Raw genomic sequence first — 72,089 nt, forward strand, 5'->3', positions numbered from 1 at the left:
TTTTTTTTTTTCGTCTTGCGTTGTTGATCTCCGCATGGACGTATGCCAACTCCAACTGTCGTTGAGCGACTGCCGTCTGCAGCTGGGCGAAAGCTATCCAAAACTCGCAGTCGTCTTCGTCGCGCAAGGCAGGTTTTCTTGGTCGGCTCAGAGCCATACCGTCCTATTTATCCCCTCCGCAGTGTAAATATAACGTAAATGTAAACTAATATTTAAATACAAAACAAGAAACAGCGGAAACGAGGGAAAAAGTCGAGCATCAAGCCAGGAAACACGAATAGACACAAGTTGTCCCCTTCTTAGTTTCAAAGAGGCTGTGTATAGCGCCATCTATACTATTGGGCTCAGACTAAACACAATGTTTTGGGGAGAGTTTCAGATTTCACTGTCTGCGTTGGTCTAAACCAACGTTACTAAAACACTCAGTTCGAAAACTCGCCTTCGAAACCTGGGCCGCTGGCGTCCACCGAGACCGAGCTAAATGTGACAACAGCGCCACTCTTTTTCGTTTGTCTGTACTATGGTCACCTCGAGCTTTTTGAAAGCCTGTTTTTGCTTAAAAACAAACAGAAAAGACTCTTTTTGTATGAAATTTGTTGGAGTGTCGTACCAAATGATGGGCGCGTGATGTTTTTATCATCTTTAGATCGCAAGGTTTGGCGGAACAATTAATATTGTTTTCATACAACCATGCCTCAGCGGGCCTTTCAGGTAGCACGTCCTGACCTAGGTGCATTTTAAAGTCAGCAGTTGAACGCGGCGCGTCCGCCGGGGAGACGGGGTGGCACCTCTGCAACCTCTACCGCTGTATCTGTTCTTAAACCGAAAGTAGATGTGACGTGCAGTTCTTCGAGAGGCCGCTGCGGGAGAAATGGTGGCGTCGTGTTCGTCATTAGCTCGGTGCTCGGAGACAGATTAGGGACACTTTTTCAAAGCTGTCTCTATGGGAGTTTCCCAACTGAGTGTTTTAGTAACGTTGGTCTAGACCAACGTTACTAAAACACTCAGTTGAGAAACTCTCCGTCGAAACCTGGGCCGCTGGCGTCCACCGAGACCGAGCTAAATGCGACAACAGCGCCACTCTTTATTGTTTGTCTGTACTGCGGTCACCTTGAGCTTTTTGAAAGCCTTTTTTTTGCGTAAAAACAAACGGAAAAAAACTTTTTTTGTATGAAATTTATTGGAGTTTAGTACAAAAAGAGGGGCGCGTTATGTTTTTAAAATTTTAGTTTGCAGGGTTTCGCGGCACATTTAATATTGTTTTTATAAAACCATGCATCAGCGGTCCTTTCAGGTAGCGCGTCCCGACCTAGGTGCATTTTAACTTCAGTAGTTTGACGCGGCGCGTCCGCCGGGGTGATGGGGTTGGCACACCTGTAGCCTCTTCCGTTGTTTCTGTTATCAGAGCCAAAATAGAAGTCACGTGCAGTTCCTCGAGTGGCCGGTGCGGGAGAAATGGTGGCGTTGTGTTCGCCATTAGCTCGGTGCTCAGAGACAGATTGGGGTCACTTTTTCAAAGGTGGCTCTATGGGAGTTTCCCAACTGAGTGTTTTAGTAACGTTGGTCTAGACCTCGTTCGTTACCGGTTCCACTTTGTAACAGTTTATTTCTTTTATTATTCTTTACTATTACTAAGAAGTGTCATAATGCCAAAAATGGGGCTACTACATTGTGACGGTTATCTAGATGTACGGAAACATTATGGTAGGGTATTCAGCTGATTACTGTGTACTCTATTGTGGTGAACTTTTGTTGTGATAAAAACGATTAGAAAACATTTGCGGTGATATGCGAGACCGTTAGAAGTAAAATGAGTAAATTAGTTTTGATTTGGACTCAACCCAAAGGTACGATTATAATTAGCAAAAATAAAACATGCAAATTTGTTTTAATATAATAAAAATAAGTTAGCAATGTAGGCGGTACCGAGATCAAACATGAAGGGTGCACACTAACACTTTGAGAGCAAAAGTTAGAAGTAAAATGAGTAAATTAGTTTTGATTTGGACTCAACCCAAAGGTACGATTATAATTAGCAAAAATAAAACATGCAAATTTGTTTTAATATAATAAAAATAAGTTAGCAATGTAGGCGGTACCGAGATCAAACATGAAGGGTGCACACTAACACTTTGAGAGCAAAAGTTATTCCAAATAGTTGGAAGAAAAAAATAGAAGAAAGATACCTGGAAGTACTTTGACGTTTATAAAATGATTGAATACTTAAATATCGACAGAATATTAAAATTCTAAAGCTTTATTTTATGTTACAAAATTATATGTTTTTAATCAACATATGTTACTATCTAACATCACATCAGTCAATATTGTAAAACAATAGCAGTATCGATGCATGACATGTTATTATATGTATTCATTTTTTCATTAGAGATCAGTGATGAGAATAAGCTCCCCGTAACAGCTGTTCCCTGTCATTTGTTGTTGTTTTATAATTCTGTGCATGTATCGCTTGATACAATGACAGTTCAATGCACTATCATTATTAAGTCATGCCTCATCGGTTGCGTATGTTGCCTTATTGGCACTATTGTTGACGAACTCGCATCCTGTAACGTTTGATGCAACGTGAACTTTTACTAGGGTTGATCTTTTGTCTATTGCTGTATTTTGTATTTCGAATAACCAATACCTATTATAGTTATGAAGGACTCATAGTATCTTAAAAAAAAAAAAGAATAAATTCGCACTTTTTTTTTGCTCCAAAATTATATCGGTTACACTCAGTAAGATTTGTGTTAGGTGTAGAATTATGCGTTAGGTATAAATTTGACTTCATTTTCAACACCTGCACCACCATATAGCTTGTGAGGATGATAATGAACGGATGTTTTATTATCTGCTATTTTTCGTTATTTAGGGTTGGTACTTTGGAACTGCCTTTAGTCGCAATATAACACGATAGGTATCGACTTAATCGACAATTCTTTCTTTCTACTTTTTTGTGAGCAATTGCGTGATTTACGTACCAGTTGGTGCTTTAATAGTTCACCATGTGTCAATTTATAAACGTATTTTATCTTGTAAAATGAAAGTTGTTAATCATGAAAATATATTTAAGGCCTTCTAGGATACGAATTAGTTCATGATTCTTCAATAACAACAATCCAGGAAAGGCAGTACAGAAGGCAAACACTTTCACTGTAAATTGTGTCCTACAATCGATTGCAGTGCAACCTTTCTTGATGTAAGCATATAAAAATGGAGTTCATAATGCGTGTTTTTAAAAGGGACAGATGAATAACATACTGGTTTTGTTTCATCTAAAATTTATAAAATGGCAGGGGGTAAAATTCAAACCGAGAATATCTCCGTTTAAATAGAACGTCCCATCCATGCGCGCAAACATAATGTTTTATCTCACCAATTATTTTATATGTATAGAAAGAATATTTACTGAAAATAGAGCAACCTTGTTAAAGCAAATTAACCGATGTGTAAATATATTCATCTACATTCAATATTCATTTGTGTGAAAGCATTTGGATTCTGTAAGTTACTGTGCTTCCCAACATAGCATGATTTTCTCGTTTCCAAAACAATAGCAAATTCTTAAAGAAGTCGTTCAGAAAAAAAAATCACACGAAGGGTGAACAGTTTGCAGTTCTCGTATTTTATTAGAGCGCTAAGTAAAATTATCTCCTGCTCTTTATCGTGGTACCTTTCAATAGTATCACTCCTCTCATGTCACATTGTTGTTTCTCGCAACCGAAGCCTGTTTTTGCCTGCAATATAGATTTGTCGCACAATCCAGGCAAGGTGACTAAGCCAAAAGCGAAGCTAACTTTGAGCGAAGAGAGACTGTATGAATATTACCTGCCCGTACTTGTACACGCGTCCGTGTTCGCGCACTTGTCGGCCGCCTTCTAATAGACAGGCGAGGCTAAGGTTCAAAAGGAGACGGACGCAGACTTCCATTTTCTGACGGGTGTACACGCGATCCACGTTTAGGATTTATATTTAAAGCTGGCCGAGGAAAGGTTAGAACGGAGGCGCGATGCGTCTGCGTTGGCGTGTGAAATGGTCGTTCAAAAAAGTTAGACTCCGGCGGGACACGCGGTCTTCTTACATCCGTTTACCCGACCGTCGGCCCGTCGTTGGTGTGGTCGGGGACGCGAGCGGTTGCGTGACTCTCTGAACACCACTGGTTCAGGGCGGAACGAAAGAATGAGCGAAGATAACCTGGAGAGGCGTGTTGATTTAATGTTCCTTTGAGGGTTTCTACGCAGGAAAAAGCAAGAAATACAACAGAGACATCGTCGGTGTCTCAGTCGTGTTTTCTCGCATGTCCCCTTATGTGGACTTGCCTAGCCCTCCTAGATGACAGTTTATAAAGCTACAAGTTCTTATTTTCTTTATATCTATGGTTCCGTGTTTTGGGTACACTAATAACTGTCGAAAATAGGTTACGAGCCGGCTTTTTACAATAGAAGGAAATCGAAAGTAAAAACCCGGAATCAAGCTGTCCTGAAAAAAAAAAAGACAAAAAACATTAGGTTTTCTGCAATAAATCCTTACCTACATCTTTATTTTATTTTAAAAAAAGAATACTATCTCCACGAATTATAATGAGACAGCTTCTTTTGAAAAATATAAATTTAACTTGTGTAATTTTTGGGATCGGTAAATTGTCTTAGTGTTCTGTCTACTTTGCTTCTACATAAACCCAGATAAGCACAGAATAATTGTCCCACAGAAATGTTTGACACCGAAAAATACCAAATTTGTGTGAAAATATGAACCATGTGAAACAATTCCAAACGTTAAAAAAAGAACGACTGGAAACACGGAAGACTAGTTATATCCGGCGGCTGGGACAAAATTCTCACACAGATTTGTGCCCGGAGTGCTGTCTGGCACCCTCTAAAAATAATTTATTACACATAACAGGATGATTGTGTACATATGTTTTAAAACAGTCGCACACTCAGCAGCCTAATGTTACCATCCGTCAATGCACATATCACGGTGCAATTTTCAGCTGCGCAATGCGTATGTAATAGTGATCGAAGTGGCTGTGAATCAAATCTGATTTTTAAAACACTACCGAAAAGGTCGAAGGTTTGGGGCATTGACTTATATCGGCAATAATTGCGGCCTCATTACGTCACAGCCTTTGAGAATTACGCAAAGGTTGTTGGGTCAACCTGCCCACCTCAGCGAGTTTGGTTGTTTGCGTCTGTAGCCCTCTAAACAGAAATGTGTCTCATTTAGTGCGGTGGTTCGATAACCGTTCTTAATGTGATTGACCCTTGTCCCATAGCACGCATCAAGTCAATCATTAGGATGCTTGGAGTTGGAAAGATCAGTTACCAGGGGAAAATCCGATTTGCACTGCGACTCTGAAGACGACGTTCACATTTCCAAAACCCAATAAAAATCGCATTTCAGGGCAAACGAATTCTGCAGACACTTAAGACACTTAAGTCTGCTTACCTGTAGGAACGCGAAGTCATTCCCACAAGGAGCGCGCCAGATCTTCATTTTTCACACGGAGCGCCGGCGGTGACATCACGCAGGCGAGGCGCCCCTCCGGCTCCACGACTTACGTGACGGTGCATCAGCGTTGCTGTGCTTTTCTTTGCGTTTTATTTCTGAGGCGCTCCTGGCTTGACCTGCAGCACCCGGCCGGCTTCTGTGACGAACGTCTGATACGACGCGTTGCAGCCAACGGGAATTCCGCTTCTGGGTGCCGTTTTTCTGCTGCAGACGGTTACATATTATTCGGGCTTCGCTCCATGGGACATTTAATGATTTCGCATTAAAAGAAAGCAGTCTAAACCTTATCAGTAGCCGCAGTTACTAACTAGGGGAGAACGACCAGGAAGAGCTTCAGTTGTCCTGCCTCCAGCGCGATCTTCGAACATTCGACAGCGCTTTGGCGTCACGTGCACATTGGGCACGCGTATGCAGAAAAGCGTGACGCAAGGCACGAAGTACGTATCGGTGGCCGTACGCTCGACAAACACGTTATGCCCCTAACACTCTACGAAGAACTATAGAATCATTGAGGTGCGTTTGAGGCTGAAAGGAAGATTTAAAGGTGACAGGAAAAAAGAAATTTTTCATGCAGGTGTATTGCACTGTTTCCTTCCAGAGTACAGCCACTGACATATTTCAAACGACATGGATGCCCTTGAGTTCACGATAGCCGGCTGGAGTTTGCAACCTCACAGAACGCTTCGGTATCCCTTGTGCCTTAAACACTGCAGGCGCAGCCACAGCGCTGCGGAAGGTAACAAGCGCGCGCTAAAGGTCGAGTGTTCGAGAGAGACACCCCTTGTTTCTAATCCTGTGAATTCCTAAATGTACAGCTGATTTGGTCTTGGCCTGTCTGTCTGAAAGCAGGGGCGCGAGGCGACGCTTGTTCCTGCACACTCCACATAACTTGAGAGCCTCGAAAATATTAAATATTGCTATTTATACGACACTTTAGAAAGTCAAGACCTCGAACCTTACCGAGATCACTTGGAAAGTCACTCATAAGAATCTATGGCCGAAGTCTGATTTCGGCTGAAAGTTAATTTTGAAACGAAACAGGGTGATGTTGCTTATAACCGAAGAATTTAAGATATGTTCTGTGTCACGTAATATGCATAAGTGAAAACATTTAACTGGTTTTATAATTATCTGTTTATCGGAGTGAATGACCTCCGAATGCTCTTGCAAAACTTTACAATTTACGATAATACACGGAACCCCGTGTAGCCTTTTTGTTTTCCTGTCCTCTTTCGTTATCGCAATTTCGACACCAACACGCAAAACCATCTGCAAAAACATGCCAGCACGCTGTTTTTCTTTTAGAACGCAGATGCGCTCGTTCCCGTGTTTTTCGTTGTTGGCGTTGCCGTCAGCGAAACCAAAGCAGGTAAAAAAGGAGGACTGTCCTCCGTTCTCTCCCCTCCTTCTCCGTATATAAATATTATCATAATAAATAATTAATTTATATATAGGTATATGTATCATTTACAAATATTGTGTATGGAGAAGTACAAGGTCTATATATGTGAATATATATTCTTTTTCCCTAAAATTCTTTAGCACGGTACTTCGCACAATCAAAATACATCAAGAGCCGCGCTTTAATATCGCATTGCAGAGGTTTGTAAACATCCCATGTTTTTATTTTGTTGTGTTTTCTGCTGGTGTTGACGGATAAAAAGCAGATGACACGTCATCTAAAATGGCGGCCATGTACTTGAAATTCAAGCTTAGATGACCACTTGGGCAGAAATGGGTTGAGTGTTTTGAAATTTGCTGATCCTTTTTCGTAAACCACAGTTATTGTCTAAGAGAGGCGCGTTGCGCGAGAAATTAGTACCGTGAAGGGATTGTTTCAGTAATAAAACAAATTATAGTTTTTTTTTAATTCCATGTTTGCACCTAAAGGAATAATCTGGCAAAAAACTATCTACAGTATAATTGTTACCTTTATGTAGTCGTTCTAAGATGCCTTTGTTTACACTATGTACTTGTTGACGGCTTGACTCATCGTTCCCTATAACAAAAGAAACGCGATCGCATTGCTATTCTTACACTCCTTGTTCACGTTAGCTGCAAAAGACAGAAACTTGGGAAACCAAAACCAATGTTGCCAACTTGGAAATGCATCTGACACCAGTGACGGTGAATTAGAAGCCGAGATTTGGAAGGTTATGAAAATATTAATACTGCACAGGGCCGACAAATGGCAATCGCCTCCATTAGGGAAGCGATGTGCCTACGGGTTGCCATTAAGGGGCGTCGAGCAAGCGGAGTACTTAGCGCGACGGGGCGGTGTTAAAAGCAGGGCTTTTTATTGGATGGGCGGACATTCCGCATAACTGCATTCCCTTAATGGAGCTGATGATCCCTGCTGATGAATGCGTGCCTCACGGAAGCTACAGGCTCGCATTCTTCATCTTACCTGCTGTTTCTTTTTTTTTTTTTTTTTTTTTTTACGCAATGCTTGTTTATGTTGCAGCCACAACAAGCTATCTGAATTCTTATAACTTACTTAAACATTAAGTTTCTAGAATATTGCTTGTGAAACGTGTTTATATTTTGTCACTGTATTTTAAACTGTGTTTGAAAACAGGATTTGTTTGTATATTAAAGTTTACGTTTTGTTCGGTGGTTACAGGCGTTCACTTCTTTCAGCTCACTGTATCGTTTTTTTTTTTTCTGAATTAAAGCGCTTACCAATGGTACTAACTGCTGGAGGTATCAAGTTTCGTCCAATACCGGGCACAGAATATCTCCTTTTGGCCGAAAAACGAAAATGGGAAAAGAAAAACCTTATGCTAGATTTGTAACGTAAAATTAAAAGGAACGCCCCTTGAACATTGCAAATTTGCGAATACGTTTAGCTTTGCACACTCCAATTTATCTGCAACGAAAGCTAACTGAGCAGGAGGTGCGCTGTAATAATCCCAAGCAGCCGTTATATTCAGATTGTAAATTATGTGCAGATGCCTTTAAAACAAGATGTTTACTAGCGATTCCTTACTAGTTTCACAATGCGGTTTGGAGCAGTGTAATTGTTTTTCAAAGCGATTTAAAGGTGAAGCTAATGCTGAAAAAACAATTAGGGAACGGTGGATTGATACTATAGGCCATCAGCATAATAGCTATCACAGGCAAATAATTATTCAACGAGCTTTCATTCCAATGTTTAATTTCTAGATATACAAATCAGTATGTAATTTAAATCTTGGTCCTTATTAAGTTACCTCGGTTGGAGTAGAAAGAAAATACTGTTTAATATATCCAGGACTGCATAACTTAGTTTCTCCTAAACTGAATACAATTCCTCCGGGATATAGGCGGGCATAAGTTTCCAAGGTTTGCCTGAGGTCAGTTCGCAATGCATGCACCTATGGGCGAGAATATTATACAATCAAGATATCTCGCTATATTTTAAGGTTTCAGCTATGGTCGATATTTTGTTTTACTTAAATGACAAGGAAGTAGGCGGTTAATCCTCCGAAAAACAAGAAATATTTTCAAGTGCAGCGGAGTTGCCGATGTTCATATTGACTTTAAGCCTTAATGCCAGGAAAAAATACGCAGTAGGAAACAACAAAGGCGTATGAAGCCACGAAGTTTTATATTGTTCTATTCCTATATAAGTTCTATGTCTCCAATATTGTTCTGTTTTCCACGTCCTATCAATGTTTACCGTAATACTAAACGCCGTGATTTAAGTATTAAGCTTGTTTATGACAGCGTATTTAGAACCTTTCGCTTATCTTATCCACCCCTTTGGTGTTACTATGCTTATTTTGACATTAAACGCTCGAATCACAAATTTTATATATTGATATAATCGCGTGGTTGTACTTGAAAATATATAAATTTTCACATCCCTGGGACACCCATAGCTTTTATACATTGATTCTCTAAAAACATATTCAACAAAATCAAGAAAAAATATAAGCTGAAAATAAGGCTGAAATATCAGCTCCCCTTGCCCTAAGGAATTAATATGTTGCCCCTGCCACCCCGTGGACAATGTTGTAGCGCATCCATGGCTGCGAGTGGATCATCAACTCCGATTAGGATTTAATAATTTATTCAGGCCCAGATACGTATGTCCCCTTTTTAGTTTCCAATGAAACAGACGCACGCACAGACGCACACAAGCATGCAGACGTCATTAGCACGCGCTAACTAATCCGCTTAGATCCGAGACACAATGGATTGCCGAAACAGCGCATTGCCTTAGACCTCGGTGCTGTGAGCTGCGCCCGGAGCGTTTTCTATAGCTTTAAGTACGCATATATACTGCATGCGATAAAGGAAGCATCTAAAAAAAAAATCGGAGAACGAATAACTACAGCGTACACCAAAACTGCCGAGTTGTGCTGGAAATTATCAACATTGCGAAGGGTTTTCTTCCTACGAGTCAGCCGAGGGCAAAGGGGCTTTGATTTATGTGTTGTTTTCGCTGCCTCCTGAATAAATGCTACACATCGCTCAGCCGCAAAAGTGCCTGGAAATGGACGGCCCTTCCCGTCCTACTTACGCGATGCCAGTTGGTTTCCCGATAAATGAAGAGGAGCGCGGCATCCTACCTGAAGTATTTTCCGGCTCTAATTGAAGATAAAAGGCCGGCGGAGGCAGAGCAGCCGGTAAAGTAGACGTTGCCAAAGTTCACCTCTTCTTTCTTTTCTGTAAAGTCTACGGATCGCGTTCTCACCCGGGTGAGTACAAGCGCGTGCACACATTAAAGCAGAGTACGTGCGCAGCGTTTTTGCGACGGTTCCGACCCAACCTTAATATGCATATGCACCAAAGTGCTTGATAACCATAATTCCATTTTCTTTATGGGTATATTTCACGTCGCTGGCGGGACTGTACAAGTTATATAATTTATTCTTGCCAGGACTTTTTGAGTGCATAATTTATCTCGATTTGCTTAATTAGTGAATACGTTAAATTAAATATCGATTTTTTTTTTATTTTGCTAAAGTTCGCCAAGTCGTTCTATTGCACGGAATGCGCGACTTGCGCACTGGACTTGTCAAAATTAAACCATGATATTCGAACAGAACAGTAGGTCCTAAAGATTAAACGCCGCTTATAGATGCGAATTTACGGAGATCAAAAGAATTTAACTTGGGTGTGATTTTAATTTTGTTTTTAACATGGACTCAAAACTGGTGCACGTTTTGTCAACTCGTAATCATGGGATAATGTAAAATTCTCACGTCATTTTTTTTTTCACAATATTTATAATATTGAACAAACATATGTGCATTCAGTTCCGGGAAAGAAATCTCAGAGTTCATTTCTTCGAGCTATGTATGACGAGGCTAAACTGACCAAATAATCAAAATGCAGCTCCCAACGTGATACCGAGCATCGCATTTGAGATGCTTTATGTCTTGGTCAGTCTCACGTCATATGATTTTTGTTCAAAGCATATTGGCTTAGTGAATCGTGGTCTACATAAAAAAATGTATTGGTCCCCGGAAGCTTTGAGGGAAGTAGGCGCGGTGTGGTGTCTTCCCATGCGCTAGTTGCGAGCACCGCAATCAGAATACGTGCCTTGCCGTAATTGAAATTTTATGACGATGCTTAAAGAATGGGGAAGGGGGGGGGGGAGCTCGGTTAACATTTAACGACGCAAAAACAGCAGATCTTGAATTCTGCGAATGAAGTCCGGCGTATGAGACATTTTTTCATCTATCATCCTGCTTGTACATTTCGTGTCCCAGCAGCCTGCTTCTAGAGAAAGAAATATAAATACTCCGGGCAACCATTTAACGAAATATATATATATATATATATTATATATATATATTATATATATATATATATTTATATATATAAAACAAAAGGTTTGTAGACGTGAAAGGGCGCGTGTACGGTCACACCGTAGATGAAGTCTGAGATTCAGTGGTGGGAGCTAGCGTTGTTGTGTAGTAATTATTATTTTCGCTAAAGCGAAACAAATCCTGATGTTTATTGAGAGAACAAAAAAAAAGTACATAAAATTTGTTTTAACTTTTGGAGTTCCTTGGCAGCGTTTTAAAGACATATTCAGTGTTCCGTAATATGCTGAAGAAAGCCGCAGAATTGCAATATTTATCCAAAATTTATCCATATTTTTTTAAAAAATTTAAAAAATGGATTTTTATAGATTAATTTGTATATCATGTTACCTGAGCGCCTGGTATTTGTACTGCGCGATTATTTGCAGACCGGATTTTGTCTGAGAAACTTCTAGCTCCGTTAAGCAATATCGAGACAGAAGCTAGGAAAGATGCAGTTGCCGCTTCGAAAAGAGTTGTTTTATTTGTCAAAGAATATCAGGGCTGCTTCGTCATGTCCGTGTTTTCTGTTACTCAATACTTAAAGATGCAGTAAAATAGCAGCAGTCCAGTATAATAAAAAAGCTCATGAAACAATTAAACATTTCGCCCTTTTTCATTCTTTTTTAGACTCTCCGCAGTATGGTCTTAGTTTGCAGTTGCTGTGGTGTCATTAAACGTGTTTTTTTTATAAGGCGACAGTTGTTGGTTGAGTCTTGACACTGCTTAATTAAGTCTGCGCAGTCCCGCCAAGAAAAGAAAAAAAAAACAGCGCTTTACTTTTTCACTAAGGGGGTCTTGTCATGATCTCCATTAATCTTTTCCCGCTGACATCAACCGTCGCATAAAAACGCGTGTACATTGCTGAGTAATGTATTGCAAATATAACAAAAGAAGTGGAAAAAGACTGAATCATGGTCACGTTTTTTTTTTTTGTTTAATGAAGTGCATAATATTTAGTATCAGGCTGACATTTCCTTTCTTAAGTATCTGCCAACCAGATGTAAAAAAAGCGACAGGATGTCGTAAGGAAAGCAACTAGTAAAGAGGGCTCTCTTAGATTACACGCTAGCGGTCACTCTGTCGGAAAGAATGCCTAGGGAAAACATTGAGCTGTGCATTCTGGTTAGACAAGGATGTGAGATAGTTTGTCTGGTTTCAGTTGAAATACTCAAACACGTCACTGTGTTAGAAATAAAACGTCATAAAAGCGCCTGGTTGCATCCACCACATTGAATTGAGAAACAAGTAAAGTACCTAATTAATTAATATCCCATTGCAGCGTTCCGAACGTTTTGCTTGATCAAGTCATTGCGCCCTTCACCACTCATAAATATATATATATATATATTTATTGCAGGACTGACTATACACAAAGTGGTGAATTTTATATGTAACACGTTTTTTTTCTTCTAAAGGCGGGTCACTCTTTTACGTGTATTCTATTGAGTGTGTATTTAAAGATATCGCCGAAGTTAGACATTACAATATTCATGACGATCCATTCGCTAATTAACTAAGACATGCCTAATTTACTATTTAACTATTGGTTTTATGAGTTGCGTTAAAATTGCAGTTTTAAAGACAATCACTACTAATGACTATACCAATTTATAAAATTTCCAAAATGGCAGTTTTCTTTTAAATAATTATGGATAAAACTCCGCATGTTGGTCGCTAAATAATGAAGTGTGCGCATGGAAGCGACTCTGGATATTTACGATGTAAATATTTCGAAGACTTGTTGCCCCTTTTTCGACATCCCAGCAGGCGCCTGGTCGGTTCTTGCACCAACCACGTTCTGTCAAAATAAAAAAAAACAAAAAAAACAACATGTGGCCATTACGAGTACGTGAGTCTCGTTCCTTGGTAATGAGGCGCTTTTCCTGCGGGATATGTTTGAATTGTCGAAAAACACTCCAAGAATGATCGCAAAATATATAAAAGATGGTTAAATAAATTAAATAATTTATTTAACCATTACTGATGATTGATTTTAATAATAATAATAATAAATAATAAATATTTATTTTCAAGTGCCCAAAAACAACCAACAGGTCTTTTCTTTGGTACACATAATTTATGTGTGAATATTAAATGAATATTGAAGAAGACTCATAAAATCAATATTTAAAATAATCATAATGCGATTTTAATTCTTTATCGGACGGATCATGATGAATATTGCCCGTCTAATGTCCGCCGAGCCCGTTATATACATAGTGATGAGAGCACCCGTGCATGAATCACTCAACTTTTTTTTTTCTTCAAAAATGTGTTACATGCAAAAAATAAACACCCTTCATATATAGATACACCACAATAGTTTAGAAGAAACGATTTTGAAGCCTTAGAACGGTACCGGACGTTTCACTAAGAAAACAGTTCGAGAGTTTGTTATCAAAAAGTAGGCTGGTAAATGAAAATTTTCAAAGGTTATATTTAAATATAATAAGTGCTCTCAATTAAGACGAGAAATTATGCATTAACACTGTTTTTCTTGTTTTAATAAAGGTATAGTTACAGGAACGCATATCTGTGTCAACGCACTATGCGAGTATTCAGCACGGGTGTCTGATTACAATATAACGATAACAAAGTTGAAATGTGCAATTTAGATTCGAATTAAAATATTCTTTGCAGGTTGTGAGTGCTGTTCAGGGTAAGGTCAAATAAAAGGCATTTCTCATAGTATTTAGTGTAGAGTAATTTTATTTATCTTCAAACCCATATTGATTTTTTTCATTGAAATATGAAGCGAACAACTCAGCCCAGCAAAATGAGCGCACTTTTTTCTGCAATAATGGATATCAGTGCATAATTATAAATATTGTTAAAGGATAACAACGTGTTTTACATTTACTTAGCTAAAAAGAGACGGTTTATATTTTTTAGTATTGAAATTGGCTTTGTACGTGCGGAGATAACGGTCGCAGCAAGCTTCCTATTGAATTTTGTTTTGTCCAGTGTTCTCGGCACAACTGTGTTAAAAAAAAGCTTTAGGTACCTCTCCCTATTAGTACGGAACATCGCAAAGAAGTTGACACGATGTTAAATTGTGAAAGAGGGATACCACATTATATACAAAGATATCTAAAAAGTAAAATTGCTGGGTACAAATTCAGGTACACAACAATCTGTGTACTTAATACCCGATATACTAAACAAACATCCAAACATCGAAGAAATGAATCAAAACTCTGTGTCTATCCATCGTATAAAAATGTAATCAAAAAGTAACTTCTAATATGTGAAACGAAATAAATATGTAAAAAATAAGTAATAAATTAAACCACTTCTACACTTCATAAGTGCCTTCTCTGTGCCATATATTCAACTACGCAGAATTACTGTATAAAAAGGTATTATTTTTTTCTTTGTATCCACTGTTTATTGCTAGTGATCACCCTTACAACAATGATCAATGAGTTTGAATTGACTTTCTACTGTGTTCCTATAGAGTCAATTGAAACTCAGTATAAACTCAACGTCTAATGAGTTTGATCATTAGAAACTCAATATCGATTCTATTGATATTACTCATTAGGAATGCAATTAGTTTGATCATTAGAAAATCAATATCGATTCTATTGATTTTACTTATTAGGAATGCAATTGAGTTTGATCATTAGAAAACCAATATCGATTCTATTGATTTCACGCATTAGGAATGCAATTGAGTTTGATCATTAGAAAATCAATATCGATTCTATTGATTTCACTCATTAGGAATGGAATTGAGTTTGATCATTAGAAAATCAATACCGATTCTATTGATATTACTCATTAAGAATCAAATTGAGTTTGATCATTAAAAAATCAATATCGATTCTATTGATTTTACTCATTAGGAATGCAATTGAGTTTGTTCATTAGAAACTGAATATCGATTCTACTGTTTATACTCTTTAAGAATGCAAGTGAGACTGATCATAAGAAACTCAATATCGATTCTACTGATTTCACTCATTAGGAATGCAATGGAGTTTGAATATTAGAAACTCAGTATCGATTCTAATGAATTTACTCATTAGGAATGCAATTTTGTTCGCTCTATTGTGAACCCGATATACATATATTCCTTTGAATTTAATCATTAAGGATGCAATTGAGTTTGCTCATCATGATGAATGCAATATTCATGATGCAAACGAGTTTTATCGTCAAGAACTCAATATTATTTTGAATTTACTTATTTGCAAAAACCTTTTATAATTCAGAGGTCAATATTTTTTTAGAGTTTACTCATTAGATATATAAATGAGTTTCATCATTCATTATTTTGAGCTTAGTCACTGGACATGAACTTGAGTTTAATCACTTGCAACAGACATTTCTTTGTCTCCTCAATAGGGATTCAAAAGAGTTTTTATCAATGAGTAGTTGACATCAGCTGGTTTGTGCTTTCTGCTCTAGAGGACCCCAGCAAGGGTACCCTGCAAAAGACCAATGCACTTATGTCTCTCAGAATAAACATTTTTGCTCAGACTCATATGTGCAAACATTGGAATCCAAAACTTAACACCACTGAGAGCCTATAGCTTGCATTATAAAAGCTCTAAGGTCACTGACAAGGTGAGAACAGGGAGGAGCTTCAGTTGTCTCCCCTCAAGCTTGAGTCTCCCCCTCGAAAATGCTTCAACATCTCGTGCACATCCAGCACACGCATACTGCCAAAGCATGGCGGAAGGCATAGAGCGCGCGCTGAAGGCCGGGTGTTTGAAAGACACGCCATGCCGTTCCCGCTCAGTCTGTGAAAATAGTAACATTATTGAGTTTATATACTAGTCACTTCCTAAAAGAAGGAAACAATAGAAATATTTGAAAGCGAACAACTCTCATGCCTCATATATGCAGAAAAGCGATAACACACCGGCCAGCTTTATCAAAAGCAGCAAACACATCGGCTGATTTCCATTCTTGGGAGTGGGAACCCACCAAAAACAATGGTGAAAAAAAAAACATGAATTTACACTGTGCATTAGGCAGGACAAACAAATTTGTTCAGATGCATCGAAAACATTTATTCACAACTTTACGAAATTGATTGTCAGCCAGAATACAGCTAATGGACTTTATTGGGGGCTGCAAAGTCGCACACCGATGAAGCAATGAACCTGGCTTACAATATTTTAGATACGAAGTACGCACATTCTTTATCACAGCAATGGTACAGCAGCTATCAACCTCGGCGCAAAAAGTCAAGCCAGCTCCGGTCCAACCTTCATTGCTTAGGGATGTACATAAATCTTAAGTTTTGCATATACGACTAGATGTATGACACTCAGTGAATTTATGAGTATAATCTGTGAACTTCCATTTTTTCATACAAATTAACCCCTTCCAAGCAGCCATATTTTATGCTGTCCATGAAGGAGTAAGCCGCTACCTTAAAATAAGCCAAGAATTGATTTGGTGTTTGAAGTTCACTAACTTCTTATCAGTTAATGGAGAAAACAAATTTATAGCACAGGAGCTAAGAAAATTGCACTGTGAAATTAAAAAAAAAACAAAAAAAACACCGCTATTTTATTTCTTTTATTCCTTAAAAAGGCTTTCTGACCGTTATACAAATAGAGAATGCGAGCCTTAATTTAGCTTAGAAATTGGATATGAGATTTTAAACAAAATAAAGAGGATTGAAAACAATTAAACCAACCCTAGAACAACTTTTGTTGCTTCAGGATATAAACCTTGAGTTTTCATAGCATGAAATATAGTACAACAACAGAAGTTAAAAAAGAGACAGAAGACCAGAGACACTGCACTGACTCCCAGCTGTCATATTAAATAGAAATATATATTAAAATAAAGACAGAAGAAAAAAAACTATGCCACAGAAAAACACAAAAATAAAAATGCTCCATTAAGCAGTAGTGCAGAGACAAGATGTGACACACGTGCCAGAGATATTCCAAGTCAGATTGTGCCTTGGGATAAGGTAACTTGTTCAAAATACAAATGTGCAATGGTCGTTTATGGTTGTGGTCAATCCTACCAAAACGTCCGTAGCAAGTGGCCACTTAAAATTTGGAGATAATTCCAAAAAACTGGAAGATGGGTGCTTCTTTGGTCATCAATATGCAGATGAATGCCATGCGTATTTCCCAACTATTACGAAATTGAGGGGTGGTACTTATGGTGGCATGGTTTTTATCATGGTTTATCATGGCATGGATTTCAGTATTTTACGGTACTTGACTATTGGTGATCAAAATATGTTCAGTCGGAACTAGAAGAAACACGAATAGCGGGGGCATGGGTTTTGATCTATGCTGCATCACTTAAAGGCATGACGACGAAATTTGATATGCACTGAGCGAGAACTTAAGACATCAAAGGTTGAGCTGCACATTCCCAGCCGCAACCTACCATAGAATCCCGAGAGATAGCCCACCTAACACCAACCGCAAATTGGCTGAAAATTTGGAGTGGGCTAACTTTCATTGTACATTCAAAAAAAGTTTGAAAAAATTGCTATTGTTAGGTGGTGTCCATTCCAAGCTTGTAATGGTGGTGAGGGGCAATGAAGCAAAGATGACTGTACTTCCCAGTCAGCTGCGTTCGCTTATATCCCGCCACAGTGAACGAGCCGCATGTATGACGAGGCCCTCATTGATTCTAGCACTACTATTACTAGGAGTGGGCTGTGTTTCGGTGTTTAAAAAAATATAACAAATCAAGCCAAAAATAGGATGCGCTATCTTTCAGGGTTGGGGCATCTCCCGGGATTTTACTAGTGCAGGGGTGCAACATCTTCTGAAAACCAAGCACGGTCTGTTCGCATTTCGTGTTGTGTCAACTGTGCATTTAAATTTTCACTTCATTACCCATTTATGGTTTCCTTTTGTCATTTTCTTCTGGCTAAAACAAGGAATCTGGTAAACACCCAGAACTGCACGTTAGTTTATGCAGACTCTAGCACAAACGTTTCCCTTACAGTGGCTAAGTAAATGTGAGGAGGACAGCAGAGACACACACACTTTTGTACAGACCTAGCATTAACCTTCAAAAATTGATTAGTGTCATTAACTTCAACAAACTGAAAAACATTTCCCTCACTGAACCTACTCAGTACGTTGTTTTGAACATGTTGTGCTCTTACATACAAATCAACTTCCTTTAAGCAATCACATTCTGTGTGGTCTTTCGAGCAGTAGGCGACTATCTTAGTAATGCGGCCAAAGACACCATCTGCCACAACGTAAGAATTTTTCCTCCAAGATTTGTCCAGTTCAGCAGTGCAGAGCTTAAAAAACCCGATTTCAATATTTTTGTACTGTCTCGCAACATCCCTAACTAATCCCTTCCCATAAAAATGAATGAGGCCATTGCGCGTGTACTGGACTTTCAAGTTATATCCCTTCAGCAGGGCCTTAAATAAGTGGCCTATTCCCCCCCCCCCTCTCCCATTTGATGAGATGCAGATCTCCAAAGTCTTGGTAAGGCCTGGAGCAAAGAAAACTTGTCCACAATTTGCAAATGTGGATAACGAGTTCCCTTCACAAGCCGCCCCAGTTTTCCATTAATGGACTCGAAGGGGTTTAACGAGTAGCCCCAAGGTGGGCCCCACTCCATTGCACTATCGACAAGATGTATGAGCAGGTGCGTGTTGTACGTAACATGCTCTTTGCGTACAACTCCTGATACTTCTGAACAAAACCAAACATGGTGACCCTAAGGTCTCGGAGCTTTTGAATACAAAGTGATGGACCTAACAGGTAATGCATGATCTCAACAAACTGCCTCTAATGGTTGAAATATTTCGAAGGAAGGATTCGTTTCAAAACTACAGGGGAGTGGTACAGCAGCCAGTTTCTCCATTCCGACTATTTCCACTCTTTCATAACATTCAGGGATCTGGGCAGTCTAGACATTTCTCAGATGGGCCGCAAGCCCATCAGCTTAGCATCCATATCCCTCATAATGGGACGCAGGTTAAACGCGTCACGTCGCTTTGCCTTGAACCAGAGAAATGTGGTGGATCTCACGAAGCCTGAACATACGGCATGCATGTAATCTACCACAAAGCCTGTACCAAAGCTAAAACAAGAAAGTAGTAAAAGGACGCTTGACCCTTTTACACCACAGCTTGGTTCGCCTTTACGCGCTTTGCGGGCATGCTGCGAAAAAGACTAGTGCGTCCTCCTTTTAGGAGGAGCAGCACCGGCTGGGTACACACGAGAATGCCCCTTCTCCTTTTCCACCGCCTGGCCGGGCTCCTACACCATGCACATTCATATGCACCGTTAAACTGCGTCATCTGCCTGAGTTCACACCTTGCAACGGTGTCCACCGTGCAAGGCCCTGGGAATACCTTGGACACGCTGGTATTCCCTCCCTTGTCGGTCCATGAGATGCCACACGACGACAGCTCATTGAATGCTTTCCCAAAGGGCACAAGGAATGTATTCATAGATGGTTTCCCTGAACCAAACCAAAGTCCAAACAACTGGAGCTTCTGCATTCGCTCCCTAAATGGAAGGTCATTAACTTGGGCAAGCAAGGGCCAAATTCCAAAGTTGCTGCTTGAAAAAAGCGGTACGCCATCAGTGTAAAAGGTTACGGTTAGGTCATCTGCACCCAGTGGGAGCCTACTGCAACCAAGACTTTCAGTCATGGCTTTGACATCGTACGACAAGCGGTGTTTGCCTATGATGCTGCCATCGCTCGTCTCAAGCATCTCACTGATTTGGCTAGCAATATCTAAGGTAAAAAAGTAGGACAACAACTTCACAAGGTCGTTTTCAGAATGCTTCGTACCACACTGGTTACAACAGGCCTCACCGTCGCTAGGACCTAATTCTCCAGTGTAACCCATGCAGCTGCTACAGTAGAAATGCCTAGTCTTCCTACCCACACTTCCAGCAAAATGCTTGAAATAGCAGTATTTTGTTGTAGGATATTTTGTATCCTTCGGTAAATGAGAGTCAATCAGCTTGAGTACGCTCTCCGTGGCTTTCTTGGATGAAAAGTGTCGAAGGCTGTGGCCCAATACCATCAGGAGGCTTTCTACCATTGACAGCTTGGCTGCTGGGTATAGCAGCTCATCCTGAACAGAATTTCAGTCACGCGTTTGAATATTTCACTACATAAAAATAGCGAGGAAATAAACGGGCTATGGGAATGCATGATCATATCCAGAAAGCAACCCAACAAAAAGAACAAAAAGAACAGAAGACCGCACAACACCCCCTTCTTTTTTTTAACATGACCAAACCAATGAAAAGATGAATAACATAAATAGAAAGAACAGAAAAAACACAGGCTACCTGCTGAACTTTCAAAAACCTTGAAAACCCTCACTGACGCTGTGGTGGCTGCTCTCTGTAGGTGTTACTAGTGCCACTAAACAAGCTACGCTTCAGAGTAAAGGCACTCGCCAATATTTGGCTGAAGCTTTATCTGAAATCAGAGGAATCCATTTTCTGTCATCGAAAATGTTTACACAGTTCGAGACAAAGCAAACACTGAATCTAATGCTGAGGAAGTTGCACTTTTGAATTATGACGATCGGCAGTTCCGTCTGCTCTGCACGAGCACCAAAATGGCGGCACCCAATACAATGTCGGGAAGCGAAGGGCCGATACTCTGCGCAGCTCATTTAGTGGCTCTAGGTGTTACAGCTGTTGAAAATAGAGTCTGGGAGCAATAATTGAAACAATAGTTGTGTGTTATTGACCTTTTAATTGTGTTTCAAAAGCAGTCGAGGTCCAATTTGCCAACCTGTGCATCTAAAAAATTGTGCGGAACATGATATGAAAATAATTTGGCAGAAACACGAAGCAAATGAAAAAGACAGGCCTTGTAAGCGCTATAATTTGTTGGCCTAGTTGGTTGAACATCCCGAAAATAGGAAGTGCCAAGTACAATGACAATTGGAATACTACACAGGACAAATGCTTGTCCTGTGTAGTCTTCCACTTGTCCTTGTCTTTTAGGCTGTTTTCGTCTTGCAAGCACTCTTAGATGTAGCCTCCATATCAGCGACCGAAGCCAGCAACAGAATAACAAGACAACAGCAGGTTCCTATTTACTGAAGTAAAAAAAAAATGAGAGCAGAGAGTCGGCACTGTTTTTGGGTTCTTCTGTAACTTGTCCCTGTGTTTCCATACTGTCCTTTTTGTCCTGCTACCAATGCTACCGTCGAGCTGACGTCATGACGACATGACATAACTCATCATGGCGACTGCCTTTCCTCGTTTGTCTGGAGATTGATTCGGTGCAGAGGCTGGTACATGGTGCTGTTCTTTTAGTGCATTCTTAACTTGTATTTAACTGAGCGTTTCATTAAGTTCAGCTTCCTCTCCCAACGTCCTGTGCAGTGCAAGGAATGTGTGCCCTAAGCATGAAACAGATGAACGGTAAAACATGGTGCCACGTGTTGTTTGCCGTTTGCTGCTAGGCGCGCCACAGGCGCATCGGACAGCTTTATCTTTATCAACCAGACCTGAGCAACGCCACACCACACAAAAGTGACATAGGGACGCTAGCACCGGTTGCTATGATACTGTTGCATGGCCCGTTTTCGTTGCTCATGTGTCCCCCGCTTTACACTATACTCTTCGCAACTACAGCCTGCTGCTCGCCCTGTTGAGGATAACCGAAGAACCATAGGAGCACGGACGGCGGCGGAGACGGTGGCAGGGACATTCGGCCCATGGTGCTGTTGTTCTGGTCGGCGTGTTTGTGCATCATGCACTATTTATTTATTCGTTGACACCGTTGACCTATGGCCGTTACAGGAATGAGTTTTCGGCAAGTGTACACAAAAAAAAAATTGTTCAGCCTTTCCACTCTAGTGAAGAAGGAAGACCAGCGAAGCTGTACTCGATACACTGTGTGCTGCTTCTTCGTCGTCGTCTGTTTTTCGCGCTGTTTCCTACGATGAATTCCCACCAACGCGCCCAACTATCCATTCTTCTATAATACCTGGAAAGGTTTCCGCCATCTACGAGCGACGGCGGAAAACCATACTGGCTGTGTGCTTGCCGCCGTCGCTTACAGATGGCGGTAGCTGTCGAGGCACGTTTGTGTCGACATACACGGACACAATCCCGGAGAACCTAGCCCTTAACAGCTCGGCTGTAACAATTTCGTTAAACTAGGCATTTTCATGGTCTGCTTTGCAACAGCGCTGCACGAAGAACCGGGATGTCTCATTTCACGGGACTTTTTTTAGATTGCATAAGCTATGGATTTCGGGTCCTACAGTCGCAAGCACAATCTGTGCTCAACGTGACAGCAAAAGCTCCTGCAAGTATTACAATGATATTGTGTATGATTTACGAAAATTCTATTCTTTCGAGAAAAAACGAGAGAACTGCTCACGTAATGGTGTATTGAGCGATAGACACCAGGAATGGGTTTGCATTTTATGCCCTGAAAGGCAGTGACAAGGAGCACTTCAAGTCGCTCCAAGCACTTCTAGAAAACAGCTTATGCATACCTGCTTTCGGTCAATCATAAAAAAGGCAAATCAATAAATGCTGGCAGCATTTTCCTGGTGGCAATGCCTTAACCTACGGTAGCCTACGGTTACTCTATGCTAAAACTGTCTATTAGTAACCTTAGTGCAAATGGTAGCCTGCGGTTACTCTATGCTACAACTGTCTATTAGTAACCTTGGTGCAGAATGGTCACGTGTTGCAATGCACTAAAACCGCGGAGCTGTGTAATGAGATATGAACCTTTGAAAAGAGATACTACGAACGCTGTACTACAGGAACTTGACAGTGATCCTGCGCGGCTCAGGTTTTAGAGCACTGGTGGCCAGGCACAGCGCAAATACTGCAATATTTTCTTCTCCCACAAAAAATATTTTACTGCACTCAATGCCGTGAAGGGCGCTCAATATGTGCTTGCCCTCCACAACGCCTTATAGGTTATGTGATCCGCAAAACCTAAAAAAATGTGCTCGTGTTCCTAACGCACATCTGCCTCTCCGTCACCTGTAGTACGTTCCTGCCCTACCCGTTAAGCATTTGAAGCCAAATAAATTAATTTGAGCACACTGACCAGCATCAGCGAGCAGGTGCATAAAAAATCTATCCCCATCTCTTCCGCCACGTTGGAACTACCGCCCCGTCATCTAAAGGGCGTTGAAGTTGTGAATAGGGTGTATTCATGTGCGACTAGTGAGTGGTGCCCTCCGAGTACATCACCATATTTGTGTCTGTGATAGTAGACGGCGGCAGCCGCACGGGTCACACTGAATGAGATGGCCCCAGTATGCAGCAAATATGTCTCCATTTCAGGTGACATCATGCATGAAAGTGGTGTCACACTGAGAAAAGGAAACCTAGGACAGAAGGCGTACCCGATTTCTAGTTTTTGCGAATTTCGAGAGACCGAACACGAGTGCGAAAAACCTCGGTAGTTCTCTGTGAGGAGGCAATGCAAATGACGAAGTTCTCGTGTTGTCTTGGGAACCTTAACGAACATCTCGAGAAGTCGAGTAGTTGAAGCATAGCTCCCTCTATACTCACAAAGTTTGGCATTTTAATGACGGCGCCACAGAGTGCCCGGTCACAGATTTGGAGCGCGAGGATCTGGTAGCAGAGATGATTTCTCGGGGATCCTGGTCGTCAGCGCAAAGCTTTTGCAGCGGCGAGGACACGAAACATGGTTTTCGAACCCAACAAGAAAAGAAGCAATAGGCCGAGGAATGCGAGAAGCCCGAGTGGACATTCCATTGCTTTGTGCAAGCGTGTTTCGGCGTCTCGCCGCAGCGGGGTGCCCGTAACATGACTCTTGTCTGCCGCTCTACTTTTTCATTTTCAGCGGCCGCGTCTCGTGGCGATCTGCAGGCTTTGCCAGTATACAGGAGGCTATGGTTAAAGGCACTTTGTTTTGAGTAGGTGTCAACAAAGCGGGCTAGGCCTACTTCGCAGCCAAAGTTCCAATTGTAACAAATAAGATTCCCAAGAGACTGGAATGGAAGTTCCTTGTCACAGAAGAGGCAGAAAATTGGCATCGATAAAGATCATTATTGACGAGCACACATTTTTTTGCCTTGCAGCAATCTCTAAGCTTGTCACTGCCAGTAGTTACCCCTGCTAAGAATCAGGCACATTGCACATTCTCTCATTCACCACTTTTTTTGTTAATTTGGCATTGTGCAGGTACTGCAGAAATTTTTTTGATGATTACGGTACTGACTCAGCAGCCAACAAACATCTCGGCTATGCACGCACGCTCAACAGACGAGACTCAAACAAAATTCAACAGTGTCAACACTTACCCGAGGCAAAGTGCCTTGAATATACTCACATACTCAGTACTTGTCGCGATATTTGTCGGGGATTTTCCCTTTGATGCGAGTTATTCGTGTTGCCTCCTCACAGAGAGTGAGCGGACTTTACGCGCTCAAGTGTTTGAACTCTAGGTAGTTGGGAAAACTGGGAGTCTGTAACGCCTGCTGTCCTCGGTTTACTTTTTTCAGTGTGTCCTTGGTTCGTGTGCGACAGTTGACGGTTACGAGCAAACACCATTTTCGTGCGTGGTGTCACCTGAACTAGAGACAGATTCGCTGCGCCATATGGCCTGTGCGGGCACTGCCGCCTACTGTTACGGACACACAGATGGCGATGTATACAGAGTGCAGTGCTCACTAGCCGCGCTTGAATACGCCCTATAGGAGACATGCCTGTTTTAGAGCACAGCCCTTAGGCGTCCATTTCCAGATTGAGCGGCGTTGGCGTAACTGCGAAGTTACGCCGATTTCGCTGAAATTTCCCCGCTAAATTTCGCTGAAAAATTTCCCCGCTAAATCTAGCAGAAAATTTTCCCCACTACATTTAGCGGGTAATTTTTCCACTAAATTTGGCAGAAACGTTTTCGCTAAATGAGAGGCGAGCAGGAGAGGAAAAGGAGCAGAGCCCCTTCTCCGTATCTTTCCTTCCACCTAAAGAGATGCGCTCTAATTCGGCATTACAGGGAGTTGTAACGGCTTTCATTTTTTAAAGTCGTTTTAAGTGTGTGCCACATCATGTAAAACTGGGAACTTGAGTTACGCAAGTTGCTTAGATGCTGTTTTGTCACTGACCTTAGTTTCATGCCTTAGCGGTGCAAAGAAAAGTTTTCTGGACGTGCTAAAACGGATATCTCTGGTGCGGTGTCCAAGCGAGCATCTCTGTTGTGTAGAAACGCTCACTACCGATGGGAGCGACAAACATCTGCAAAGTGTCCCTGAGAAGAATTCCTCGACTGTGTGGACCACTTTCTCCACTTCTCAATTCAAGTGTGGAAATCGAACACCTGCCCTTGTTGTCTCTTTTCGGGAAGGTGGAGTTGCACATGCTTCCACACCCCATCCAACGCCTTTGCCTCAAGCTCATGCAGTATCACTTGAGGAGTAAGCAGTTGGTGTTCTGAACAGGCTTGCAAAGCGAGGCGTGCATGCGCCTGAAATGTCATAGCAACAAGTTTTTTTTTTGTTTTATCTTTTTTTTTTTTTTTAGTTTTGTTGGCAGGAGACGCTTTCAACAGAGGCTCCTCGGGCATGTGCCATCAGGACTTTATCTGGTTGATCAGGTCGCACCATTCACCGTGCTGCGTGTCCTTGCCTATACAGTATCTTACACCGTCACAATGTTTTCCAAGATTTCAATCTTATTAAATTCCTTGTTTCGTTTCGCAAAAATGCAGCTGCCATGTTTCCCTCGAGAAAAATATTCTCATTCAAGTTCTGAGTCTATCGCCAGGTCAGCTGTCTACTCCTTGAAATGAAGAATGTTGCATCAATTATATAAGTTCAGGGTGCGAAACAGAAGAAAGGAAAAGCATATTGTAATTATTGTACGCAATCAGCATTCCAGAAACAAATATTTTAGACCTAGCAATTGTGTATGAACAAGCAACCGTTTTGGCTTAGGTTTAATCGCTGTGCGCCAATCAATTTTGAGCTTTCGTCTTAAACCGGCCTCTCAGTTTAGGGAAGTAAGTTTTCAAAGCGGCCGAGGCAACCGGTTCCCGGGCGCGCTCAACGTCAACCGCCAATAGAACGTTTTGTGAGGTTATGAAATGCTCAATGTCAAAGAGAAATTTAGATGTAAGAAGTCACAAACCAGCTCGCTTCTTGACCCCGGTTTCGGCGAGGTAGGGGCATCCGACTCATCTTCAGAATCAGATGATGACGAATCGGTGACGATGACGGGTCCGGCGAGTCCTCCGACGATGACAAGTTGTTCCGGTCTCGTCCTTGCTTTCGGCTGCCGAGTCCATCGCAGCCGCCATGTAGACTGTGATGGGACAACCATGATTTTCATTATGAGTGGTGAATGCCCGGATGCAATCGTGTGTGGAAACAGAAAAGTTATAATGAATATTTAACCCACCACAAGCGCGGTGGCCGGCATCTCCATTGTCTCCGTCGGTGTTGTCACACGATTGACTTTGCGGGGTCGCAGCTCTAGCAACTCTAGTGGCTCCAGTGGCTTCAGACTGGCCAGGTGCGTCGTTGTCCTCAGCATGGTTCTCGGAATCGTCCGACTCAACAGTAGGACGCTTGACAGTTCGACGATTCTTTAGGCGGCACTTCGAGCGGGTAGGAATCTTGCAATTGGTGTTCCAAAGGTATTCACCGTACTGTCGCTTTCGAGGCATTTCAGATTGCAAACGGCATCGGCGGCCTTGCTGCTCACGGAGACGGCGGAAAACGCAACAAGCGAAAACTGCGAAAACGCCGACGCTACGTCAACAGGATTCGGTTCGTCCCTTCGTCACTCGCGGTACAGCTATAACTCCCGCCGAACAAGAATAGTATTGTGCGTCACATATTTGCACCACTTTTAACGTAACAAGAGTTCATCGGAGTCGCTGTAGTCACCCTGAAAAAAAAAGGGAAACCCCGAAGGGCGAGTGAATTTTGTGAATTAAAACGATTGGCTGTTTCTGACACTATAATATTTTGCCTGAAACCAAAGTTTGTTGTTTTGGGCAACTCATTGGTTTCGGAGCGAGAATACTATTTTTCATTTTGGGCTGCATAAAAGGAGGTTGCTACATTGCACCAACGTTAGTCGCACTGTGACATCTGTTAGTCGCACTGTGACATCTGGACGTACAATCAGGCTAGGTGGCGCAAGCTGCCACCCGATACAAAGGGTACAGCCGCAATGATTTATCTACCCACCCAATGCAATCCAAGCAACCAAGCCGCTTCTTTTCTTTCGTCTTTGTTGGCGGTTGCGTTGTTTGCGTGTTGAATCGGAAGGTCTACGGGACCGCGGTACTTGCAAGATGACACATATTCTTATTAAGTGGATAGCGAGGATAAGTGGACGTTAAAGCGTTAGATAACCTGGCCATCGGTGTGCAACTAATGTCTGATGGGGGAGCTATAAAAGAATTACGCAGGCAGGTCGTGGATGCAAAATGGAAGGTGGATGAAGACCCGTCACCCGCCACCCTCTTAGATTTCGGTAAGTGTTGCTAAACTTTTTGACCATTTCTTAGCATGGTTTAGTCATTTTCAGTGAAACAGCGTCGAATAATGTGCGCGATGACTTCTTTGTATGTTTAGTTTTAGATAAAGGACGGCAGGCCGTTGAGTAGATGCCATTTTTCAAACAATGCACCTAGGCTCGAAACGTAGGGTTCCTACATTTTTAGCATTTGTTTGGTTGCCGACTTTTCTTTATTGTTTCCGAACCAGATAGGATTCTCTGAAATGTTTACTTTCATATTTATTTCTCGCAGGAAGTGAGGGAGCGATGGAACGCAAGCGCACGCAACTGGCGAAGGGTGCGTCGGACGCCGGAGCCTCGACGGCAAAGGTTGGCATGCCGCTCTTATATAGGGCGATTGAAATAGTGAGGCTTGCTGTTAAAGGGACTGCGAAAATTGACTACACCCAGAGCTAATACTTTTGTAAGAAGTGTATTTTATTATCTATACTTGGCGTCAGTCCCTCGTTACTACGTTGTCAAAGCTATTTTCGCCAGCGTGTGACTTTTATGTTCTAGACCTGTGGTTCTCAAGCATGGATGTGTTGGGAACCCCTTGGGTACCCGCCACAGTTATGAGGGACCCCATGCCAGCGGGAGAAGGGGAAAGGAGGTGGGTGCTATAATAGTACTAAAGACTACTAAGTGCAGTGTGTACTATAAAAACTACTACGTGCAGTGTGAAAAGGGCATCCTTTACTGTTATATAGAGAGGAGAAGAGAGTAGCATCAAACAAAAGGATGAATGGATGGATCGATGGTAATGCCTGTACCCCTTGTAAAGGGCGGTAACTTGTGCCACCTAGCCAGGGTCAGCAAAAAACAGCTTTTCTTTTCATGCGAAGGTGTGCCAGGGGGTCTTGAGGCTTGACGCCAGGGACTCGCGGACCCCTATGGGTCTGCGAAACTCCAAAGTCGTTCATGACATGTCATTGATTGCATTTGTTTTAAAGAACTTCGTCTATGCATTTCAGTGTAGCTGTGAGGTTCTCCAAGAAGAGAATGAGATGCTCAGGGAGCGCCTCATTGTCGCAGAAACTAACTGTGGTGAGTTCAACATTTTGTCATTATCAAATCTGCTATATATTTCAGCGTTCCGTGATGTGACGCCTTTTTATAAATTTTTCACTTTTTACCACCATGCCACCATTGTTGTATGAAGCAACCCCAGGCTAGTGTGGTTGGCAACAGAATAAGTATTCAATACAAGTGCCACCCACAAGCATTATGCACCTGTTTGATGTCCCTCTGCCGTTGAGAAAATGGTTCGTTATAAACGCTGCAGTGCATCCCTTGCTTTTCGATATTGGAATTCCAGCCAGGAGACTAGTGGGCGAAACTCGCTCCTGGTCGTGCGAGATGAGATGGTCGCGTTTGAAGAGAGGTATTTGTGGGAAAATGCACAAGATTTGGGCCAGGCCGGGCTTTGCATTTACCTCAACAAGGCAGGCCTGGTATTTTTCATGCCTTGCACAATGTAAATTTGAGTTCGTGAATGCCAAAGACGAAGCGGGCTTCGTCTTTGGCCCCTAAAAATTAGCGTCGATGTCATACCAGATTGACTTGTAAATGGCCGGGCTTTTAAATATAAGCTTGTGCAGACCTCCACCGTAGGACTATTTTTGAGAGCTGCACTTGTCAAAGGTACCACGTGTAGCAAAGGAACTGTAGGAGGCCTTGACTTTTTTTTACTCAAGCCAGCAGACAAGTAAACTCCAGCAAAGCAGCTTAGTGGTGGCAAGTTACTTGAGTCTACCTCATGCAGCGTGCCACTTTAGTGGTGGTCACATCAACCTTTTTGCCTTGTCCTACAGAAACCACTGAGAAGACAGCTGATACTGTTACACTTTTGCCCCATAACCTTCTCTTTGTTGAGATAAATTTCAGCACATACTGTATGCAGTAAAAGCGATTGTTGCCGCCATGGCTATCTGGAAAGGTGAATGTGTTTCCCAACCTATTGGATGTGATCATATCCGTACTATACATAGCATACTGTCAGCGCACGGGCAAGTAAGAGGGCCACTAGCACAGCGACTACAGGAGTTTGAAAAGCCTTGCGTAGGGCCCCATTTCCAATGTCTGCTATAAAAGGTTGTATATTCTTAAACCAATGCAATGATTATAGTGCCAACTTGTCTTGACTGAATTTCAGACTCTGCGAAGATGGCCAAGGTGGAAAAAAGCCTGCGCCACCTAAACCGCCTGTGGGCAAGAAACGAGGAGGTGTTGGCAAGCCCTAAGGTATTGCTAGGAGCCAACACAGCAACTCCCTAATTATGTCTGAATTATTGCACCTCTCGTAAAAGCATGTAGTGCTTGCCAATGTGTGGCACATTTTGTACACAGACACAATAATGTAGTGTAATCACTGTTGGTCGCACAAAAAGCATATGCTCAAATTTTGTGCATCTTTTCAAATACAGCGGTAATTAGGCTTGTCTATATCATGTGAGCGTGCGGCTTTCCCCGGTGAGTACTAGGCTAGTGGCATTCGCGGAAACTACCATACTTTTTAAATGTTCGCATAATACTTGTAGCCTTTCTGCAGATCCTTTTCTTTGATTTAACAAGTGTCCACCTCAAGCTTATAAAACTGTCTCCAAATTTTGGTGGGCACCACCTTGGTGTTTCAGGGTGGTCTAGTCATGGCGGGTAACATTAAACAGTATGTTCTAGGGGTGTGCTGCGTGTTCGTGGGAGTCTGATGCCACTGAGTACAAGAAGCTGCTCACACTATGTACGCCCACTTTAGCCTGCATGTCAGCGGCATGCATGTCCACTATGTGCTTTATTCTGTGTAAAGTTCCTTCGTTTTCCAGACACAACTATGTTTGGCTTGTGGACATTCAAGGTTTCCCGCATACTTATTCGAAGCGCAAGTTTGTCTCCTTCTTTCGCAGGGATTGTGGTGCCGTCAGAACGCCGAGCTCTGAATGAAGGATAGTGGGTAGACTTGCTTTAAGTTGTATCGCAGAAAACACGTAGACATCCATACTGTTTAAATACAAACCTATTTGATCATCATTTCAAGTTTGGAGCTAGCTAGCTGACCGAGCGCCGAGATCAGTTGGAATGGGAATGACGGTTGGTCAGAGCGCCAGCCTCGGGCTGCGCATATTCATGCCTCAGTGATCTTTCTCACGTGCAAAGGTGCACAGACGCTCCAAGATGTCCAGCTGGATTCACCTTCAGTGAAACTGGTTTGTGACATGTCTGAGGTGTCAACAAACCAAGATTCATTTTCTACCAGTCCTCCAATTTCATAATAATTATTTCCGGTGCAAGATTTTCTCGTGTACACATTTGCCTCGTCGGTCACCTCTCACCTTCAAGAGGATGCCGCTACATGTTGACCTGCGTCGACCGATTCACACGTTGGCCCAAAGTGTGCCCATCGTGGACGTGTCTGCAGAGACGGTCGTGATATCCTTTTTGGCAACTTGGGTAAGTTGATTTGGCGTAGCGGTGAAAATAACAAAGGATAGAGGACGACAATTCCAAAGTTGGTTATTCAAAGAACTTTCACCCCTGCTCGGTATTAAGCATATTTTGACGACAGCATACCATCCCGTTTCGAACAAACTAGTCGAAAGATTTCATAGACAACTCACGACTCAAGTAAAGGACATCCTGCGACAACCGCAACCGAGGTACCGACAAAACAAGACTACTCTCGAAAGGGTCCACTTTGCTGCTGAACCCGTTCCACACCATCCCGCACACGACATGTTCCCTGTCTTGTAACTAGGAAGGAGCTCCTGTAGCGGTCGAAAAATTCAACAGATGGTTGTAAAACAGAAACATCACCGACAAGCATCAGTGTGCCTTTGCACGTGAGAAAGACCATTGGGGCATGAACACGCGAGCCCCGAGGCTGGTGCTCCGACCAGCCGTCATTCCCACTCCAACTGATCTCGGCGCTCAGTCGGCTAGCTATCTCCGAATTTGAAATGATAATTAAATAGTTTTTTTTTTTAAGTAGTATGGATGTCTACATGTTTTCTACGCCACAAGGTCCACCCCCTTTCGTTCAATTGGAGACAATCGGAGCTTGGCATTCTTAAGTCATTGTAACCCTTGCAAAAGGAGCAGACAAACTCGTGCTCCGCATAGCAAACTTGGTTGACTGCAAGAGTGCTTCATACTTTGTCGTGTTTCGCACCCGTTGATAATGCAAAGGCCAAGAGCAAAAAAGCGTTATGATCTTGTTTTTACTGATAATGACATATTTGATACATGCTCATGCTTTTTTTCTAACTGCTGCAGGATATTTGGGATATCTTAATGCAATTTTTCTGCAATATTGTGCAGCTGATATGTGGACCAAAGCGTGCATAGGGTTGGCAAGCACCTTCAAGCACTCAGCAATTCCAGATACACTTATGCCGACTGTTACATGCTATCCCACGTGACTAGACCAGTTTCCACTGATTCCATCAGCCCAGTGCTTGCCAGAGAAAGCCGCATGCTCGTGCATTATACACAAACTCATCTCTGTTACGTCCCGGCGCGGTGGTGGCGCGTCGGTCACACTTCCGGTCTGAAGCTGTGGGCAGACGTCCCCATGCCAGACGTGTATTCGTGCGTTGTTTTGAAAGGAGCCAGACAAAAATCTGCCTTCTCTTCAAAACGCCGCGACTGGGGCCGTTTCAAAAGTGTCGAGAACGGCCTGAAGGTGAGTTTTCACGTGCTCAATTCGTCCGAGAATTTGGATATGTGCCGTGAAAAGGGAAAAGCAGACGCTGCCGTACAATGATTGCTCGGGCGGGAATAACCTTGGGTTGAATTCACGGATACTTACGGTCATCAGATTTATTTGTTTTGTTCCAACATGAACTCCAGAAAACCGTCAAGCTGTGCAGACCCCCTGTGGACTACGTTCAGTGCGCGTTCAAGTTAAAACGGCCGCCTGATTGTTTGAACTGTCGTCTGCTCTTTCAAACGTTTCTGCTTGTCGTCTGCTGTCTTTGACGATGCCGGCCCGTAGAACAAATGTTCGCCCGGTACTTGCGATAAGAAGTAAGTGCAGGCCTCAAAAGAGTTAAATTTGAAGGTTGGTAAGGAGGCTCGATGTAAACAGTAGATACAAAAAGATGTTGATCATTGTTACCAGCGACCATCACCGACTTGTCACCCATAACTCACTTGGCCCGATTCTGCTTGCGATTTTCAGTATCGACGTCAACTATCTCGGCTACGGTATACACTTTTGCAGCCCGAGTGGCTTCGCGACTAAAAATTGCGAGCGACATCGCATCATGCGAATCAGGCTTTAGCGTACTTACTGCGGCGTCCACGCGAAATGAAGCGCTAGATGTCACATTATTCACGCAAAATTTTGCGGTGTAACGAGCCTCGGTAATTTCGCTGACGCCACTTAAGCAGTCAGACACTGCCAGGAAGACGTACAATCAACAATTAGAACGCGAAAAAGAGCAGGGAAACTCACACCGACGCCGACAACATCGCATTTCCATGGTTTTTTTATGGTGAAACGTCCAATTCTTGTTCACACCCCCATCTCGCATGCGCGGTGCCACTGGCGTCCGCTAGGGGCGCTCCAGTTTCTTTGTAACCATGAGTTGGTGTATAGAACAGCGTGATTTGCACTGTACCCTCTGCGTGTATGAGGCTGCATATGAGGCTTCATAAACATTGATGGGAAAGGCTCTGGCTTCCTTATTTAGGGAGGAGCTTTTGAACTGGCTTTTAATTAAAAGTTTCGAAGGATCGTAAGGGATTGGAGCCACATTCTTGTTTCCGATTGGCATTTGAGTCTTCGCAGTTTTTAATCCTTGAAGCTGTTTGTGGTTTAGGTCGACATCGGGTACGGCGTTCTCGTGGAGCAGACGACCTTAGCGGGCCTCAAGGCGGCAGGCGTTTCGGCATCAAAATGCGTCAGGCGGGGGTGTTTTCGGAGGAGGAGCTGAAAGGCAAGAGCCTTCGTGTCAGGAAGTGCAATGCGCTGAAGGAGAGTGAAGTGAAGCCGGCCCTGAATCCGGTAAAACTCCAAGCTGTCCTCGGTATGTAATCCTTCCTTATCCTTGTTCTACCTAAGTTTTTGCAAATGTCTCATTTTATTATTGGGCGCTGCAATCTATATGTCATGATCATGACCCCCAATCCAAATGCATTTTCTACCTTTGCATAGCAAAATAGTCAGTTTTAATAATTTTGGGAGGACACTACCTTGGAGGTTCAACTTTCGAGCCCTTGCTTAAAATAAATGAAAATAACAATGTTGACTGCTAATTATGACAAAGGATGCAGAAGAAAGTTCCAGCTCTATACACTCATTGTGAGGAAAATTACAATTCCTATCGGGAATACACTAACATTGTTTGGTTAATCTATAGATAGAAAACTAATATAATACTCAGCAGTTTTCTTTAATAGATGCAAGGCAGAATGTCTAAACAATGCGGCTATTAAAAAGGCTTATTTTTCGAAAAAGATTCTCTTTCAAAGTGGAGCAACTTTTTGGCCATCTGTGTTCTTAAAAAAATTATAAATTCTTTTGTAAAACCTTTTAAAGTAAGAAACTAATTCCTAAGCTGCATTCCTCATTAATTTTCACTCAGTATAAATAAGTCTGCATTTTTGCTTTATTCCCATTATCAAACAAGAAATTCACAAATGAAAATTGTACCAAAAAATGCAGTGGAGAAAAATTTATTTGAAATGACCAGATCTCAACCTTTCATATAGCAGTGAAGCTCTGGATGCAATGCATAGCAGGTGAACTATACTGCAGAATTGAATAAAACTTTGAAAATATTCTTTATATGTTGGTAAGCCTGATTATAACAGTCAAATGTCTTGCAAAAACCTATTTTGTTAGGCCATGTCTCCCCTTACCCCTTTAAGTGCCTTGGACGAGCTGAGCTCGTCGGATGCTTTCTAGTTAAAGATGCCATGGACGTCCAGTAGTTTTTTCTGTAGCCCTCAATTCCACAGACGAGCTAGGCTTGTCTGGGTAGTTTGCGGCACTGATCATAGATGGCGAGTATTTTACAGCAGTTCAGCGATTTCTTCGTCGGTCGAAAGACGCGCTGGCGTTTGCTGAACGCCATTTTCCAAACAAACAGTCAAAGCTGTCATACACACATTCTTATGCTGCCATGTATGCATCGTTTTTAAAACTGAAAATGTTTCCAATACACGAGGATAGATGGCGCATCCTACCCCCACTCTAAATTGAGCGAGCATTTAAAGGTGTGGTTGCCAACAGCAAAGAAAGTGCAGCGTGTCTACAGACGCGCCCCCCAATCTGCAGTCAAAATTGACGCACGTCTAAAGACAAAGACAATTGAGCGGAGTTGCCCTTTAAATCGCTTAAAAGGGTTATGACACGCCAAAATAAAATATGAGATAACTATACTGCTAGGACCCATTGCATGTTCCTATAATCCTGCTAAATTTGTTTTGAAAAAGGAGCGATAATTGCGTGGATAAATCGATTTATACGCGGGCCCCTCGAAGGGGCAGATCCGGGTGGACCTGGAGGCTGATGACGTAGCCAGCCTCCAGCGCGGTGTCTCCTTGCACGCACTCACAGACTCGGCTCTCTTGGCATATCGACTCTCAGCTTCTTCGTTTACCTTCCACGTTTCCAGCTTCCGGTCTGTGACGATTACGTCTACGGCATCACTCGCCTTGTCGAAGTATTCGACATTGGTCGCAGCAGCCATGAGAGTGATTGCTATCAAGACATGTTGGAAGCTGTTCATTTTGACTGCGACTCGCTGGCGACCAGCTCCAGCGACGACGAGTTCGCCGTGGTCACCGTCGCCCGGGAATATCTCGCAGGCGCATGCAGGGTAGAAGGTCAACCGGCCGGGGGGCCAGAGCGAGAATAGCTTTCAGTTTACCGAGTTGTTTCAGCGTTTTTGTTTGTACCGCGACGAGGAGAGCTTGGGCGATCATGGGGGCGCCTAGAATGAGAGAGTGTTCATGGCCACGTGGTTTATGGACACCATGGTGTGACCAGCTTGAGCAGTGTTGCCTTTTCGCCAGATGAAAATTATAAAAATTCGTAAATTGTATATTACAATTATCAGAGCTCTAAAAAATGCGTAACTCTGTGTATATACTAAGTAGCCTATGAGCATTCCATTTCAAGAATAATCTATGCGTTTAATTTTCGTGTCAAAACCCCTTTAAGCGCGAGACACATGCGCGAAAAATTCTTCCCATACAACGTCCGATCCGGCAGTACGACTGCCTGGTCCGAAAACTTTAATCGCTTCAAACGTCGGATTGGCGATCCGGCGTGCGTCTAACGTGCCAGATAGTTTCGCACGGCGGACGGACTGTCGGAAGCGTCCAGCCAATCGCAGCACAGCTAGCACGAACGTCATAATGACGTACTGGGTCTGGCGGAAAAACGGGAAGGGCAACGGGAAGCCGGACACGTGGATCCTGCTAACCCATTCGAAAGAGATGGCCCCGGCAAAGAATTAATGCATACTATAGCGAGAACGAGCTCCTAACTTCGCTCGTGCGAGCTAAACCGTCATTCTGGGACCAGCAGATCTATGAACGCGGACCTCCGCTGGAGTGCTTGGATCTCCTGGGCGGAGCCGAACGGATCATCGTGTCGGATGCAAGGTCGGAAGCGTGTGTCTCAAAGTGCCGCGCGCGGCAATTTGGAGCGGCGTTCGGACTGTCGGTATGGGAAGCCGGTACGGCGTATATGGTATGTACATGGTATGGGAAGCCGGTACAGCGTATCGGCTTCGCCAGTACGTAGTTACAGGTCGCCGGTACAGAGCTACCGGTTACCGATATGAGAATACAAGACTCCGGTGTGAACCGGTATAGGCTGGTATACATTTGTACAGGCTTTTCAGCAGAGCTCTGCTCCATAATATGTTCCTTTCTGCAACCCAAGCTGATAGAAAAAGCGAGTTCTTTTTCCACCTTTCCTCCACGTTCGCTTTCATCCATGTTGCGCTGCTGTCAAATGCTCAAATGCGTAGGTAACCACGTTCCATACCACACATTCTCTTTCTGACGTGGATGAAAAGGAACGAAAGGCTCGGCATGCTGCGGCTCACCGTCTACGCAGACAAGCATCACCAGAGCTTCGCCCCAATCAACATCATTCATCACGTGAAGATGCGGTCTTTTTTCCCCTACACGAGCACGTGAGCTCACGAGCAGGAGCACGTGCACCCGACGGCGGACAGACATACGGACATGGCTAGCCCCTAAGGAGCTTCGCCCCTAAAAGACAACCTTTATTTCCAGGCTTGGCTGATGAGGCAGGGCTTTGCGGACCCCTAGAATGCCTTTGCGAACCCTCATTTGAGAACCACTTCTCTAATTTATCAAAAGAAAACTTCTACAGATTTGTTAGATACCTTCGCTATATGGCTCTGAGGCAAAGCATGGGCCTATGGGTCCACAGTTTGTTGGGTTCGCATTCCAGCCAATGGGCCCACAATGACAGGCTTACGGGACTTACGGGCACTGTGTAACTAAGAGTACGGCTGCTCATCGAATATTCCTAGGGGGTGGAAATTAATACTTTGTCCCTCGGTGGGACGTCCGTTGGTTTCACATGGAAACCTCCAAAATTTAATATTTTTTATATAGCATAACCTAAAACAAACTTAAGATTTTCGCAGCTTTCTAAAACATGGACCTCTAAGGTCTCATTTGCCTTGTGCCCTAATCATTTGTTTCATTTTTTCTAATTTCAGACTACACCTGCAAGGAGTACAAGGGGGTCGCCCTCTTGACTGTCACAACGAGCCTTTCAACGCTGTTGTGCAGGGAGATGAAATAGGTAAAATGCTGCTACTGTCTTTCATTATCTCCTTGCTCGATTTGAGTCCATAAAATCTTTGGGATTTGCTTATTTTTGGTTTGCATGATAATTCCCTCTCCCCAAGTCACATCTTGAAAAGAAAAAAATGAGTAAGGCAATAAATTACAGCCTCAATTTGCCAGCCCAAAACTCCAAAGCAATATATTGCATTGATGGAAAATGCTGAAATGACAACACTGCCGAACAATGCGGTCTCAATAAAATAGGTATCAATTAAAGTGACCCTGCCCACATTTAGCTTGTCGGTAATTTAGAGGCTTTCATACAGCTTTTCATGGGTGCCGCCACCTTGACGTTATCTGACCCTGCTTCATTAGCCAGCATTCAGTTTGTTGCTAGTGCTCAGCTGCATTCTCCGCTGAACCAAAAACAACCAAAGCTTTATTTTAAAGCTTTTTTTTATTTTGTGCGTAAATTGTGCAATTTCCTGAGGGTATTTAAGTATTTTGGGGTATCGTTTAATTGCTTAATATCTATACTGCGTATCCCAAAGAAAATGTTCAACCAAGGCTGAAATATGCCGCAAAAACAAGCTACTCAATTCATCCAAGTAGGCTTTCCTCGGAGACACCTTTTTTGTGCATTAAAAGGTCAAATCTAAACTCGAAGTACATTAAAAATTAAAAAGCTTACTTTTCGAAGGACGGCCTCGTGCTTCAATTTCGTCATCTTTTTTTGTTTTGTGCGGGGAAAATTTTTAAAGTGGAAATGGGAAAACAAAATGCATATTTGTGGAGGGTTTCTTTTTGATGCGTAGAGTTGCTCATTTTTGCAGGCCATTAAATTCAGGGTTGAACTTTTTGAGGCGACTCCCCATGTTTACGTCTTTGTTAGAAATGAAATGCACATAACGCAGTGAGAGTTTGCAAATATTAATTTCGTACTGTAATGTTATTGCAGCCGTGTTCCTTCTGCATGTGTGTGAACTTCATACATTGTTTCCATAAATTCATTATGAGGTAGTTGGTCAATGCTGTGTGCTTCAAAATTAATTAGTGCCGACAGCCGATGTGTTGGATTGAGTCTCGCGCGAACGCATAGTTGTCGATTTACATGTGTGGCTCATATAAAGGGGCCAGTAATCAAGTCTAAACTGCTCTGCTCAGGGTTATTCAGATATGAAAATATGTATTCTAAGCGACTGTGTTCCCACTGCTGCATCTACTGCCGTTTCTGGTCACGTTCTGTGCAGGAGAGAGGTGACATAGTAGCCCCTGAATTACATACCTTGGATCATCCTTGTATCATGGGCACAAAAACATGCCATATATTTACTTTTCCAGAACACTTAATATTCAACTTTGACGGGAACAAATTTACATTTACTTAATCACTGGATGTGGGTAACACATATCATAGCGGGCGTCCATCACATAAGAACAGCCTCAAGTGCAGTAATCAAGGTCTTGAGCTGGTTAGCTGCAGGCAAAAAATGACAGACACAAGCAAGATCGAAGATTGGCAATGGCGGCTCCAAGAGCGCGCCGACTGGTGGTGCTATGAATCACTGACACATTGAATGCATCTATGGATGATGAAGTGCATTACTATCTTTGTGTTTCATTTCTTTTCATTATAGGCTACAGACACAAGCATGCGGCGGGACCAGCAAAGTGCAATTTAAGTATTCAAATAAACTTATTCTTCACTCTTTGATTCAGCATTTGTTCATAAGCTGTGGCTAATTTGCTTTAATAACCCGCTATTAATGCACTTAGAATGCAGTTGCAAAAAATTTATTGAAACACATTGCAAAAATTTTATTGAAACTCAATAGGAAAACTTCTAGTTTAGGTCAATTGCAAAAATTCAATTGAAGCAATATTGCCAAGAAATTTATTGAAACTGGATTGCGAAAATTCAACTGAAACGCTACTGTCAAAAATTCTATTGAAACTCAATTGTGAACATTTTATTAAAACTCAATTGCAAACATTCTATTGAAACTCAATTGCAACCAATCTATTGACACTCAAATTCCAACGTTCTATTGAAACTCAATTGCAAACATTTTATTGAAACTCAATTGCAAATAATCTATTGACACTCAATTGCGAACATTCTATTGCAACTCAATTGCAAACATTCTATTGAAACACAATTGCAAAGATTATATTGAAACTCACTTGGAAAGATTCTATTGAAACACTATTCCAAAGATTCTATTGAAACACTATTGCCAAAAACTCAATTAAGAATCGGTGGCCAATACCCTGGGACGGTTCGATACAAACACGTTAGAAAAAGTCAATTGAGTTTCAATTGAGACTCTATGGGGTATATTGACTGCACCCTATTGACTTTAATTGAAACTCGTTTAATTTTTTTGTAAGGGCATTGCTTTTTCGGGTTCTGTTGAGCATTGTCAACCGGTAACGGTGCCACGTCAGGCAGAGTATATTTGCCTTTTCCCCTGTTATCGGATGCTGTGAAATCTGAATAAGTAAACAAACAAACAAACTTACAAACATACAATTTTCTCGCTCGAAAGAGTATTTCGTTAGAAAGATATTATAAATAAAGATTTTCGAGTAAATCTGAAGGTGACGGCATATGATGTTATAATATAGCATTTAAACACCTTGATACTGGATCAAGTTTAAATGCGAAAGTTGTGTTTTGAGGCAGTGTATCTTCCAATTTTTTACATAAACAGTTGTTAATAAGTAGCGCCGATAGAGGATCTAGAAAAAAATGTTTTAGCTGTATCTTCAGTTTGATAATATATATGGCTCCGCAATCCGGCTCTATCTCTAATACGAAGCGGTATATTTATCGTTCATTCCGCATTATAAATCTGCATAATGAATCTGTGAATGAGGAGGTCGCAGATGAGAGCATTCTTGTTTGAGTATGTCTGAGATGTGTGCTTTTTAAGATGCAATAAAATGAACCCCCCAGGCGAGTTTCATAATATACAAAATAGGCAAACTACCAATTTTTCCATATGCGCCTGCATTCTCTTTTGGCTAATTGAACTGCTGAGGATGTGCGGGAAGACTTTGCTATGTTTTACGTTCGCAACCAGCTATGTATGGTACGGTGTTGCAGAAATGTACTTCTTCAAGTGCTTGCCAGCCGGACATTTCAAAGGCATTCGGGGATAACATTAACTATTCGAAATAAATTGAGAAATGTTCACAAAGCCTCTTATGCTAAAGGATACCGCGAACGGCAATTTGCTTGTATAAAATCTTCTGAAACACAATTTTAACAATTTAAAAGAAGCTTTGTGCTTAGAATAACTGGGAATAAAATATCGGATTTATATTTCCTAGGTTGAAAGTGCCGATATTGAAGAAAAGGTATACCAAACACACAAAACAATTGCTGTAATTTTACCGCTGACGTGCGCAAAAGTATCCGCTGGTCAAGGCATCAGATGTACCGATGAGAGGTGGCGTTAGCATGCGTGAAACTTGCAGTGGAGAGGGGGGGAAAGGGGGAGCATTTTTTTTTAAACTTGCAGAGTGTGGATGCCACCCCGACTTCAATGTCGCCAAGATATCAGGAAGGGACGGGGACCAGGCGACAGAGATATATTCGAGGCGTACGCAACAGAAAAGGGACTAAGCATTGTGCAGGCTAAACGTCGGTCTATATGCATAGCCGGGAGATTAGTTATCTGAAAACCTGCTGATTGGACACAATGGTATTGTTTGCTGTCATTTGCTATTAATTTGAATGCCTGTTTTTCATTAAAACTTAAGTTTAGAGTCAGCTCTTGTGCCTTGTGTTCTACTCTACTTCTTTTTTTTTTGCGCTGTGTCTAATTTAATAAGTAAATTATCTAGAAATTATATTTCTGGTCCCAAATAAGGAAGAAAAAAACGTTCATTCCTCTTTCACTGCAAATAATTTGCACCCACGTTTCACCCATAGCTTTATGTCCTGCTTGTTAACGAGTCCCCGTGCAAAGCAAAGAAAACCTGCCGGGCTCTACTTCTCTGCTTGGAGGGTTCAAAATGCTGGACGCAACTCTCGTCATGTAGCGTAACTTGAAATTTGTTCTAAACCGAGGGCTTAACTTTGCGTATCATTTACTTGAATGAACTCAGAAATACCTTAGTTTATAGAACAATACCCAATTGTGGAAGGACAGTATCACCTACAGGCGCACAGAGAAACAAAATATCTACTAAAAATGCTCGGCATGCACCCCACGCACACTCGACTCGCGAGCAGGCACGGCGTTCGACTACAAACGTTTCGAGAGCCCGGTTTTAAATTTTTTGCCCTAATACTTCGTTTCGAAAGAGGGCGACCTCCACTTTGTCCAGGGAAGGACCGCTCACGTCGCTTTCTGACATCGACGTAGCGACCCGTGCGGTCTGCGGTTCACTTACTTGTCACGCTCCGAGCTTGAAAATTTGTGTTCATCGTGTCTGAGCGTTATGAAACCCACTCGCGGTAGCTAGGCGGGACATATTATTCGAGGCATACCTCCCGTACACTCTCGGGTTCTCGTAGAAACATACGACTGAAACCGGCCTACACATGACTGTTGGCGAAGTCCGTATATAGGGTATGAAAAAGTTAAGTGTAAATAACTAGCTGATATAACATATTTCATGAGATGGTTTTATGTGAACTCCACTCTTATGTCGAAAAAAGGGGGGGGGGGCGTAGGGCGTGATCGGGGTTTTTAAATTTCTGCAAAGAGATATTTGTGATATAACGCAACTTGTCAGAGTAGCGAAATTGCATCTAAAATATATATAACCAAGTAGTTATTTTTTTATTTTTATATTCTGTCGCGCCACGTTGTGGAATACATAAAAGCTTCCACTTGAATTTTTTTCAAGTTTGGTCGTTATGTCATTATTTTATCTTTAGTCAAACTGCCAGTGTTTATATTATGTAGTAAGGCCTACAGGTCGTCTCTAGAAGTGCAGCTTGTTTTCGGTTTGTATGCATAATTTTTACAAAATTTAAAGCCTCCTATCTCCAAAGCCAATAAGATTTACGACACAGGAATTACCAACCTAATGGGGAATTGACAGAGAAGGTTAGAACATAAGAATAAAATACTGTTCCAAAAACTGACGACGAAATATTTTCAAACCATAGGTTTTAACGAGTATAAAATAAGATGTAATTATCTAAAAAACATAACTACGAAATATATACTATAATATTGGATCTGAGTTTAGATCTGACTTGTTTTCTGTTTTGTGCAGTAGTGCATAACGGTTTATGGTTCGTAATTTTAATGCGAGAAAAAATCGGCCTCGGTTAGAAGTTTCAGATTCTAACAAATATTAATATAAACTAAACATATACGGAATCCGTCTAGAAAAAAGTTTGTGCTAGCCCCTGTTACGTAAAATAAAATTACTCAACTCTTTTAAAACGACTACCAAACTAAAAAAAATCCAAGTGAGTATTGGGCTCTCTTTACCACGTGGGACTTCCAAGTTCATTGTTCCTACAAAGCTGTTACTTTTATATTTATTCAGCGCAGATTATTCTATCCTGAGAATTCAGCTATAACAAATATGTTACTAAAATCTAAAGACACACCTTTGTCCCTCAATGTATTTGGCCGATATAGAGTGTAAGCTTCCTATCCAGAATACCACTCAAAGAATTACTCAACTCTGCGACAACTCGAGCTTCTAGAACTCATGTTGGATGCAACCACTCACTGTCTGTTATATTGTCTGTTCTGTAATGTCCCTTATTTTTTGTGTGGTTGTTCTGGATGTGAAATACTCTCAAAATATGTGTTTACGTCAATATTCTTAGCTCGCGTTATTACAATTATTTTTAGTGTCCGAAATATATTTGTTGTGTCTGCCTGCATTCTATGCTATAATTTTTATCATGTCCTTCTTTAAGAGTGGAGAAGACACCATGCTAGCTGTTAGACACGGCGGTATTTCTCCCTAGTTAATTTCACAAAACAAATCTTGACTATTAAAAACAAATTGGACACCTTCAGCGATTACATAATGATTCCTTCGAGGTATTCAAATCCATAAAAGATATAGAGCCGCAGCAAACTGTTCTGGGACTTCAGCGTGCTCAAGGCACGCAAACTTTGATCACAAATCTGTTGTGACACTGTTTATGGGAGCTGGGTGAGCTATTGTGGCGGAGCCTTTGGGAAAATATTGCAAAAAAACGAGAATTCCCGCAATGTTTTGTTGTCTCGCAATATTTGCGACAAACGCTTCAAGATAATGATCAAGATGATAATCATCTAGAACACTGGATTCATCTGCATTATATTCAAGTGATGCCAGGAATTCTTAGTAAGAAATATTAGGCCAATTAGCACATATACCATTATCCTCAGTGGAATGGTATCTGGAAGAAACTATTAACACAAAAGCAAAGAGGACTACTCGTATTGCCCTGATAGAAATTCACAACGTAGAAAACCGCTTCTGCACAGTACATGACAATGCACTACGAGTCAAACATATTTAAAAGGTGATTGTTTCTATATTATATATTTTGCTTCATAGACTCCAATAAAGGCAATATAGTGGAGAATTATGAATTCAACAGGAATTAAACTCGCGCTACCGCCGAATGCGATATAAAAGGAAATTCGAAAAGCACGCTTAAGTTATACAAAAATAAACCACGAGAACGAGGAACCCTCTCTATAGCACAAGATGATGTGTCATTTCCACCTGCTTATACACATATGGGGGAAGAGCACTGAACTTAAACTATCCGGCGTATTCCAACGCCAAATTGTTTCCTGCTCCTCTTTGAAAGAGACGATGCTCACAACGCCGCATGTCTTACTAAAAACAAATGAAGTGGCAACATTGTGCACGTATATGCAAGCTTTCAATAAGTCCCAGGTGCCATTGAAAAAAAAAATATTTTCTCACCCCAATAAAACTACGCACCGCACAACGCTACGTCTTTGCATAAAGGTCGTAACCGGAACTAACGTTTCAGAGCTTCCTTTTGTTTAATAAAAACGTTCTGACCAATTTTTACGAGTTGTTAAGGAACGATTGTTGGAAGATGAAGTACAGGAACGCAAAGAGGTGAACGGCGTCACGGCTACCACCAACATATTCTGCTTGAACAATTGAGAAAGTGTTTTATTGCTTTTTAATCGCATTTCTTTAAGCTCTGAGACTTCGGCATCTGGTCCAGATCGCCATCGCTGCATTTGGGTGTAGACTGAGGGCTCGGCGTTGAGTAAAACATAAAAAAGCAAAAAAACAAACAAACAATGGAAATGGTTTTGCATTGACATCCAGCAAAGGATAACTCAATTTATTCTTGTGACAAGGATGAAGAAAGAATAAAACAATTAAAACAGGGACATCACAACCACATCCTTCAACTAGCAACAGACGAGTAAACTTTCAACAGCGCGCAGCCGTCTATACCCAGGAGGAGTAGGGGTGAGAAGGGGAGAGAAGGAAAGATAAGAAACGCGAAGTGCAAGTCAGGGTGGTGGGGTTATCTCGGATTTAAAAAAAATTCAACGTCAGTTTTCGTCAGCAGGAGGGAAGGGTTTGACACGTTGTTTATTGCTGTGGTCATGGCGAATGATTCTATGATTTCCCTGCGGAATCTGCTGTCATGCCTCCCGGATTTTTGTGTCATGAAAGAAGTGATGACAACGCAAACACGAACGGGCATGTATAACTATGGGATGATAATAATCTGGAGAGGCCTTAGAAACTTCGTTGTGATGTTCGCGGAGTCTGTGATTGGTGCATCTGCCGGTCTGTCCTATGTATTGATGGCCGCAGCTCAAGGGGATGGAGTAAACTTTCTTCTCTTTGCATCTAATGAATTTCTTTTCGTGTTTAACATTGCAGCCAATCGGAATCCATTTGTTTTTCACTTGTTGACGGAGCTGTTTAAGACGCATGCGGCACGAGAAGGCAACATTCGTGTCGAACCTTGAGGCAAGGGATTTTATCCGGTGGGCTGAATTGTGTACGTAAGGAATGACGGCGAATCGGGCTTTCTTTTTTGATGCTGGAGACTGGCGATCAGGCCCGCGAATCATCCTTTCCATTACAGATCGGAAAAGGTCGACGGAAAACCCTGCCTTGACGAGCCTCATGTGCTGCAATTTGAAGCTATCTTCTGAAAGATGACAGCAAGGCTGTGATCTTTCAGGCCTCTTTAGATTCTTATCATCCCATAGTCATACATGCCCATTCGTGTTTGCGTTGTCATCCCCTCTTTGATGACACAAAAATCCTGGGAGGGCATGACAGCAGATTCGGCAGCGAAATCATAGAATCATTCGCCATGACCACAGCAAAAAACAACGTGTCCAACCCTTTCCTCCTGCTGACGAATACTGAGGTTGAATTTTTAAAATCCGAGATAACCCCACTTGCACTTTGCGTTTCTTATCTTTCCTTGTCCCCCCTTCTCTCCCCTACTCTTCCTGGGTATAGACGACTGCTCGCTGTTGAAAGATTACTCGTCTGTTGCTAGTTAAAAGATGTGGTTCTGTTGTCCCTCTTTTAATTGCTTTATTCTTTCTTCATCCATGACTTAAACCAACACGCTCTTCTCCCAAGCAAGCTTATTCTTGAGCTCTACACTCGGGTCAATACTTTGAATTATACCTTTGTTAGGTTTAGTCACAAGACTGCTAGGAACACCATATAAATTTTAAAGAATACATTACAACACGGTCAAAAAATCATCTCGCGAAAAGGGCCAGTGGCGGATTTCTCTAAGTGAGATCGTAAGGAAAGCGAGTAGTCAAGGAAGTTGAATTGCTGGGTTTTAGTACAAGATAAAGGATAATGTTTGATTAAGAATCGAGTACCTATTATTTGCGTGGGTTTGGAACGTGACACAACTTGAAGGCCTTCAAGACGATGCAGGTTTTTCTCGGCTCATGCCTACTACATGACATTCATATTAAAATAGCGCAAAAAAGACGAGAACAAAAGACGAAGAAGGACACCGGAGAAGCGCATGTCCTGTATGCTTCTTCGTCTCTTTGTCCCGTCTTTGTTGCGTTATTTTTAATATGAATGTCAATTACCAACTTACCCATCAGACCAAGCTTGTACTACACAAGTTCTTTGAGGCTATAGTAAAAGGTATCATCATAAAAAATACAGGAACCTGCAGATGTCGAAATTTTTGTCTACATGGAAGGAAGGCCGCAGTAAACTTTTATTTCTCCAGAAAAAATACGAATGAAAATCTTCTTTCCGTTGGATTCCCATCGGAAATTCTGAGTACGAGCTACCGTCACAAAGAACAACGGAGAAACACGGAAGTGAAAGGCGAAAAGCCCTAACCTCCTGTTTTTGCAAAACTGAAAAGCCCCTTTTAGAATACTTTAGCCGCTGAGCAAGTTGATGGCCACGTATATTTGATTTCAAAGCGACTTGCTAGTAAAATCGAATGTCTATATTTTTATCCTCTCCCACTTTATTTATCTGCTTTTTTTAGTTTTTTGTGTTCTTATTATTCGAGAACAACTGCTGCGACAAAAAGTACCCGCCCTAAAAGTTCTGAAAAGTACACAGGCTCAGGTTGGTCGTAGAGAAGCAAGCCGACATAAAAAAAAGTGCAGAAGCGGAAGATAGAGGCGAGAAAACAGAATCTTTTTGCATTGAGGTTGTGTTGGGAGAGAAACTCCTCAATTGGAGACTTGGAACAAGTGCTTTGCAAATCCATTCATTTTTAAGGTTTCTGCATCACACAGGCTTAGCGTATTTTTTATTCTGTCATTCAGCTTTTGTCGACACTTTGTAAGGTAGTTTATGCCTGTTGTCTGCGCAAGTGGATAAACCATGTGCTCTAAGGCACAGGAAATAAAACAAAGCGGAAACGGAGCGGATCTTAAGCCAGTAGACACATTTTTGAAGGCGGAGTCAATAGAACAGGTCTATTAAGTTAGCTAGAAATGTAAAACATGTTTAAAAACATGTAAACAAAACCAAAAAAACAAGGAGGGATGTATATGGTTCTCATGCTTGAAAACGGAGTCCTCCACATTTGGTTGTATTTTTCTAGGATTAACTTTAGTGTGGGCACGCAATATCCTTCCTTCTTATTTATTTGAATTTTTTGTAACATTTTATTAGCCATGACGAGCAGACGTTGATCTGTTTCCGTGTCATCGTCTGCTACGGGTCACTTGAAAAGCAGAACAAAAGTACTAGATATAAGCGATATATAGCAAAATCAATGTCGCAAAACTCATAAACAAGTCGTCCCAAGACTGCGCTCCAGTTTGACTATTTCATGACTAGAAGAAAGCCGTGCAGATAGATGAAAAAATTGAAGCGTAAAGTGTCTCCAAGAAAACAAACAACTATACCACAAACACTATTTATCTGCAAATTCACCAACGGCACTGTTTCATTTATATTTACAAAAAAACGTCTATATTAAAAAGATGTAGGAAATCCTTTTTTACCATATTGTATATGCATACTTCACAAAATGCACATTTTCAATTGGTATAAAATTACACTGTATGTTTTCACAAGAGCGTATTGTGAATTGTTACTTTTTGGGAATTTTTTATGTGAACCATGCTGTCTTTCATCTTAATGTGGCCGAAGGTTCGTCAAACTGACTGTAGATAGTTTTTAGCGCAGCTCTCAGGCGCCCGTTTTCGGCTTGAGCGGTGTTGGAGTAACCGTTAGGTCACGTGACCCCCGTGAGATCACGTGACCTCCGTGAGGTCAGGTGACCCCAGCGACGTCACCTAAACATCACTGAGGTCACATGACCCAGATGACGTCATCTGACCCCAGCGAGGTTACATGACCCAGGTGACGTCACGTGACCCCGTGAGGTCACGTGACCCCCCTGAGGTCACGTGACTCTCACGTGACGTCGCGAGGATCACGTTGCCTCACGGTTATGCCGACGCCGACGCCGCTCGAAGGGGGGAGTAGCAGGCAAGATGAGGAGGAGGAAGGAGGGGTATACTCTTTCCTCAGCATCCTTCCCTCCTCCTCCTTAAAAGCTGCAACCTAATTCGGTGTTACAGGGAGTTTTAAGCGTCTTTCATTTTTCCATCATTCCCAGGAATAAGGGGGTAAATAAAAAGGTTAGTTTTGTTTATTGTGCGGCCGACAGGCAAATGACAAGAACGTATGCACTCAATGAGCTATATGACAATTCGCTGGATTGCGCTTCACCGCTCTGTAATGGTGGCCACTGGTAGTTCTGAATCAGGCGTATTGGGCCTGCCTAATGTCAGCCGTGTAAAGATTTGCAGAGGCTGGGTGGTTGCGTGCTCAAAGTAGTTTTCTGCTCATTCAACGTAATTCGCCGAAAATTGTTTTTATACCGTCTTTAAACGGCAGTTACTGCATTTCGAAACCCATGATATTGTTAACAAAAACGCCGCACCGTAGAAAAAAAAAAGGAACAACTCGTCAAACGTCAGTCTCGCAGTCACGTAGCGTGATCAAAGGGCGCAGTTTGGCACGTCCAGAGCTGTATATGTAGAGTGTTTCGACATTCGTTGAGAACTGTAGGAGCAGATGAGGAGGTACAATTGACCGAAAGTGGGCTGGGCGTGTTCCAGGACGCGTTCAGAAATTCGAATGTGGCCAAGTAGAAGCCGGAAATAATACTCTGATGGTGGTCGTGAGAAACAAACTGGATAAGTGCATCGAAGTTACTCTTGGTGACTGAAAATGTGGCGTACGTCATGTTTCAATCATGGTGGAAGAGTGCGACTAGCGGAACGATCGGCATAATCCTCACGCCAAGCACCGAGGGCAGGGAATCTGCCGTCCGAGCGTTCAAACTCTGTTCGAGCAAAACAGAGTCGAGCGGCAGTATCGTTATTACATCTTTCTGCATGATCATGATCGAAGAACTACGTGCACCCGATTTTCAACGACAAAGGGTTACTACACTTCACTCTTACGCGTTTTTTAAAACCATATACGAACATATACCCTTGATTAAAACAGTTTCTCGCTAGCATCGCTACGGGAATCTTTTAGCTTCTGCTTGGCCAAGAAATTATGCCAAGCCCACTTCCTGCGTCTGGTGCACTCCCTGGCTCTGCCCGCGCCTCTCATTGACCAAACTCTCTGTATACACGGCTCTGGGAACGTCAAAGTGTTACGTCTTTGTGCCTTCGCACGCTTGAATACCGATCAAGAATGGATGCCAACTGTGAGAGTCAAACCTTTGAGAAAGTTTAGCGAAAGCAACATGCATGAAGGTGTAAGTGCCTCTGGGGCAGCGTCTTACTTTATCTTGACGACTGCATTTGAAACTCGCAACACCCACGGCCCAGAAACGAGTGTGATTAAGTGGCGTTCAGAACCTACCTCCTGTCCAGCGCTGCTCCACTGCGTAGCGCTATTTATCTTGCCATGTGAGGTCAGTGATTCGAAAACATTGGTGTAGATTTAAAAAAAAAAATGGCTAGAAGTGCATGATTACGACAACTGAATATTATTTTCTTTACTCAAAGCAACAACTCATGAGTTACAGCAACTCGCCAGAGCAGCTGTACGATCCAGAATTCTGCGATTAATATGTATGAAGAAGGGACAAGTACGTGCACCACCGCTTTCAAGTTTTCCTGGAGGGTTAACAGAAGCACACGGAGTCGATTCTTGATTGGTATAAAAACGTGCGAAGGTACAGAAACGCAGCTCTTCGGCGTGACAATGCATGTTCTTTGATCACGCGTTGCCTGACCGCCAGACTTCCGTTTGACGAGTAGTGATTTCTTTCCTGCGGTACTACGCCTTCCTAAGATATTCCAAGGGTTTCAAAGACCGCTACGACCGTTTACACGGGGTTGTCAAAAGTGTATTCGGCGAATGACGGCGAATGAAGAGAAAACGTGTCCTTCAGGACGCTTTCTCCAAAGCTTCACCCGGATGATCTTACGCAGGCCCAAGATGGCCGATTCGGGAATTCCGGTGGCCGATCTTGCACTGCAAAGATCAAGCGAGAATGCACAATACAGAAAGATATCATAGAGATTAATGTCTTTACTCCAGAAGATATGAATATTATAGGTAAGCCAGGCCGTGCGCATGGAGCTTGAAGTGCGATGGTCAGGTGCGCGATTGCACCAGTGTCGTCGTCTTTTTTGTCACAATATTAATGAAATACTATAACACGTCTCACTTAAAAATGAATTAAACCTGTAAGTGTAAAATCACTGCTCCAAACAAACAGTTGCAAGGGAGTTACTATGGAGAAATACATGGAATTGGGATTTCGCTCCGAAAATACAATCGGAAAAAATTGGGACGTGAGATTTAAACTTCTAAAACACATAAATTTATGAAGCCTATAATCTACACGTACCATAAAATAAGTATGCCGAGAATCATTTTTTTTTCTTGTTAAATATTTTTGAATGCAACATTTTTTCCTCAAAACGTCTCAAAATACCTTTAGCACAGGACGAACTCCCACGAAATGACTGACATATATTATCAAACAATAGCGTGTATCGATTTTATAATGATACGACTTTGATCTTGTATGCGCATTGAAGGTTTAAAAATAATCATCAGGCTTATCAAAATTAATTTTGTTTTGCAAGCCACTCGGTAAATGGTCTGACGAAAAAAATCACATGTTTGTAGATCTACTAAAAATAGGGCGAGGAAAGAATTAGTTCAATTTAAGATATGAAAGTTAATTTAAGATATCAGGCTCTCTTTTAGATTTCGTGATTGACGTGGATTTTAATGTAAGCAATCACTATGCATGTGACCAATTCGTTCAAGATCTCAGATTTACTTTGCAGGCTAACATTATAACTGTATGTTTCCCACTTGCTTGTAACCACCACAATGAAATTTAAATAATTCTGATATTTTCGTTTTGAGCAAGACATCATTAGCGAAAGAGCGGGTTAAAATGATTAGGTAAGTGCATATCTCTTTCGGGCAGTTCTTTTAATCGCACAAATATGCACCGAAGCCACTTCTGTGGAGCAATGATTTCTTGAAACGTGTACTAGCCTGCCCTTTGACCTATATTGCACGTCGTCGTCGCCATAGATTATACCAATGACGTGATTCGACTTCACACCGTTTTCGCCCTTCTCAAATATTGCGAAAGCCACTAGGAACAGGCGTTCGCCGTCTCGCGTACCTAACCTCAAACGTCGATCACAGCTGTGCGCAGGCACTCTTCGCTTCCCAAATCTCACAAAATGTTGAACCGAGAGTAGAATTTTGTCGGTTGTCACAGACTGAATTAAACGCACTCGCGTTCTTTATCAGAAAGAACCACCGGACAAAGTGGACCCAAAAATGTATCTTCATAACGCCTCCTAGTAATGGGAAACCGGCTGTAAAACTTTATTCTGGATTGTTATCATCGTTATGTGGCACTACGCCGCCGGGGTTGAGATGCGCTCCGATAGCAAACCGAAACTTAAAAACCCGCCGGTTTTTATGAGGTTGTTTAGAACGCCGTAAAATGCTTCGCGTGCCTTCTATTCTTCTGCAATTTGTTGATTTGGTGTTTTTCGATGATGCTGAGCAATTTTCTAATTCAAAACGTGCCCTTAAAAACAATATTAAAAAGTTAATTACGCAAAAATAATTAACCACTTAATTATCCTGGACTTTAATCATTTTCGTCAAGGGCCCCTGGCCCAGGACCAAAACGCCACAAGCATTTTTCCGTTGCGATGGGTAGTTTTCTCAGGAGCGATTTGGCCTATGTTCTTTGAAACATGATATATATATATAACGGGTGTTTCAGAAAACGCAGGCCAAATCGTTCCTGCCAAAACTACTCATCCCAACGAAATAAGGCTTGTGGCGTTGTGGTCCTGGACCAGGGGCCCATTTAAGAAAATTATTAATGTCCGGGATTATTAACTTGGTAAGTATGTTTGCCTCATTATCTTTTTTAATACTGTGTTTAATGGCATGGCTTAAATGAGAAAATTGCTCATCATCATCGAAAACCACTAAACCAACAAATCGCAGAATGATAGAAGGCACACCCAGCATTTTACGGCTTTCTGAAAAAGCGCACAAATTCGACGAATGTTGAAGTTTCTGTTTGTTATCGGAGCGCATCTCGGCCCCGGCAGCACCGCGCCCCGTGGAGAGATAGTGCAACCAGGCTCTAATGCGTCGCGCGATGACAGCGCAGCAGGGGTTGGTTGCACTATCTCCTCGCGGGGCGCGGTGCCGTCGGGGTGGAGATCTTCCATCGTAAACCGGAGACACGGAAAAATAAAAAAACAAAAAAACAGATGCGCTCCGATAACAAACCGAAACTTAAACATTCGTCGAATTTGTGCGCTTTTTCAGAAAGCCGTAAAATGTTTCGCGTGCCTTCTACCAATCTGAAATTTGTTGGCTTAGAGGTTTTCGATGATGCTGAGCAATTTTCTAATTTAAATTATGCCCTTAAACACAATATTAAAAAAGTTAATATTGTGTTTTTATTAAATTAAATTAGAAAAAATAACAAGTTAATTATCTCGGACATTAATAATTTTCTTAAGTGAACCCCCAGCCAGGACCACAACGCCTCAAGCCTTTTTTCGTTGCGATGAGTAGTTTTCGCAGGAACGATTTGGCGTGCGTTTTCTGAAACACCCTGTATATATATATATATATATATATATATACGCGTTCATCTGTAAAAGTTCTTCCTGACGAAGGCCGGATTCCGGCCGAAACGTCGAAGATTAAATCGTTCGTTGTTGCTGTTTTCACTAAGGGTTCTTTTCTTCTTCTATATATATATATATATATATATATAGTCTTTATACACTACATTAAAAAAATGTAAACAGCATAATGTTTATTATACGAAACTTCTTTTTTTTTTACGATTTATGTTGGACTGCAGCAAGAAGGCACATATAACCGGATTAGAGAGCCCCTTAATTGTGCTGTTGTCACTACTTCGATAATAAAATGCGGGTATTGATACTTGTTTTGAAAAGAAACAAAATTTACTTAGCACTCAAATATTTTGAACTATCAGCAAAAATATTTAAAAAAAAACATTTGTCGATCTTGCTGGTCTAAATTCAAATAATTATGAAGCGCATGACTTAAGAAATATTTGAAAGTAATCACATTCACAAGCGCTTTTTGAGAGGTGCGTTGTTTCTTCTTTTGACGATTTACTTGTTGTTTTACTGGCCTTTGCAGTAATTTAGATAAAAAATTAAAATGCATGTGCCCTTATTAAAGCAAAATCATTACCATCGTAAATTTGTGTTTTTAACTATTTTTATTTTAATTTATTTTTCTTAATATATTTACACGCTTGTGAAATACTGAGAGTATAAAAATAAAGCTCAAGCAGAGACAATAAAAAATTCATGGACATAGTGAAACATAATTGAACCTAACAAAACAAACAGTAAAGTCGATAGAAGAAGCGAGGAAGCCCGAACGTTTGCCGGAGCAATTTCGGCGGGCTCCATCCGTGAACTCATAGAGTCAGCATTGATTCTCTGTCTGCAGCGCTGGCGTCAAAGTCGGTCCACTTATTTTCTTTTATGACTATTGTTGTCGTTCCCTTTTATTCGATAACACGAAAATCGTATTTATCTTCAATACTCGTCCGGTCTATCACTGCAGCGGTCCCGAAATTCGGCTTTCGATTCGCTTTATACGTGTCTTTTTTTTAGTGTTTATATATTTGAGAACCTAGGATAACGTTTCTGAACTGAGAGAAAAAATCTTAGGTATATTTCAGCTCGGTTGCTTTCATCCTTCCTCGCGTTTTGCATTCTACTTTAAGACGTCTAGTACAGGAACAAAAATTGTTCGGGCTGACTTTGTGCCATGGCCACAAACAGCGTCAGTACAGACTCTCTATAGCTTTCTTTGTCTTGACTTTATTATTGTCTTTTCCGATATTTTTTTTCTTCTTGAAACTTCTGCGGCACGTCTACTCTTTTTGTTCGAAAAGACGCAGGTGTCGCTCAATGTTCAATATTGTTTGGTAGCTCTTGCCTCTTCCATCTTTTCTTTTTCACTTTTTATTTGCCCACGGTGTGACTAAAAACACAGAAAGATTTGGCTACAGTACAATGATTGAGAGGGAGAGAAAAATATCAAATAATTCCCTGTCTTATGATAAGAACTTTGCCAACTTCGTTTTTGTCGCGACATTTTCGTTCCGTACAGAGAACAGTGCAAGCAGCCCTCTCCGATGAGACGGTAACTTTATTGAGCTTTTGCAGGAGCCCATTCGCGGAGTTGGTGCTTTGATAATATTTAGACTCTAAGAACTCTTTCAGCGCCACCAGTCGAAGAGACATTTCGTAACCTGGTGAAAGAACGCACCTGAACACGACATCTGGAAAAAGTGAGATGTACAAGTATGGTTCTGGGTATAGTTTTCTATTCTCCCATTTTCTGTCATTATTCAAATAACTAGTCATGGAGTCGAATTAATTATGAGCTGGGTTACCACGGGTGAACATCACTATGTCTATAAGCAAAAGTAGCTGTTTTGCTTATCTTCGAGGTCAATGATTTCTGCCTATTTATTACGAAATTACTCTTTCTACATATTTCAATTAAATATGAGTGGTCAGCTTTGTTTCTTGCTTGTAGAGTGGCTGGAGTTGTTTGGTTTTATAAACAAAGTACATTTTGCGTTAAAGGAAATATATGTTATTTTGAAGGATGCGGTTCGTGCAGTCAAAATACAACTTCAAGATGGCTTTCCGCTTTCAATGTGTTTTTTGGTTCAACTGGTAAAACACCAATTTTCGAGTTAACTCTTCACCTATGCAAATACTGGCTGAAAACGAAATCTTGGGTAGAAAATTTAGATGCCAATGGGAGCGGGGTGTTAAATGCTGCTTATTCTGGTAATTCAACATCAAAGTTGGCTCTTCACCTATTTAAAAACACGAAAAAAAAGGTGGTAGAAAATGCAGGTGTCAATTTTAAGCGCGCTGTTATATGCTACTCAATATGGTAATTCTTCAGATACAATAAACTCAAGAGTTTATGGCGTGTAGCGTAGCTACCTGGAAAATCAACAAACAGCGGCCGTGATTTCTTCGCAATTCTGCACATGTGTGTTTTCACAAAGCCGTATTTTAGCTGACCCTGAAATTAACACGCACACCACTTAAGAGAGAGACAAGTTGCTTTTAACTGTATTTAGCTGTATTTGAAAGATTGCTGTAAAGATTGCGTAATACAAGTGAAAAAAACAATTGAAAAACAAGACAAAAAAACATTCTGAGCAGAAAAACATTTATTTTAAAGTTTAGTTACAATACAACTGGATTCTTTAATGCACTCAAATCGCGAATGCGATCTATTTACCATTGCACTTGCAATTTCCCAATTACAAATGGCAAACCATGTTTCCGCTTCTAAAAGAGAAGTGTGAAGCTATTTGAATTTTTATGTCGTAATTTTCATGCAAGTTTAGTACGGTTTTTGTACATATCTTTCACCATTAAACCATGTAGGCATGATTATACTGACATAAAATTGCTACGAAAAACAAAGAACTTCGCGGTTAGCACATCGTTTTGGACGGAACACAGCACCCACTATTATGCCTCGTGGGGAGCGAACGACAGTCTCTGAAATTCCGTTGCTTGTTGCCGGTATATTGGCGAACTCAACATCAACAACAATTCAAGACAAACGTAGGTATTTAGTGCTCGAGAAATATACGGTTTCGTTACAAGCGAATTTGTTATATTATCATATTCAATAACCGCGCGTCATTATTTTAGAATAATCACTTAGGCCTTTTGCTAACCTTTAGAATTAATTATAGTATTTTTTCTACTTTTTAAATGTGCCAGATTTTAAAGGGGAACAAATGACTTTTCTGTTATTTATATTTATCGTTATAGGTCATTCTACGGGTTGAAACCTTTCTAAAAAAATATAAAATCCATGCGTGGCAGATTCATCGCCTAAAATGAGTATCAAGTGATTACCTCGAACATATCGTGGACACCATAGAAATCTGAGGAAGGGCAGGACTCTGTCCTTCTTCAGAGCCGTATGTGTAGATAGTTTGGGCACTAATTGTTAAGAATATGGCGAAAATAAGGGCACGCCCTATTGGAAAAACCAGCATGAAAATCAAACTGGCCAAGCTGGTAACTAAGCTGGTCAATCTGGTCAATGTGGTAGTCAAACTGGTTTAACTCGCAATCAAGGTGGTTTAAACTGGGCAAGCTAGAATTTGAGTTGGTCAGTCTGGTTTGAGTAAAAACCAGCATGGTCTCACTAGAACCTGGTTTTAGATTCAATCTGGTGAAGCTGAGAGCAAGTCTGGTCTTAACTGGTCAAACTGGTTTTCCGTGGAGCCAATGTGGTCAAGCTGGGAGACAAGCTGGTCATGCCGGTAGACAAGCTGGTGAATCTGGTCGAACAAATAATCGTGGTGGTCAAGCTGGTCATGCTGGGAGCGTGCACGCCAAGGTCGGCTAGATCGAGATAGCCGAACTGGCACTGCTGGGAGCTTGCGCGCCAAGGTCGGCTTAGGCTAGAACGAGGCCACGTCCTGTTCTTTGTCCTCTCGTTTTTGGTAGACGAGCGGGCGCATCAGGCACGCTGCAAGCTACCTTTGTGTGCGAAAAAGGGAGAGAGAGATATTGTGGCAGAAACGGAGTTTTTGCGACGCGTTTGGCTATCTTGGACAAATTTTCGAAGGGACGGCTGTGTGCGCGTTGTTTGGAGACTACTTGTACGACGGTGCAAGCGAATCGGGTTTTGAGGAGACAGCGAGCGGCAGTCCGTTCGGTGCGGGAAGATGTCGGAGGTCCCGACTGAGGCGTCGCTTCGTGTCTTCGAACGTGTGTGTGCTCAAGAATAACGGCGGTGCCGAGGAGTATCGCCAATACCGTCCAAGCCACACGGATTTCCTCACCTCTGCCGACCACGCAAGTTGCCGCTTCGCCCCCATCACTGGAGGGACCCAGGTGGTTCGCTTCTCTCATCCGTGTAGCATTTTCGTTTGCTATTGCCTGTTTGTTGCATGTGTTTAGTATTTTTCGTGTTGAAAGATAAGCAATCTGGTTTTATTATCATTGTAGGCTTTGCACCGAAAACCACTGTCTGTGCATCGGTTAGTACTGCGCCAGCGCCGAGGATGTGTAGCATCTGAGTTCATGTGAGGCGGCCGCAAGTACGAAAATAATAAAATGGATGCCGAGTTGGCTTTTCTGAAGAGCTTGGCTTGTTTATCCCTTGTATTAATTTGAACAGGTTAAACTGGTTGCGAAGTTCACCAGCATGAACAGTTTAACCAACATGACCAGCATGCCAAACTGGGCATGCTGGGGCATAACCCAGCTTGAAACTGGGACGAGATCAACCAGCCTGACCAGCTTGCCAAACTGGGCATGCCTGGGCAATAACCCAGCTTGAAGCTGGGACCAGATCAACCATCCTGACCAGTATAGCCACCATGACCAGTATGACTAAATCAACCTGCATGACCAGCATGCCAAGCTGGGCATGCTGGGGCAATAACCCAGCTTGAAGCTGGGACCAGCTTGAGCTGGTTTTTTCAATAGGGCGTGATTGGTCGAAATAGCTTCAATGACTTTGGGCGCGATAATTGGCAACTCTTGTGACGGACCTCTAGCCAAAAATATTCCCCTAGCCGAGGCAATGAACTTAACAAATACTCCACAGTCCAAGATTATAGGTAAGGATGTATTTAGGTATTTCCGACTCTATGTTACTGAAAGGGCAACGCAGGTCACTTTGTCGCCTGGGTGACATTCAAAACGCGCTCATTCTTGATGCCGCGGCCACGGCAGAGTGGACCACTGATCTCTATTTTAGTAGGCTGGATCGCGGATCGGGAGCACGTCGGTGTCGCCACCGGCGGCCATTGCTTGACACCAGGCAATACAGGCAAGTCAATGGGAGAAACGCACAAAAGGAAGAATATTGAAGCATGCACGCTGTGCTCGTAGGCGAGTATTTTATGGTGCGCTGCGATCCTTATGTCGGGTGTTTGGAGATTGAATCGGTATTTGTCAAACGTCCGGTTGCCGAATAAAAAAATCAAACGTACGGGAGCACCTACGGCTGAGCTGGCAAGCTTGCTCTCGTAGTGGAGTAAACAAAGGAACTTGCCTTCAATCAGACCGCCCTTAGGGAAGCACAGAAGTTGATGAATGACAAAGAAGTTCCATCTCGACAGCGGCTTTCCGGGAGTGAGCGAATTCCGCGTAGCAAAGCTTTCGAGCTTGTCGTCTGCTAAACCCAACTCAACGAAACCGCCACCAACTCCGCGGTAACTCTAGGTAACTCTCGCCTCATTGAGCTGCACTACAGCGGAGTCACTGTACGACCACAAAATATTTATTTATAAGAACAGCGAGGGCTGTCAGTTTTAATGTTTGTACGCAAGCTATTTCTCGAGCTTATCGAAAAGCATCCAAAAAGGTTCAGTGCCGACAACAGGCTAGAAACAGGGGAAAATGTCACTTTTTCTCGTTCTTCCCATAGAGTCCCATGTATTGGCTGGTGTCAATCAATGGCCGCCGGTGGCGACACTCGGCCCCAGCTGCCGAGGCCGCGGTCCGCTACCCAGCCTATTACAATAGAGATCACTGGAGTGGACAATCAAAACCATAGTGTCGAACCGGAACCGAACCGAACCAAAGACCGGAACTGAATTGTTACTTTTAGGCAAACCGAAACTCAAGCGAACCGAAATAATCACACCCATTTCGGAACTGAATGGAGGAAAAAAATATAATGATTACCGATTCGAAACGTATTGCAATAATTTTTCTGTTTGTTAATATTGCGAACAAATTTTGTGTAAAAGAATTGGCAGCGCCATTTTTGTGCCTTGATCGAATTTGAATATGTAGAATTGCAATGCATAAGAAAGTGTGGGTTTTCATGGCGCTTTTGTATTCGCACTGTGATTAATCCTGTGCCGTCATGTGTTGTAGCTACCGGTGCTTGGGATTTGTGCAACTTTTGGACTTCCCCTGAAACTAACTATATTAGATACCGGTACACACAAAACAGCGCACGCCACAGGTGCGTATAACTCAAGATAGGGAAAAAAAAGGGGGTAGGGTGTAAAGCGTGACTGCTACCGTCTAGCTCAATAACCTTAAAACTAAAACATTTTACTTTCAGTGTATGTCCGTCATGTTATTTGTACTGTTTACAAACGCAGTCTGGAGAAAAGCAACACAACTCCTAAATCCTCGTGGAATATTTATTAGACTGGTCCTGTAACTACGGCCACACAAAAACAAAGTATGCAAATGCAGTATGTACCGTTAATCGTTACTTGCTCAAAGAAAGCAACACCCAGTCTAAGAAACAACGGATTTCCGCCATTTTTAGGGCACGGTCGCAGTGAAAAAGTCGGCGCTTTATGATGCAGTCCGTCTTGACGTTTTACTATTTTCTCAGGTTTCATGCACAATCACGATGGCACCTAACTCGAACACCTGTGACGTTTAACGAAAAAAATAGTCAGAGTGCAGGCGAGCTGGTGTAAGTTGAACATGCGACGTTGCCTCCTCTTTTACTACTACCTACTGTTGTGTTCTCTTTTCTGCCCCAGTCTCAGGTTTACAATCATGTTCAACCTGTGACCTGTTTGTTTATAGAATGTGTGATGATTAGTAAAATAAAACTTGTTGTTGGCCTAGTTGGTTCATGATGCAGTCTAGAGGGTTTTTTTGCGCTACACAAGGGACAATCACACGCGAGTAGATACGGACGAGCGCAAACTTTCGACTAGTTTATTAGTGCTCGATCGACCACGAAACTCCAGAAAGAGAGTGCGCAGCACGCTACACAGAAGAAAAAAGGAAACGCAAAACAAATGGAAACGTCACCCACCAAGACACATTCCACGATAGTCATTATCAAACAAGCAACCCGGATAAAAACTGCGCTTTACTTTCAAACAAAGAAACCGAGATATCGCTAACACCAGTCACGTCCTTTCTTTATATAAAAAGCCTCCATCAATTCACTGGCTGTGCTATCTTTGCTTCTACCCAAGATTCTGATCTCTTGAAATCGCTCATCACACCCACAGTTGCCACAGTGAGTTGCCAAGTGTGCATTGCCCTTATTCCTGATTGACAATTCATGTTCCCGGCGTCCAGTTTGACCAATATATACTTTCCCACACGAAAGCGGAATCACGTATACCACTACTGTGGCACAATCCACAAACGTCGGGCGTGCTTTTTGTTGCAGCCACTCGTCTTCTCTCTTCCCGAGGATATCCTCGGACAAAGGCCCGCAAGCTTGCGTAGCGCAGAGAACACGAAAGGTACATTGTACCTGTTCGCTACCTTCTTGAGGTTGTGGGACACTTTATGTATGTACGGCACCACTTCTGGTCTACAGTTCCTTTGTGGTGGCTCTGGCCGCGTCCTCTGCTTTTCTTTGGTCTTCTGGAGCAACGTCTCAGCAACCGCCGTAATGACCGAGCAGGGGAAACCGGCAGCCTTCAGCCTGGCTACCTGATCATTAAAGCTTCTGTGCATAGAGTGTGGGTGTATAGAAGATAACGGAGTAGTCGCTTTTCAAAACTCGAAGGGGGTGTCTGTGGATAACTTCCTGTCTTTGCTGGAGTTTTACCTGAGTTCCACCTTTCCTTCTTTTGAAGACCGACCTTACATACAACGCCAGGGCATCTGCATAGGATCCTGTGCGGTCCCAGTTCTTTGTAATATTTTTTTGGCGCACGTTGGATCGGAACTTAGCCAGCCACTTTGTCGATGGCGGTGTCTTGAAGGGTTTTAGATACGTTGGCGATTTTTGAATCCTTTTAAAAAACAACACCTGCTTAGTTATGACGACTATGTAGATGAGATTTTAACTGCTTTTAGGGTTCATCCGTTGGGCATGTCCTTTACACATGACCTTCCAACCCATGACTCACTCCAGTTCCTGGATACAAAACTGATGTTAAAAAGTAATAATTTATTCTGCTGTTTGTGGGAAGCCGAGGAGGACGACGGCGCGCGAGGGGGCAGGAGTGGTGGCCGGCGGCCCGGTGCGCGTGAGAGAGTGCACGAGGGATTCCGCCGGGCACGGGCAAGGCACCCGGACGAGGACTGCAAAGGCAAGGCCACAGCGACCATCCGAAACAGTAAAACGTTCTGAAGTCATTCTTGCTCGTGTGACTTCTTGGGAGGGCGGACCAGGCAGGGACCGATTGGGCAGCAGTTTAGTAGATCGACCCACATGGTATAACCCTCGAGTACAGAAAGGGCTGCTGCGGTATGACTCGGCTCACTCAAAAACTGTTAAGCGAGCCGTCGTCTCCCTCTGCTTAGGGTCCGCCCTCAGCAAGTCGTGCCCACACTCTAAGCACAGAAGCTTTAATGATCAGGTAGCTAGGCTGAAGGCTGCTGGTTTCCCCTGCTCGGTCATTACGGCGGTTGCTGAGACGTTGCTCCAGAAGACCAAAGAAAAGCAGAGGACGCGGCTAGAGCCGCCACGAAGGAACTGTAGACCAGAAGTGGTGCCGTAGATACATAAAGTGTCCCACAACCTCAAGAAGGTAGCGAACAGGTACGACGTGTTCTCTGCGCCAAGCAAACTTGCGGGCCTTTGTCCGAGGATTTCCTCGGGAAGAGAGAAGACGAGTGGCTGCAACAAAAAGCACGCCCGACCGTTTGTGGATTGTGCCACAGCGGTGTTATACGAGATTCCGCTTTCGTGTGGCAAAGTATATATTGGTCAAACTGAACGCTGTGTAAATGAACGCGCCCGGGAACATGAACTGTCAATCAGGAATAATGGCAATGCACACTTTCCAACTCACTGTGCCGACTGTGGGTGTGATCCACAATTTTAAGAGATCAGGATCTTGGGTAGAAGCAAAAATGGCACAGCCAGATAATTGATGGGAGCTTTTTATATAAAGAGGGTACGTGACTGTGTTAGCGATAGGTGGGTTTCTTTGTTTGAAAGTGAAGTGCAGTTTTTATCCGTGTTGCTGGTTTGATAATGACTATCGTGGAATGTGCCTTGGTGGGTGACTTTTCTATCTGTTTTCTGTTTCCTTTTTTCTTCTGTGTAGCGTGCTGCGCATGCTCTTTCTGGAGTTTCGTGGTCAATCGAGCACGAATCGTCTAGTTGAAAGTATGCGCTTGTCCGTGTCTACTCGCTTGTGATTGTCCCTCGTGTCGCGCAAAAAAACCCTCTAGACTGCAGCATGGTGATTAGCTTTGGCAGTAGTGATAAGAATGTGCTATCGCTGCACAAGAAACTACAGATGTCACAAATATTCATGCGTACGCACTTTGACTTGCTTTGATACGTTTCGGGTTGGTGGATGATGCCATAATATACCTATAATTTGCCAAGCAAAACGAGCATACGAGGTTGATATTGCCCTTGTCTTTTTTGTCTTTACAGTCGCAGTTTGTGACTATCACCACTGAAAACAAATATATTAACTTCTATAAAAACTGGTATTAAATATTCAAAAACGAATATGCGATATGTAAAATTGATATAAATTATCCAATAACCGATATGTGACATATGAAACTGATATGAAATACAAAACAACTGATATGCGACACATCAGAACTGATATGCAGCATGCAAGTTCACATGTAATTTAAATACCAACTTATCCGACTTTCATATCAAAATTTGCAATGTGTCCAATAAAAAGATGAGAAATACATTCATATATTTTTTTTTTCAGTATACGACGGCGCCGCGTGGGGAAGCAAACACGTGGCTTGGAACTGCATCGGAGTGGCTTGATTTATTGGCTTTCAAATAATTACGGCATGAGCGTTTACTTTTTACTTAGAGATTCATACCCTGAGCCGTTCACAATACCCTTAGCGGTATGCCATTACTGAAAATAAATCGATATGTTGGGTACATAATTTATTGCTTAGGTGGTCACCCAGAAAATCCGTACCTTCAAAACAATTATCAAAGGAGTAAACGCAGAGCTAAGAAGTATTTATCGGGTGCGCTCTTGTATTCATGTTTGTTGTGCCGCGTATCTGTATTTCTCAATGTATAAGTTCAGCTTCTACTAGTGGCATGCGTAAAGTATCTACTTGGTTATGTGAGAAAATAAATTTGTTTCGTAGCACATGAATTAGGCGGTACCTAGCGCCACGTAGTCTACCTGAAACTTGTATCCGACATATGAAACTGGTATGAAATATTCTAAATAATATAGTAAGGGTGCAGGCGAGCTGGTGAATCTTAACCATGTTGAATAACCTGAGGCTCAGGCAGAAGTGAACAAATAAGTCGAAGGAGCAGAAAAGGACAGGACGACCTCTCAAACTCGGCTAACAGGTTTATTTATTCCGCCTCCTTATATAGTCGAAGTCAGCCACCACCAACACAAAAGGGGCAACCTCTAACCAGTTCAAACGCCAAACCCTCCAATCAGCCACAACCTACACAAAGGGACAACATCTAAACACTCCAAACACCAAAGTCAATCCTCAAAGTAGTACTACGGACGGCCCTTCATACCGATTCACAAAGATAACTTTATAATCTCCCCCCAAAAATTTAACAAAATAATCAGTACCTACTTCGTTCAAAAAAAAAAGTTTAAAGAAATGTTTTCTCTACACACACACAAAGAAACAGCTTTATGCCAGCGATGAAGGGATTAGCACACCGAATCTAAAACTGGGCAAAGGTGTGAATACACACCCCCCAAAGAAAAGATAAAAAAAATATCTTTTGAAATTTTTACCGAACTGTAACGAAGCCTGACATATGCAATTGCCTAGAGATTTTATCCGCGCCTTCTCCCTTATTAGTCTTTTTGCATCATTCCTCTCCTTGTGAATGATCTCTGTCTCCGACCAAATCGCAGTGCAGTCGTCACATTCGAGGACATGTTTTGCGACTTCTGAGCTCAGTGCATTGTTCTTCACGTTTCTTTTGTGTTCACTCAATCTGTCGTTGATGCATCGTGATGTCTGTCCTACATACTTAAACCCGCATTCCAGTGGTATCTCATACACAACACCGTTCTCGCAATTTACCGATTTTTCTCGATGGTTCTTTTTGCAGTTATTTGCACCTCTTTAAAATGGCGTCAATCTACTGAGTTTAAAATCTGAGCTAAAGACCGTGTATACTCCGAACCTTTTCGCGCATGCCTTCGACTTGTGCGAAATTTTATGAAAATATGGGATCACAAAAAATCTAGTCCTTTCACCTTGTTCATTTTCTCTCCTTCCTTTGATAACCATTTCTAACTGCCGTTTGATAAAACTGTCTTTATACCCTACACTGATCAATATTTTGCAGTGTCTCTCAACCAAATCCGTGATGAAACGAACACGCGATCTGTCTAGCGTGTTTCTGACCAACGACTTTAAAACCCCAGGTTTGACGATCTTCGAATGACAGATAATCCTTGGCAACATCGTTTAGGATTGTCTATTCTGTATTCCCAACATATCCCTTGATTTACATGACTACGTAAGTCCAGGAACTCTAGGACCCCTCTTTCCGGTTTTTCGTGCTAAACTTCAATTCCGGAGCCGCTGATCTTATCTCACGTTCCAGACTGCCTGTTAGATCATCCGTTACGGTGCATACTATGATGTCGTCCACATGTCTTCTTACTAACGCCATCCCCGGGGACCTATATCCTGGAGTCTATTATGCACTACTCGATCCAAAGAGTTTACGTAAACTTCCGCTAAAGGCAATCTGGAACGTGAGATAAGATCAGCGGCTCCGGACTTGAAGTTTACCACGGAAAAATCGGAAAGATGGGTCTTAGAGTTCCTAGACTTACGTACTGATGTGAATCAAGGGATATGTTGGGAATACGGAAAACAAAAATTAGAAAAAAGGAAAGAAGGGGATTAGTTGTCATTCGGAGATCGTAAAAACTGCTGTTGTAGAGTTGTTGGTCAGAAACGCGCTAGACAGATCGTGTGTTCATTTCCCCGCGGATTCGGCTGAAAGACAGTGCAAAAGGTTTATCAGTGTAGGGTATAAAGACAGTTTTATCAAACGCCAGTTAGAAATGGTTATCAAAGGAAGAAGAGAAAAGGAACAAGGTGAAAGTACTAGATTTGTTGTGATCCCATATTTCCATAAAATTTCGCGCAACTTGAAGGCATGCGCAAAAAAGTTTGGAGTAGACACGGCCTTTAGCTCAGATTTTAAATTCAGTAGATTGACGCCATTTGAAACAGGTGCGAATAACTGCAAAAAGAACCATCGAGAAATATCGGTAAATTGCGAGAGCGATGTTTTGTATGAGATACCACTGGCATACGGGTTTGAGTATGTAGGACAGACATCACGATCCATCAACGACAGATTAAGTGAACACAAAAGAAACGTAAAGAATATTACACCGAACTCAGACATAGCGAAACATGTCCACGAATGTAACCACTGCACTGCGATTTGGTCGGAGACACAAATCATTCAAAAGGAGAGGAAGGATGCAAAAGACTAGAGAGGGAGACCGTGCGGATAAAATCGCTAGGTAACAGCACACGTCAGGCTTAATTACAGTTCGGTAAAAATTCCAAAATTTATTTTAAAAATATAAATATTTCTTTTTCTTGGATGTGTGTGTTTTGCCTTTGCCACGTTTTAGATTAAGTGTGCGTCATCCCTTCATCGCTGGCATAATTTTTTTTGTGTGAAGGAAACCTTTTTTTTAATTAAGTAGGTACTGATTCGTTTGTTAAATTTTGAGGGAGATTGTACACTGTTAGCGAAAATGTAATATTTCGCCTGTTTACACCCCATTTTCACTCGTTAGCATATTTTTACACGCTCTGCTAGTGATAAATCGTCAAAAAATTACTTCGGGTAGTAAAAATTGGTGTTTCGGTTTCGGTTTACACGACTAGGCGTGTAAGCAACACTGAAAACACCCCAGCCCAACACCCCAAAACGTCGAGCGCCATGTTGCTTCTGCCTTGAAGCGGTACGGCGGACGTAGCAGCCGAAGGTGAGTGTTTGATTTTTTTTATCAAGTTTGTATAGAACGTAGCACGTCTCAGATTTTTATTACATGACATTCAAGAACGTTAGATTTGCTTTGAGCAAGCCGGCTCAGGCGTTAAGCCCGATTCACACAACCGGCGTTTAGCCACCCCGTCGATTGGAAACGACTCGACTGCTCGCCGGTTCTTTTGCGCGAGCTTTCGCTCGGGCGCTGTGAACCCTATGAACTGTGGTGCTCAAAGCTATCACAATTAGGCACGGCTAGCGTCCCGGTGGAAGCTGCAGAGAGCGGAAACCGAAGACACCGTCGCATAAGAGTGGCGAAGCCGCGATCCTGCGCTGATCGTTGTCCCGCCGCTCTCTCCGGCAATATCGACACTTCGCTGCTGGGTGTCTCGTATTTCGACGTTTTAGAGAAACTTGGCATTGGCAAGCGCGAGGAGTCTCTATATCGTTTTCTCCGTCGCCTGCGTGGAGGAAACACGGTGGCGATAGAAACATATGCTCATGCAGTCAGTCAACTTGGACAATCCCCCTGTTCCCTCAATCCTATCGCATTCTTTGACTGCGTTTGTGACAACAACGTTTCCCCAGTGTGAAAGCTTTCAGTCACAACGGGCTACAAACTGGGTTGTGCATTGCATGTAGCCCTGAGGGAATTCTTCGCCGGAGCCACCAGCACATTAGTTTCATTGGTAAGGTGACCGGCCACTAACGTGTTTGGCAAATGAAGCGATCACGGGTAAGTAGAAACGCGAACAATGTTGAATGAATATTAAGGTGGTTGTAGCCAGAGCCTGCCAGTTGAAATCAACCTTTAACAATATAGTCTGCGGTAACTTCTTTTTGCACTTAGGATTGCAATTTTAAGCACAAAGCCACTCCACATAGCTGTCGAAAATCGTGTAAACAACAGCAGTCATCGTCCCCGGTTCGGATGAGCGAAGCCTTAGCTTGATGAAAAGAATGGCGGTCTATACTTCTTGGTTGTTTCAATCACAACCTCGCACAGCTGAACAGACAAACAAATCAAGGAAATATATCCCGCGCTGGCTTGCAAATAACAGCACACAAGCAGGGTACATAGCAGAGCAGAAAACACTGGCAATGAGCACACGGAGGCATGCAGCTTCCTTTCTTTTTCCCTCGGCGAATGATTGGTTTGCTGCAGCATTCCGTAAGCACGTCGACATTCAAAAGTTGAGCCTGATCTGTCTTGCAGTGCCTTGCGGAACGGCAAGTATCGCCCACCATTCCACAAGGCACTGCAGGACTCGCAAATGTGTGAACAGTGCTTTGCAATAAAGGCCATGATCGGGCAGCAGGTGCCCATCTAAAGACATTTAATATTGATTGGCATTGAACTAACCTTTGGGCTTCATCACGTAGCAAGCATGGGTGAGGTATAATTCAAGAACATTTAATGTTCAACGAGTTTAATACGTTGTGGTGCTTTCCCATCTGTTTCGGTGTCACGGAGTGGGGTTCAAATTAATAAAAATAATTCAATGATCCACTCTGAGAATAAACGAGAAATTACGGGAAAAGAACAAGAGAGCTAAGTTCGACCATCGACTAGCGCTAGGTCCACGACTGGTGTATAATCAGTAGAGAAAGATGATGACACAGAGAGGATAAGCAAACAAAAGATTAGATTTAATAAAGTGAAAAACTAAGCTGTACACGGCAATAGAGCACTCAACACAAACCACACTCCAGCTCAAAGCTATGGAGCCCTGCGAGCCAGAAACTAATACTAAAAAGACTCGATGCTCATAAAACCGGAGTAAGCCAACAAAACAGTATCGAAAACCCGACACTAACAACGAGAGCAAACCGAGATGGAGCTCGAACGTTACCGCTACACACATGGGATAATCCCCCAAAACAGTCGCGACAGAAAGTAGCACTGTGTAAAAATCTTCCCAACATTCAACAATTCATACTTCAGAGCCAGAGAATGCAGTAGACAAGTCCTAGAAAACCAGGCTTAGCTTTCCGGTAGGTGCCGAGTCCAGAGCAGTCCGTAGTCTGGAGTTGTCGGCCGAAGAACGGCGTCTCGAAGTCCAGCGGTCCAATTAGAGGCTTGATGAGGTCGACACCGCGCACCACACAGTCACACACGCTTCAGCACAACAAACTCAAACACTTGTCCGACAGGCAGGGCAGAAGCCAAAAATTACACGTTCCAAGACTCATCTGCAGGGAGTAACCGCGTTGAGTAGCGACCCGGCCAGCTCTGGGGTTGGACTACCTTCTTTGTTCCCGAACCCCCTTTTATAGGCTCGTCTACCGACCAACCTCCCGTTTCCCCGCCTTTCGGGTCAGTCAACTTTCAAGAAAAACAAAGCTACACGGCAACGACCCAAATGGCAAAACCTATTACATTTTTCAGACAACCAAACATATGTGCCCATCCATTCCCCCGTACGAGTCCAAAAACATCAATTATCGCCGATACATAGAACACGACAGGCGGCAGACTGAGCAAAGCCGCCGCCTTCAAAAAGCGCGCTAGCCAGCGTAAACATCTTTGTATCCCGGCGGCGCCCCTGCATGTCAAATCGGCACCATACGCGAGCCAGCATACGCACCCCTCCGTCCGCGAGGTCAAAGCCACAAACTGTGACCTGGGATGATCTACGTCGCCCGTTAACAAAAACCCATTCCGCAAACGAGCAAATTCGTTAGGGACTTAGAAAGGAATTACGACGGGACGAACTGAGATTAAAAGTGGCACCACACTCCCCCTTTTTGACCGTACCAACACTTAAAAGTGGTCCAAAAAAAAGATCATAAAAGTATTTAAAAAAATGAAGAGAAGCCTGAATTTGTGACACCCGGTTTCTCCATCGTGTGTTTTTTTTTGTGCTTTTTCTATTACGAAGCGAGACATTATTCCAGCCGTAGGCACCAGATGTAATTCCCGTCTGCGATCATAAGATTATAGGATCCTAACTGCCGGCAGCTAAGTGTCAATTACATCCGGCTTGTGCATACAGTGCAACATCTTGTGCTATTCAACCGATCATCGCTTTACAGCCTGGGTATCTGTTCTTGTAAATGACAGTAGTGCTACATGTTAAACGGCTCTAAAGCGATAGAGCAAACTCACATCTCATTATCTTTTAGCTGAATAAACTATTTGTTTGGTTATGCTTGTTATCCAATTTTTGTTTTAAATTTAATTTTCTCATATAAACACCTTACAATATAGAAAAAACATCTTTTTATAGTACGGAGGTGTCCATATTAAGAAGACATGACTGTATCATCTTTTGCCACAGCCAGTGTTATAATATGTATTGATTTTTTATGCAGTGCCTGCCTTTCCTTGCCCCTTGTGAGGACGACTGAGAAAGCGACTTTGCGCCACAACGACGGATGGCAAGTGTCCCAAGTGTCGTCACCTATAGTGGTCATGTGCTATGTGTTCGCAGCATTGTAAGCCGACCGTGGAGCACTTTCAAAAGGGAACTTTCGCCATGTGCACAGTATGGCCGTGCACAATACGGGGCACGTACAGTGAGAAGAATTATGAGAGGGAACATACGGGCGCATGTCACTTGGTACAGGCAGAGCAGCCTAGCAAGTGTCATGCTTGTGCACTGAGGGGCCTTGGTTTGAAGAGCCGAGGCAGAAGTTTCAGCGGCGGTGTCACCACCCTGGCGGCTTGTCGCCGAAGCAGAAACGGGGTTAGCTAGCTTTGCTCGTGGCTGGCTTTGTGTAGTGTGTGTAGACCGGGAACGTAGGCTTATGAACTTCGGCAACAAGAATACTTACACGGCTTTGGTGTTTTGGTACGAGCAACAAACGTGACACTATCTCCTACGACTAGCTACGACCACCCACCACAGCGGTGAAGGCATCCAAGAAGCAGAACCTGTGTATTACGCCGTTGCCGTAACCCAACAGTGCTCATTTGTCATGGAGGGCTTTCCGCCCAGAGACTTTGCTCGTCACTGAGTGTTATTTCCCGTGTTTCTCTTTGTGTGCGCAGTGGCTGGACGGGCCTCATACAGCAGTTCTTCAGTCTCAAAGGTGACTAAAAGTTGAGGGTGGATGGACTTGCAGCAATCCCCTCGGTTGGTGCGTGTGACAGAACCTTTGTACGGCATCATCGGGAGGATGCTGTTGTGAGTTAGCAAGTTGTCCAATTGTATGTTCATTATGCTAATATTTGAAAAAGCTTGTTTAAAAGGATGCTGGACCAAAATTTGGATTTTATAAAATAAGGCCGCGGAAGCTTTGAATGGGAGCTCTACAAACTCCGAAACATCACTCATACATTAATATCTCGAACGGATGGCCGTATTCTTGGAAAGGAAAGGGCACAATCGAACAAGAAATGTGACATCATACTTCTCCTGGTACACTTTAGAATGAGGGGAAGCGGCCTCGCTTCTCTCATTCCCGCTTCGGTTCACCTGCTTAAGGGGATGAAGCCTAGAGGAGAGGGAATGAGAATCGCGACATCACATGTCTCGTCGGCCTTGTTGAATCCCACATGTTTCCAAAAATACGGCCATCCGTTAGAAATAATGCTGTATGTGTGATGTTCTGGGGGTTTTGCAGCGTCCCGCCTACCGCCCCAGTGTTGTTTTGCAAGCTTCGAATTTCGGTTAAGCATACCTTTTAATATGAATAATTGTGTCATCAGAATGTTAGAACATGTCAGTTCTACACAGCTACTCTCAAACATTTTCGAGTGGTCTCGCCTGCCAGATTCAAAGGGGGGGGGGGGGGGGGGGGGGCAACATGTACATGTTTTTATGTCTACAGCACAAATAGTTCTTATCATGCACTCTAAATAGCTGTCAATCGACAGACTGGGTAAAAGAGTGAGCACAAACAAGTCCAACTACCAAGAATGCTGTCCATGGCGAATCTTGGACACCATGTCTTACGTTATGTGGCCTCAGCGGTCTTTCTATAGTTCTTTTCATTGTTGCCGGTAGAGCAGCTACCGATAGGGGGGGTTGCGAGGACGTCAACTTTGAAATGCAGTTTCTTCACATAATGTTTGCACTTTGGGAAGTTTCTACACATATACCTTGAAGTCGCTATTGTACGGATGAAACAACTTTGTAAGAGTGTCAATGAAAACTTGGGCAGGGTTCTCTTTAACGTGCCTGACTTACAACAAGGCTGTCCAACTTGAGAAATTTCACTGGTGGGAAGCTTATTTTCATATAAGAATGGTGTACTTCTTCACAGCGCTGTATGTATCTAACAGAAACTCCAGATGTGTTCAATAAAAGTAGCATTTGCTAATATTGTGTTTTCTGTGTATCTGATACACTAGGTTGTATTTGTTTTGAACGCTTGCTACGTTTAGGCTATAAAAATAGACTAAATTTTATGCCGACAAGCTTATTGAAAAAGAAGTGTTCGGTCTGAATAAAAGATTCCAGAAATTACACTAAAATAAATTGCTACTTGGGGTAGCAAAAATGGTGTTTTACAGTCGACTCTCATTATTTCAAACTCCAGGGCCCGTTTGCTCGAGGCGCTAACCGCGGCTGAAGTTAGCCGCAGTACCTAGGAGAGGGATTTTCAAATCACGTGACTGGCTCGGTAGGGATGTGGGGAAGCGTGGCGGTGCCCCGGT

The sequence above is a fragment of the Ixodes scapularis genome, unplaced genomic scaffold (genome assembly GCF_016920785.2).
Source record: "Ixodes scapularis isolate PalLabHiFi unplaced genomic scaffold, ASM1692078v2 PGA_scaffold0__279_contigs__length_252992795, whole genome shotgun sequence".
Classification (NCBI taxonomy): Eukaryota; Metazoa; Arthropoda; class Arachnida; order Ixodida; family Ixodidae; genus Ixodes; species Ixodes scapularis.